General features: G+C 24.6%; 1 protein-coding gene across 1 annotated transcript; it reads left to right on the forward strand.

Annotated features, from left to right (window-relative positions):
• The first annotated feature begins 21,573 nt into the window (after positions 1 to 21,573).
• Positions 21,574 to 58,682, forward strand: LOC145834138 (uncharacterized). Its single transcript, XM_082941535.1, has 15 exons — positions 21,574 to 21,665; positions 21,861 to 22,037; positions 23,295 to 23,392; positions 25,045 to 25,090; positions 26,812 to 26,912; positions 28,900 to 29,019; positions 36,205 to 36,355; positions 45,774 to 45,919; positions 46,226 to 46,360; positions 46,702 to 46,843; positions 54,332 to 54,501; positions 54,871 to 54,980; positions 55,789 to 55,951; positions 56,204 to 56,534; positions 56,772 to 58,682. The coding sequence occupies exons 1-15, from the start codon at positions 21,617 to 21,619 to the stop codon at positions 58,256 to 58,258; spliced, it is 3,426 nt and encodes a 1,141-aa protein (XP_082797661.1). The 5' UTR covers positions 21,574 to 21,616; the 3' UTR covers positions 58,259 to 58,682.
• The last annotated feature ends 13,407 nt before the right edge of the window (positions 58,683 to 72,089 follow it).

A 72,089-nucleotide genomic window follows, 5' to 3' on the forward strand; every position in this document is an offset into this window, starting at 1 on the left:
TTTAAAAAATAAACAAAAGTCAATTCTTTAGATTCTTATTGCAATGCGTGAGTGTTTCCAAAGGTAGCGAAATTGAAAGGATGGAAGTGGAATACATGATGGAAGCTGTACCAGGGGGGGGGGGGACAACTTTAGCAGGGAGTAATTGCGAAAAGTGTACGATGTTTTGCTGCGCTCAATAGGAAAAGTGGGAAATGATGTAAACTTCTGTAGGAACTAACAAATTCTCAAATATACAGTGATGACGCACTACATGAACAAACAGTTTATTAGTAATCTAACTGACACATACATGAGGGAAAGAAGAAGTTTTTTTCTGCTTCAATACAATTCACTTTTTGATAAAGTAGGCGTTACAGATATACTTCCAACATTATAAGTTAACTTTCTATAATTAACTAATCAACATGTTTAATAACCAATTAAACTACTACTAGTGCTAAAGATATTTTTGTCATAAAAAAGTTTTAGTTTTTTAATAGTACATTGAGTTTAAAAATTTTTCAAATGTTCTGTTTTGAATCAGCGTTTTGTTTTTTATTTCGAAATAAAAGTCTTTATGTTAAGAAAAAACCTGTGTTATTTTTCTAATTAAGTTTTAATTAGTTTTTTAACATTTAATTTAAAAACTATTCAGCATTATTATAAAGCAAGAAAACTTATTGATATTAATGCAGTTGGTAACAGAATACATTAATTTTGAATTTTTCAACAATTTAAATATTACAATCTTTTTCTCTTTAATTTAAGTTTTCAATTTTTTTTTTGCATAAATGTACGTCATTTTTTAAAACTTTTTCTTCCTTAAACAATAAATTGTTTAAAATTCATCATAATGCTGATAAAGTTGTAAACCTTGTATTCAAATTTGTAACTATATCAGTTTTAAGTTAATCTCTTACTTAACCCACATAATAAGTATAAAAACAAGTTTGTAATCCTTATAGTTTGACTTTAAGCTTTTTTGCAGAGTTAACTAATCAAAACGAGCTTTTACGTGTGAAGTTTAAGCCAACTAAATGATTTAAAAAAATCTGTTTCAAAAAATGGGTAAAAAATGTTGCAATGCAAAAAGAGCGTGTTTTTGGCACGGTGGTTTCAAATTAAGCTTCATCAAGTAACTATTTAATTATACTAGTATAAAATATATAATTTTTTTGTCTGTTGACATTTTTAAAACTTCATTATATTTACAAAAAAAAAGCGTCATTGCGTTGGAAATTTTACATAATAGTAAACAGTTTGAATAACGTTAATAAACCATTAGCAGTAAGATTTAAAAGGGTTTAAAAAGATTTTAATAACGGTTTTTAAACATCATCCGCACTGCTTTTGGACAATTCTGATGCGGGTGCGACTTTGGATTTTCACTACTAGTTTTTAGCTAAGTAAAACACTCTTAAAATAAAATCCCCTTTTGGCGTAGATATATAGTAAACAATTAAAAATAAAAAAACTTTTAAACAAAATAAATTTCTTATACATATAAGAAAAGCAAATAAAGTACTATTTAAAAAAAAATTACTAAAACTTAAAAACTTCTTATTTCAAAAATTAGTTATTTTGAGAAAAATACATAATTTTTTGAAAAACGCTTGTAATAAATAATAATGCTTTATTTATACCAGCTTTAAATGAAAAGTTTAAGTTTTAAGTTAGTTTTAAACAAAGTTAAACGCGATAAGTATAAAATATTTTTTAAGATTTTCAACTAACTAATATTTACAGTTACCTGCAAAGTAGGTACGCACTTTTGACACAGCCCAAAAAAGCATACCCAACTGCTAATACGTACTTTGGTTTCGTACAATAACGTAAAACAGACATCTTAAAAGCCACTAAAGTTTACTTACAAATTGATTTTAAAGCAAAATCTCTAAAAACCTCACCATAAAAACAAAACATGTTTATTGAAAGTATATCATAAATCTTAAGTACTTAGTTAAAATATGTATTTATATATGTGTTTATGCTGATGGTGCTGTAGCCCATAGAAAAAGTGGTACATTATGGCTTTTTTTCAGTTTTTTTTTGGAAAATCTAACGATAAACAAATAGTTTTGACTTGATATTTTTTATACGTATAAAATAATATTCTGCTCATTCGCTATGTACGATTTTTTATAAAACAAATTATTTTTAAAGAAATTGGTGATTTAATGTTTTCAGTATATTATGGTTTATCTCAATAAATATTGAACTAAAAGAAATATAAATAAAAAATTCACACAGTACTAATTGTTCTGCATTGTTAGCATGCACAGTTTTTATTTTAACGAAGTACTTTTTTAAATATTAAGCATTGAAATTTTCATTTTTTTTTTATTGTAAGCTACTTAATCTCTGAAGTAGCCGCGAAGTTATTCGAGCAGAACGTTTTCTGATTTTTTTTTAAATTTAGCCAAAAAATTGTCTTGGCAAATTAAGATATTGATTTATAATTAATAAAATCAAAAAAAATGCAGTCTATATGTTTGTACATAACACTTTTTACTCAAAATACTATATCTTTAAAATTAATACAATATTACAACAACCCAACAAAAATACATTAATTTATAAATATCAAAGTGGACCCACCCTATGTCTCATCTTTTGTAAAAAAAGTAACCTTAACCCTTGTTAATCATGAACTAGTGTTTTATTCTAAGTTGTCAATAGAGCTAACATGGTTGTTCTTGATGATTTTCCTAACTATTTCAGTTTCCATTGTACTGTGGTTGTAATTAATTGATTTATTGTAAAAAGTTATTTAGCTTATTCAAAAAAACTTTTTTCAACAGTCATACAGTTACAAACACACAATCAACTATATTTTATAACCAATAGTAGAAAAACATTGTTTTTTTTTAAATAAAAAGTATTTTTTACACAAAAAAATATTTCCAATATTAAATAAAATCGAAAATGTTCCCATGAATTCTGTTGAGTAATATGGGCAGCCATTTGTGCGTATAACTATTTTTCTACTGGCTACAGGATCTTTCAATCGAACTTAAAATAAAAATTAATAAATTATTTTTAACATAAGTACATTAAACTAAAAGATGATGTAAAAACGTTTAGCTAAAAAAACTATGTTGTCAACTAATCATATTTAGGTCACATGTAAGCAGTTTGAAAAATAATAATCAAAACATAAAGTTTCTACATCTGCAAATCAAAAACAAAAAAAAAATTATCTACAACAAACAAAAGTTGTGATATAATGAGAATATCGATAAATAAAAAGAGCACAAATAATTGTTTTATTGAATGATTAAATTTTTGTACTTTGTATGAATAAAAACAATTAATAATTAAATTTTCTTTTTTAATCAGACTTGCTTTTTTTACAATCATACTGACTTACTTTTGGTTATAAAATACTGTTGATTGTGTGTTTGTAACTGTATAACTGTTGAAAAAAGTTATTTTGAATTACCTAAACAACTTTTCACAACAAATCAAATAGTTACAACCACAGTACAATGGAAACTTAAAAAGTTAAAATATTAAGTTAGGTTGAAAGATCCTGTAGCCTGTAGAAAAAACGGTTATACACACGAATAGGAGCCCACATAACTCCTAACACAGATACATACTTTTTAAAGTGCGTACCTTAAGTAGGTGCGTACTTGCACGGATACATACCTCTTAAAATGGGTACTTTATGTTGGAGCGTACCTTACACGGATACATATTTCTTAAAGTGCGTAATTTATGTTGGTGCGTACCTTACACGGACACAAACTTCTTAAGGTGTGTACCTTATGTGGGTGCTTACATTACACAGACACATACTTACTGAGCACATATTTAAATTATGATTTAGATCCCATACATACTTAACCACTTCCTACATGGGCTTAAATTAAAAGTTATAAAATGTTTTTATTTTAAAAGAGCCAGGTTTTTAGTTTCGCAAAATTTATTCATTAAAATAAAAAATCTTACTACATGGTTAGGCTTTAGAAATAAGTTGCATTTTATACATTAAAAAGAAGTTTAAAAAAAAGTTTAACAGAAGAAAAACGTCAGAAAATACTGCTAGCTGTCTCAACAATTGATGTTGTTTAACAAATTCTAAGCTTCATCATTTGTTCCTTCTTTACCCTTTTTAAATTTAACTAACCAAAAAAAACCAATATAAAACCTTTTGGTGGACGCATATCAGACACTTACTTAATTAAAGTTGCCACAATAATACCACTAAGTGTGGGAAATTCATGTGGCTATAACAAAGTGTCTACTAGCTCTGAACAAAAAAAAAATCAACAGTGTGAACACACCCACCCATGTGAACCAACTATTGATTATTTACAGCAAAACAGAGGAAAAAAAACAAAAAAACCAAATACTTTTAAAAAACAAGTTCTATTTCTTTAATGAAATATAAACAACTGCTAATAGTTTATAAAAAACTTATGTTTAAAAAATATATATAAAATACATAAAGCTAGTACAATGGTTGGAAAATAGTCTGGGTACAGATTCTTACAACTGACAACTGGTGGTCAACCTTTAAAGCAATTAGTAAAATGTTTTGTTCTTAGCATAACTTTTATAAGACTGTATGGTTTACCTTCAAACAGTTTTTCAGAGTTTATAGCTAACAGTTTAAGTAAAATAAATATCAAAATAAACAAATAAGGGTTTGCTTAATGTATGAAAGATAAGTAAATGATATGATAACTAAACTTAATAAAACTATGAATAACTGTCATGAAAAGAGAAGTGATTACAGTTAGAAAATAAATGTAGCAAATTTTCACCTGATGGTTGACCTTTAAATATAAATAAGCTGAATTTATTTTGAAGATAATTTAGTTGTTAAATTCCTATCAAAATTAAAGTGTAAACTCAAAATGTTTAACAGGCTTAGTGAACAAGCATTAACTAAATACAAAAAATTACAGAGAATAGACTTATCAAACCTCGCTGAGTTATATTTATAAATTTACAAATGTAATTAATTACAGTTGGGTAAAATTAATTCGTTTATTGACAACTCTACTTTGTACTCCACCTATAAGTATAAACAATGAAATGTATCTTGTTGGACAATAAGCAAGAATGTAAAAGCAGTAAAGAGGCAATATATGAAGATTTGTGATAAAATTCAAAATCAATATGATGATTAACAAGTAGCCTTGGGTGCATAATCAAGTTAATACATTAAATATAAATAATAAACTAAGTGTTTTTTTAATTCAACCTACACTAGTTTTTTAATGTTATCAAAGATGTGTTAATTTAATGAAAAATATTACTTAGATTATAAAATATTATAAACAACAACAAAGTAAAATCAAAGTTTTAATTGAAAATCAAAGTAAAAACACTTTTAAAAACTTGAAGCAAACAACCTTCAATAGAACGTCATCAATCTTATCAGAGCTGAACGGGACCTGGTACTCCCGGGCCATTTTGTCTGCCTCCACTTTGTTGGTTCCCCAAACAGCATTTATCTTGAATCCTTCATCTTTCAGCAGGTGGAGTTGGATCCTTGACGTCATCCCTGTGCCGAATATGCCGACTGCGGGCAGCCTTGTGGGCTCCATTGTCAGTTGGAATTCATTTAAAATTATATTAGAATAAGTTACCTGTGTAAGATAATTTGTGGTTTTTAGTGGTAAGCTGAAATAAAAACAGTGAAATACTTAACGAGCTGAACATTTTATATTAATAAAATAAAGTTTTCCAAATGTTCTCACTGCAAGCAGTTTTGTGGGTTTATTAAAGGTTTGTAGTTATAAATTGTTAATATCTGGGAAATATTGAGAATCAAATGATTTGTTGTCAAGTATTTCCATAACTATTTCTAATTGCAGGGTGACTTTAAGAACAATTGAAATAAACACTTTTCTCTTCAAAATGCTTATTTAATGTAGTAATTGTAAACAATTTAAGTATGATTTTGTTTTAAAAAAACTATAAAACTTCAATCAAAAACGCATAAGAACACTTTGATAAACTAAACTAGTAATAAATTTTTAGTATAATATTTTTAATATAAACATATCAGCAAGTTTAAAATGACTCAATTCTAAAATAAGAACTAAAAGCATTTTATTTCAATTAAATTTTAGAATAATCGTAGTACATTTTTACTAATGCAAAAATAAAACTATTTTTTGAATAAGTTAAACACATTTTTATCAAAAAATTTAATTTGTTGAAAAATTCACAAAAGTATGAACTTAGTTACACAGTCCTAAAAAATAATAAGTGTTTTAATCAAGCAAATAAGTATTCGTATATTTAATTTACCAAAGTATACTTAAAAGTTAAAGCTATATCAAATAATTGATTAATTAGCAGTTTAAAAATTGTTGAAATTTGTACTATGCAGTTGTAGAAAATGTACATATTTAAAGAATATAGACTTTTATAAAAACAACATTTTTATAGAAGTTATTTCTGTACTTTTAGTGTTGTTCATTAAAAAGTATTTTGGAAAATTTAAAATAGAGAAAACAAAAATATATGATTCCTGTTTGTTATTTATAAAAATATTTTAATTATAAGAACTTTACTGAGCCCTTAATGATCGAAGAAAAGTTCATTTTTTAGTAAAAAGTGTTATGAAACTTATATAACAATGACATACTGATTGTATACTTTGGTAACACTATCATAGTAGTAAGTATGTATATAGAAAAATGTAATAAAACATTATAGTACAAGTAACAAGCTTAATTATAGATCTTTGAATATTTGACTCGAGTTTTTAAGGAAGTTTTAAAAATTAAATAAACTAAAATATAATACTTGATAGTAAAACTTGATGACTATTACCTATTTTATAAGCTTAAGATAGTATTAAAAGAGTATCAAAAACTAAAAAAAAACGAAAAAAATAAACTTAATTTCATTAAAACTTTTTAAACAGAAAAGATTTCAGGATTTTTTTACCATAAATTTTTGCACAAATTTAGAACAGTTAAGAATATACAAATAAGCGAAAATAAAAGTATGAAAATAATTTTTAGAAATTTCAAAAAGATTTAAAATTATAATTAAAACTTTTTCAAAATAATAATTCTCCTTATAAAAAAGTTAATAAAGTAAAATGACAAAACATTTCAGATTCATTTTAAAAAAATAGTAATTTGATAACACTTTTTAGTCATTAAGCTTCATAAAAAAGTGAGAGAGGAGTTTGATTTTTCATTTAAATTTAAAAAAAAAATAAAACAATACAGAACTGTTATAATAAACAAGCTTTAAACTACACCATTGTCCAAAAACAAAGCTGTATGTCAAAAAAAAAAAAACTCACAAGCAAGGAATTGTTGTGATTTCAGTTTTGAAATAACAAAAAACTTTAAAGACAGTAAACAACATCTTTCATCTGATATTTTGTGATTATGGTGAAGCTTAAAAAGTTCCAGTCTAAACTTTTTTACTTTTGACAATCTGAATAAATTAACTTAACTTATCAGTTACTGCAATTATTAGATACAGTTGTTTTGGCATAGTTTTTAAATAATTCTACCCTTTGCAAAAGAAAAGGCTATGTTTTTTTTGTTGCTCTAATTTTATGTTTTATTCTGCTTTCTAATGTATATTGTAAAAATATTATAATCTGAAATTTTTATGTAAAAAAGTATAAATTGTTAAAACATTCCTATCTACTTAAAGTATTTTAGGGTACATTTGGTCAGCTTTTTGGCATTAAACTGCTTATAATTTAAATAAAGGCTTTATGTTGGGGTAATTAAACTTTTGTATTTCATCATTGTTTTTTAGATGTTAGCATTTTCATGGAAACTCTGCAAACTAAGCAGAAAAACAAAAGTGTCACATGTTTTATTTCAAAGTGCATTAAAAAAGTCTAAGTATGTATATTATATTAATATAGGCTAAAATTCTAATTTTTTGTTTAGATATTTTTACAAAAGTCAGGTTTTTTAGCCACTCAAGTCCAATTTGTCACTCTCTTTTTCAGGAAGCTTCTTATTTCCAGTAAGTAAAGACCATTTTGTATTCTTGGATCATTAACATAGATATAAAATGTACAAGAGTGATCTTAATTCATTTTATTGGGATAACAAGTGTAAAAGTTGAATTAAGAAAAATTTAAAACTTCTATAGTCATCTTATTTAAAATGAAAGTTTTCTTTTATTACTATAACTGAAGTTTTTGTTGAAAGTACTTTGAAAAAGGAAATAACTTTAAATTAGCTTTGATTTAATAGATGACGCTTGGATTATTAATGAAAAAATTAATTACTTGATAAATATTTTGTTAATAACTTGCTTCACCCATTTTAAGACAATCTTATACTTTATGTTTACTAAAAAACTTGAACTGTAACTTTCTTTAAATGATTTTTTTTTATTCTGTTTATTAGATCCAAATAAAATTTATACTTATTTGATTTTTTTAGTTAGATATGTATACAATATAAACCAGGGTTTCCAAACTTTTTCAATCTTTGAATGAAGAGCAAAAAGCCTTGGCCTCCTCAGACAAAACTTCTCAAAAAATATACCCTTAAATAAACACAAAGCCCTTTTTTAATGCTCTTCACTATCAACTCCAGAATATTAGTATAAGTTTTAAAATTATTTCTAACATACCTGAGAATTTTATTTTTTGCTCTTCATCATCAAATTCAGAACATTTTGTTTATGTTTCAAACCTCATGAACCCCCTGTGGCCCATTTGCTACCCATGGCTCCTTTTGCTGCTCTTGGCCGCCTAAATTTCTGTTGTAGCTTCCAAGGGGGCCATATGACCTGCTTTGGTTAACCTTAAGTTTCAGTGTATACAGCAGTTGATTTTGGATTACCTAAAGATGCACAGCTAAATTGTTTTGAAAATTTATGTTGTAAAACATCTAATGTAAAACTTCTTCACAAGTAAGAAAGATTTCAATAAGGCTCTAGTACATTTTATGAGTAAAGATAAATATATAATAATATTTATCTATTTACTATATATTTATTGATATTTGGCATATATTTCACCAAAAAGGTGCTAGTTTTAGAGATCTATTTATGGCCTGAATGATTATAACAAGTGTGGGTTTTTTAAGATACCTTAAAAAAAATTTTACTAGCCTAAATTTGTGTCAACCAAAAGACTTATATTATACACACCAATTTTCTCTAAAGTTTTAGTCTGAATTAATCTACCCAACAAATTAGTATATTATGAAACACTAAATTTTCTGTTAAAATGTTTATTATTACAGTAGATATTCTTACTTAAATAAATATAAATGTAACTGTCTGTAAATTAAATAATATATAATTGTAAAAACTTTTCTAATCCCTAATTATAAAGTATAGTCAGTTTTGAAAAACAAAGTTAACTTTAACTGTTTTTTTATTAAAAAAAACACTTCAACCTCAAAATCCTTTATTTTTTAATATATGCTCTATTTTAGAAATGTTGTTTAAGATTAATCAGGGTCGCCTAAGGTTTTTAAAATAAAATTTTTTAGTCCATTCTTTTGTATAAATTCAATTTCAAGTTAAAAAAAACTGTCTTTTTTAGTATAACAACAATGAAAAGATACTGTAAAGCTACTTTAAATGTGTTTTTTAATAAAACACAATTTTAAATACAAAAAGAATTATTTTCATAGTAGAATTTTTAGATCTAATCAAAAATTTATCGTTTAAATGTAAAAATAGTTTTAAATTCATGATTTTATAAAGTTTTTAGTAAATTTGTTAAAATTTCTGGTATTTTTCTTACTTTCTTAAATTTCAGGTTTTTCCAGGGTTTTTACCTAAGTTGTCAAACTAGAGTTTTTTCAAGGATTCAAGTTTGTTGGCAACTATGAGCAAACTAATACTCAAAATTTTGTCATTTTACATGTAAAAATTGTTTAATATTCATGATTTTTCCATAAATTTTAAAGATTTTTGTTCAAAATTTCAGGTTACTTTTTTCAAAATCTTTTTAAATTCCATATTTTTTTGGGGTTTTTACCTAAACTGTCAAATTCTTGGATTTTCAAGGATTCGCAGTTTTTTGGCAACTCTGAGCAAGCTAACATTAAAAATTTTTAATCAAAATAAATTTATGGTATTTAATAGTTAAAACAACAACCAAATGAATATAGAAATATTGTAAGCATAGCTTTTTTTAACGCCTGAAAAGTAGAATATCTTAATTATAATTTCTATGAAAAAAAAATTATTTCAGTTTTAATTATAAAAAATTATTATAGTAATAATTTATTAAAAAAAAATAGTTTTTTTTAACTTGTTTTAAACATTAGGCTTCACCAACAAAGGTGGAAAAAAAGTTTAATGTTTCAATTAAAACTAAGAAAAAATTGAAAAGCCAAATTTTTTATAAAAAATAAAGCTTTAAAAACTCCATCAATGTTTAAAAACAAAGCTGTTTATCCCAAACAAGGAAAACTCACATGCAAGGCCTTTGGTGTTCTTTAAATTTCAGCATTCAGAAAGCTTAAAAGACAGCAAACAACATCTCTCATTTGGTTATTTGTGACTTTGGAAGAGCTTAAAATAAAGTTCCTACTAAAACTTAAAAACTAATTTACTTAATTATCTCAATAATACAAATCAAGTTATAAGTTATTGCAATCATTAGATAAGGTTGTATGGGTATATTTTTGAAATGATTCTACCCTTTGCAAGAAAAAAGTTTTTTTTTGTTGCTCTAATTTTTAGCTTTGTTCTGCTTTTTAGTGTATAATATAAAAATATTATAGTACAAAATTATTTAAAAAAAGTATATAAGGGTACAGTTAGTCAGCTACTTATTGTTAAACTATTTTCTTTTGATAATAAAAGTTTGAGTATTAGGGTAATTAAAACTTTTGTATTTTATCAATTGTTTCCTAGAGTTTAGCATTTTCTTTGAAACTCAGCAAAAGTTAGAAAAAAAACAAAATATATTACATGTTTTAATTCAAAGTGCATTGAAAAAGTCTAAGAATGTATATTCTGTAACTAAAAACCTAAATGTCTAATTTTTGCTTAAACAATTTGAAAAGTCAGAATTTGTGTTTTAGCTTCTTTCTCCTCAATTTTTTCCTGAAGGTTTTCATTCTTTTTTAAGTAAGGTTCTTTTTTCTAGAAAGTAAAAGTTAAGTTCATTTTGTATGCTTGCATAATAAAAATTGATATAAAAGATACCAGACTGATCTTAATTCAAATTAATTGGGGTAATAAGTGATAAAATTGAATTAAATAAAAATAAATGCTTTGTAAATATTTTATTAATTGTTTACCAGTTCAGGGACAATCTTATCTTTTATGTTTAGTATAAAATTTGAACTGTATTTTTCTTAAAATATTTTTGTCCTGACATTAGTTCTAAATAAAAACAGTATTTGTTTAATTATTTTTCAGTTAAATCTGTATACAATATTAACCAGAATTTTCTGTTTTTTTTTAAATTTTACTTTTTTATAATTTATCTTTAAAAAAAAAAAAAAAAAAAAGCCATGGCCTTCTCAGACTAGACTTCTCAAAAAACTACCATTAAATAAACCTAAAGCCCTTTTTTTATGGTTTTCACTATCAATCATTTTTTTAGTACAAGTTTAAATATTATTACATAAAACTTTTGAGACCTATTTTTCTTTACATCAAATTCAAAATATCTGGTGTATGTTCAAACTATTGCCTCATGACCCCGCCTTTAGCCTCTTTGCTGCTTATGGCCTCCTTGTGGGCTTTTGCTTTATTAAACCCTGATATAAACTTTAACATTGAATATATTTTTATATAAGTTTCAGTATATATTAGCAATTGATTTTGGGTAACCTTTGGATGCATAGCTAAAATGTTTTAAAAACTTATGTTCTACCATAAGTAAAGACCACTTTAATAAGGTTATCAGGGTTGCCACTCTTTGAGTCAATAAATCTTCCCTGAGTGACCAAAAACTTTCTTGAGTATCACTAAACTTCTTTGAGTTTCCCTGAGTTTAATTCAAATCCTAAAAAAAAATTATTCATTAAAAACTTACAATGATAATTCTAATAATATAGAAGAACTAGCTGCAAGTCTAAAAAAATTCTAAACAAGCACTTAAAAATAAATAAAATAAACTTTTTTAAACAAAATACAGGAATTGAATCAACTAAATCTCATTCTAGATCTAGAAAAACTTTGCCAAAGTTTTTAAAAAAAAATCTTAAATTTTTCCTGAAATTTTTAGAAAAAACCAAACTGCCTTCAGTTTCCCTGACTTAAAAATTAGAGTCAAAATTCCCTGAGTTTCCCGGAGATTTTCTATAACTTGAAAATTCCCTATGTTTCCCTAAATTTTCTGAGTTACCTGAGTGTGTGGCAACCCTGGGTTATAGTACATTCTATGAAATGAACTTAAATATGTAATAAAAATTATTAATGTAAACTTAAATCTTTATTCATAGTTCTTACACATTTAAACAAAAAATTGCTACTTTTACAGACCAATTTATGGCCTGAAAGGTTTAAAAAACCCTAAGGTTTTTAAGAAGCGTTTGAAATTTTCACTAGCTAAATGTGTGTCAACCAAAAAGTTTATATTTTATACACCAATTTTCTCTAACCTTTTAGTCTGAAGTAACATACCTAATAGTCTAGTAAATTATAAAACACTACTTTTTTAGTACAAAATGTTAATTGTTACAGTAGATATTCTTACTTAAATTAACATAAAATTTAAGTGTTTCTAATTTTTGTAGTGTATGTTTGTAACAATTTTAAAAAATTAAGAATGTTTCAACTATTTTTAGTTTAAAAAAACATCAGTCTCTATATGCTTTTTTTTTAACATATGTTGTATTTTAGATATTTTGTTAAGATCAAACATGACTGCCATAGGTGTTTAGTAAATTTTTTTATGGTTTTAAAAATAAAAAAATTTCAGTCTATTTTTAGTGTAAAATCAAGTCTAATCACAAGCACTACCTGTAGAGCAAAATAACAATGAAAAGATACTATAAAACTACTAAAATTAAGATTTTTATTTTATAAATATATAAATGGAATAGTTGTTATTGTATAGATTTTTGTTGTAAATTAAAAATGTGTTACTTAAGATGTAGAATAGTTTTAATTCAAGGTATTTTTAGTGGATTTTCTTTGAAAATCAAGGCTTTTCAAAATTGTCAAATTCCTGGTTTTTCAAAATTTCAAAGTTTTCTGGCAACCTTGATTAATTTTTATTACAATAAGGTGGCATTAAAATTGTTGAGATTAATCAAACTGGAATGTTAGATAGTTTCATTGACCATAACTATGAAAGTTTACATTTTCTTTCTTTAAAAAAAAAAAACATGATGTAACACACTCGTTTTACCGAAGAAAGCTTAGAAATTGCAAGGGGTTGAGTTAGATTCTCATGTTTTATTACCTTTAAAAATATACATAAATAAATTTTTTAAATTGATAGTTTACTAAACACTATTAATCAAGAACAAATGAATGATAAAAAATTATATTTGTACATCATTAATACAATTTTCTTTTAAATTAAGTTTAACATCAACACTTATTGTTTTCTTAATATTAATTTTGAATAAAATTTGTATTTTTACTTCAAACAAGCCATAAACAATGTGTGTAAGAATAGTAAAAACAAGGTGGATCCCCTACACAAGAAAAAAAATTACAACTTGGATTACATTAGATTACAGCTAATCAATAAAAATTAGCACTAACCCGGAAATATAAGTAGTTTTATTATCTAACTATAACGAAAAAGTAAATTAGGCTAATAGACTTAATACAAAATAAATAAATAAAACACCTGAACAGCACCCGTAAACTATGAAACTAGTGAACTAAAATTGTAACTAGTTATAAGAATATCTTTACTCGGTGTAATACGATAGTACTTGTACTGAAAAAACTAAAAGCAAAATTTAATGAACATTTTACTGAAAAAAAGATAGTCCAAAGAAAGTTTTATTATTTTCCCTCTACTATTAGCTTATTTAAAAAAATGTTAATAAAATAGGTTTTATTAAATTAAAAACTGATGTCATACCCGAAACTTTCTGAATCTGAACATGGCAAAATCTAGGGGTTTGTTTAATTTTCAGGACAGTATAGGACAGGAGTCAAGACGTTAAAATGTATCCAAGTGGTGTGCGATTTAATAACCAAAGCTTTTTTCGTACATATGGTCCTGAAACCGAATATTATATAACGTTTAACAGTATTTATAATTAAAAAAAAAAAAACAGAACTATAAAAAAATATGAAAAATTGGAAATATATGAAAACTTTCTTATATTAAATATATATAAGGTCAAACTTTATTTAAAAAAATATTTTTCAGACTGTTTTATTTCCAACTAAAATATTTATATCTCACAAAAGATGGCACCTATGGCTGAAAACAAGAACACAAAAGAAACTGTTTCATCGTTAGTTTAAGTTGTACAGCTAGAATTTTTTAAACTTTATTTTATTAAATTACAAATTTAACAAACTTTTGTTTTTCAATTTTTGTGCCAATGGTCAAGTTTCTTAGATTTATATGTATTACCACCAAGTTATTATTCTACAGAAGTTCTCAAAATACAATCAAAAGCATTTCAAAGCAGACTCAACCACTTGATGCAAAAAAAGGCATTTCAAAGATAAAGTTACTCAGAAAAGAAAAAATCCAAGTTTCAAAATACCAAGTATGTTATAAAAATAACAATAATCGAATAATAACCAAAAAAAAAAGATGTTTATTATTACTTTATCAATATAAATCGTTTTAAAAATTGTAACTTAATCATTCAATTAAAAAATTAGATTAATCTTAAAGTTTTGTATCAACCCTTAAAAAAATTTGAATTAAATATATTTAAATTTTAAACGCTAAAGTGTATAAAACACCAATATTTTACTTTAAATAAAATATAAAGATAGTTTATTTAATTCAATTAAATATTTAACACGAGGCTTTTTTTTAGAATCAACTATCTACGGATGCACGCCAGTCAATTAATACAAATGGTGGCGAAAAACTAAAGATTAAACAAACAATTAAACAGGATTCCGGATACTGTAGCATGTTAGAAACTCCAGAAAGAAAGCCGGAGACTAATACGAAACCTTGTATTAAAAAAAATAAAAGGTAAGTTTTTATTTACTAAAAAAATAGAAAAATTTTCTAAATTATAGATAACTGAATATTTTATTTTAAGGAAACTGCCAGAGACCAATACAACAGAAGATCAGTTAATTCCTAAAATTAAGAAAGAAACTTTAGAACTAAACTTTGCATATATTCATGCTAAGGTAAGATATTTTCTTTTTATTACATTAAATTTAGTAAGTTTTAAATACTTTATTTAATATTTTAATTTAGGACAAAATTCAATGGCTTCTTTCCGCTTATGAGCGACAATCTAGCTTATTTTCCTCAGCAGTTTTGAGTAGAAGGTTCAACGAAAGCGAACGTGACTTGCTCAACTTCTGGACTTTAAATAGGCAAGAAACGAAATTGGGGCCTACTGCATCAAACTTTGATCAGTAAGTTTACAGTGTTCGTAGTTATAAAACTTTACTGAAGTTGCTTCATTAACATTTTATTTATACAATGAAAAACAGGATAGAAAACTTTGCCCGTAATTTGGCTCAAAACGATTTTTTCTCACGGTGCAAGCAAGAATCTTTTAAGAATTCGCTGAAACAAATAGATTGCAAATTCTATACTCAATATCTAAAAAGACTAGTTCTGAATCCAATCGAAAAGGATTTGTCTGAACAAATGAGACCGCTAATCGAAAGAATTGGAGAAGACACTTGGAGCGCATTGAGAAAATTTAACATTCCAGACGAGCTGTATAACTTAAAGGTTATTTTTCAGTAAGAAATGTATAAAGTAGATTTTTAAAATAAAATTGCTAAATATATTTAAAATGCAGCAATTCAGCTTATATGACTTAACTATTATGCTGTGTTTGATTAAAAGTTAAGGTTCTATAAATTTAGTTCAGTATATAGAAAAAGACTGGTAAACTTTGAGCTATTAGTTTAAAATATCTGCACTGTTTTTACATAAGACTTAAAAATTTAGGAAAACAGCGTATTACTGTTATCGAGGCAAAAAACTATAACACTACTACAACATTAATCATTTTTTTTGTACATTTTAAATAGAAAGTAAAGTTTCAAACTTATAAGTTTTATGATTAGTATAAACATTAACCTTAAAACAATTTAGATGACGGAAGTGACCGGTTTTAAAGACAAACTCGTACACTACACGCAACTGGGCAGGAACGCTCAAGTCTTGCGTGAGCTTACTAACAACATAAAAACAGTTGTGCAAGCGAGAAACAAACTGAACAGAGTAAGCTCAAAGCACAATTCGGTTAGTTATAACTATTTTTCTAATTAATATCAATAGTTTAAATAACTTTGTTTTTACTAGAACAAATTATAAAATCTCTTTAGTTCAGTTTACGTTAATTATTGAAACTTTTTGTGTTTAATATTTTCTTATTAAACAAATAAAATTACAGGAGTTTACAGTTTTCAAATCTCGTTCAACATTTGCTAATGAAATTGTGAAATGCATAAAGGTGTTTCTTTATGGTAATCTAAAAAGTTTAACTGACTGGCTGGAAAGATTCGCTTCCAGAAAAATATTCGGAAATTTTTATGGCTTAGAGAGTGTCTCAAAAGTTGCTAATGAAATTTTATACGAATGGGTTGACAGCAGGTTTGAATATACGTATATTTATTTTTTAAATTTTTGTCCTACATGTTTTTAAAAGCTTTTTATATAAATTTTGTTCAGTTTTATTATTGTTTTTTTTACTATTTTTCTAAACTCAGACGAACTTCACTAAATTGTTCATTTAAGTTTGTCAACTATTTTATTTTTACAGCTGGAAAGTTTGCGACAATTTGAAACAATGTGAGCACTTCTCCCACTACAACACCATTGTAGTGTTCGCTCTCACCTACTTGCACTACTTCGTTTTCGACTGCCCTCACAACGTGATTGAAACCTCGGTGATGAACGTTTCAGAAAACGCGAGTTCGCATCCGTTTGCCAGTTCGAATGCTGAATCCAACAATCAGCCAGCAGCTCCCAGACCGGAAGAACAAAACACCACCCAGCCAACCGTAACAAGCGGAACCATGCCTAACAGATCTGCTTATCAAGGTTTCGATCCTTCTTTGACCGCTTTTGCCACTGCCAGTGCCGATAAGCAGTTGAAGAAAGTTAAAAGAAGCGCGAAAGAACTGATAGCGAGCATGCCTCACTGAACTAAAAAAAAAGCGCGTTGACTAAAACAGATTTGTGTTGAAAATTAAAAAAAAATTAAATAGCGTAATGTTGTTTTAAATATCTGAATAACAAAATTTTTATTAAATTAACTTTCAGTTTTTCAGCATTTTTGTTGTCACATGTACTTATTGCATGCTTTTGACTTTTAAGCATTTTAGTATGGTCAGTTTATTTAGGTGTAAACAGAATTTAAGACTTAATAACAATAACTAAATAATTTCTTGATTATTTTTGTATAGTTTTTTTTGTTTAGTTTTTCTTATTTTATTTATGATCTTCATAGTAATACTATTTAGTCTATGATATTCTTTTAGCTGAGAAAAGGATTGCAAATTTATTTGAAAACTTTCTAAAACAAAATAAAGTGACTAAAGAATAATTTGGAATAAGTATTTTATTACTTGTACTTTTTTAAAAGGCTTTCAACAATAAGTTTGTTTCTTAATCCAACACAAGATTATATTATATTATATATTTGGATAGTGTTATATATCTTGTGTTGGATTAAGAACCAAACTTATTGTTGAAAGCCTTTTAAAAATGTACAAGTAATAAAATACTTATTCCAGATTATTCTTTAGTCACTTTATTTTTTTTAGAAAGTTTTCAAATAAATTTGCAATCCTTTTCTCAGCTAAAAGAATATCATAGACTAAATAAATTATTCACTCCATATAAAGAGTTAGGCGACTTTTCTAGTCAGCAGGCTGAACTTAGCAGAAGAATTTTTAAGGGACCAAAGTTGTATGAAGAAGATTTATTTAGCCGCAAAGTTTTTTCATTTTTTTTATGAAAGTTATTAATATGTTTCAAAATATAACTTAAAACCAAATATAATAACAACAATTTCACTTAAACTTATTTAAGGCGCACATTCTATATATTTGCTACAAAATTGGCTGTTTTCTTTGGTTTAAACAAAAACATATATAAACATTAAACTAATTTAAAGATTTCATGAGTGTTGCATGCGATCCTTATAACCTCAAACACTTTTGCATTACCACACAATAATACTTTGTTTAAACAATTATAAAAAATTTTCGTTAAATTGTATAAAAAAATTTAAACATAGTTTACAAGCTATAAATGAACTAAAGCTAAAACAAGATAAAACAACATTTAAACTTTGTTTATATTTCAAGTTAAGAAAGTGTTGAAATAGTCGTAGATAATACCATAAAAAATTAAAAAAATATATTGAAAAAGTACTAATTTCTTTATTAAATGACAAAAATAGCGCTCAAAAGATTTAATCCGAAACTTTTTTGTTATCGTACACCACGGATACAGTTTAATGTCTTTTACGGAGTTTTTTTTTTAAATGATGTTAAAACTAAAAAAAAATTCAAACGTTTTTTCATTACTTATTAAATCGACCACTTAGTTGATTGTGAATAATTTTTATGATGCTAATTTTAATGTTATAGCTTTTAATACCGTTGTTAAGACCCCTACGTTACAGAGTTATTTCGTTTGCTAACTACAATATAACCAAACTAGTTTAGATTAGAGATAGTATCTTTAGATTTTTCTACTTAAGATTTTTAATAGTATTTTTTTTCTAAAAATACAATGATCATTTATAACTATAGTTTGTTTTTGATATAAGTTAGTATCACTTCCTTAGTTTGTACATAACGTAAAAAATCCCCTTTTCAAGATACTAGTGTGTGCTCAGCAAAGCGAATTAAAATAATGTATATCTGGCAACAAAACATACAATACACAATTAATATGCAACAGAAATGTTTTCTAACACTTCAGTTTATACATATAAGTTCAAATTAATTCTAATTTAGAATCAATCATCAATTAAAAATGATGGTGACAAAATAATGTTTAAAATCAAGCTTAGCATATATTTTTCATAAGAGTTAGTTTGATATGTACAGACTCATATAAAGAAAACTACTCATGTAACTATTTTTTAAACTTTTGACTATCTTTTAGAACATAATATCAGGTACTATATTAAATTTACAAAAAAGTATTTTTACCTTAATCAAAAAAATTCTAATTTTCTACAAAAGAATTTTGTGTGGGAAAACGCAGAACTTATATGTTATATTATAAACTAATTAAAAGCTATCAAAATGTGTTATTATGTTTTAAACTATCCCAAGAAAAGCTATTTGTTGCAAGGGGTAGAGTTAAAAACTGTTGTTTTCTCACCATATAAAAAGAAAAAATCAACAAGAATTACAAGTCTGTAACTTTTGTAAAATTTATGGTTCAAAAAATTTGAAGATAAATTAGCAACACATCATATTTTGAGTCAATAAGCTTTTTTTAACAATTTATTATAAAAATAGAATATAATGTTTTTTTCTATATTTTAATTAAGTTAAGTTGACCAAATAACTATGGGTTGTAAAATTTGTTAAGGGCATAGGGGAGGTAAACACCCTTTTTTGGTTTTTTATCTTATCTTATATAGTTTTTACTAAGCTACAAAATGCTTTTTACAGATTTTAAAAATTCAAAATAATTTTTGAGATATAGCCCGTCAAAGTTGAAGGCAACAATAGGAACCTTATGGGAGGCGCAAACTAAAACAGCAAATAACTAGAAATCACTAAAAATCTATTTCCTCCTACGTTTTTTGAGATAACTACCTCAAATTTTCAGGAAATGTTTCTTGCAATATTTAGAAAATTTTGTCGGAACAGAATTTAATTAAATTGAAAAATAAAAAATTTATAACAAAAAAACAAAAAAAAAATTGTTTTTTTTGTTTATTTTTTATATAAAATTTTTATTTTTCAGTTTTTTTAAAATTCCTTCCGACAGAATTTTCTAAATATATCAAGGAACATTTCCTAAAAATTTGAGGTAGTTATCTCAAAAAACGTAGGAGAAGATAGATTTTTAGTGAAATAGTCTATTTTTCCTGTTTTAGTTTGCGCCTCCCATAAGGTTCCTATTGTTGCCTCAAACTTTGACAGGCTATATCTCAAAAATTGTTTTGAATTTTTAAAATTGTTAAAAAGCATCTTGTAGCTTAGTAAAAACTATATAAAATAAGATAAAAAACCAAAAAAGGTGTTTACCCCCCCTATGCCCTTAACAAATTAACTTTTTGTATTAACTTAAGAAAATTAAAGTGTAAAAGTTACATTTTTACTGTTATATACTTTAATTTAAATACATTTATTTTTTGTACTACTTATTATTTTTTCCTGATATGTTTTATAAATGAGTGTACAAAGTTTCAAAAATTAAAATTAAAAATATTTTTTAGTACTTTTGTTAATAAGTATAAGCTATTAAACTTTTTACAATTATTAAGCTTTTCAATTTTTTTAAACTCTTATTTCTTTAGACAAAAATAGGTTAGTTTCTTTTAAAATGGTCTATGTTTTTTGTTGAAGTTTCAATATTTTTTTGTGTTTTTTGTTTGTTGTAAAAATTGAAAAATTACCTAATGGGTTTGCATAAGCATAAAAATAATTTTTATTTGATACAGAATTTGAAAGTTAAGGGCATAGGGGGGTTAAACACATTTTTTGAAATTTGATCTAATTTAATATAGTTTTTATTTAGCTACTAGATGCTTTTTTACAGATTTTAAATATTCAAAATAGTTTTTGATATATAGCTGGTCAAAGTTAGAGGCAACAATAGGATCCTTATGGGAGGCGCAAACTAAAACTGCAAATAACTAGGAATCACTAAAAATCTATCTTCTCCTTTGTTTTTTGAGATAACTACCTCAAATTTTCAGAAAATGTTCCTTGCAATATTTATAAAATTCTGTCTTAACAAAATTAAAAAAAAAATTAAAAAATTAAAATTTTATAATATAAAAACAAAAAAAAAAACTGCTTTTTTTGTTTATATATTTTTCTTGTAATTCTTTCCGACAGAATTTTCTAAATATATCAAGGAACACTTCCCAAAATTTTTAGGTAGTTGTCTCAAAAAACAAAGGAGAAGATAGATTTTTAGTGAAATAGCCTATTTTTACTGTTTTAGTTTGCACCTCCCATAAAGAACTTATTGTTGCCTCCGACTTTGACCGGTTATATCTCAAAAGTAAGTTTGAATTTTAATAATCTTTAAAAAGCATCTTGTAGCTTAGTAAAATACCCCCTATGCCCTTAATCTATCTATAAATTTTAAATAAAATGAAACATAATTAATAAAAATACATTTTAGCTTTTATGTTCTTGACCACTTGTTCTTTAATAATACTTAAAACAACAAATTTGCATAATGACTGTTTTTATGTTGTTCTCACAAAGTTTTTAACAAAATTCTAACAAAATCTATTTGAACTTTATCTTTGTATCTAGCAAATATTGAAAGACCTGAAAAAATCTTAACCAAAATAATTGAGTTAATTAACATGAAAAAACATTAGTTGCAGTGTGGTAATTTTTAGTGAAACTTTATTAAGAAATGAACTTAACAAAAAATGAGGTAGCAGAATCCCAAGCAAACAGTATGGGTAAGTTTTATTTATTTAATAATTAAATTTGTGCTCTTATTATTTAGCACAACAAAAAGTTTTTACAACTTAAAATTTATAAAAAAAATTGCATGTGACAAAATCAATACACATAATATTAAATACTTTTAGTTGTTATTGCCTTAAATTTTCTCTATTTCTAAACAAACTTCCTAAACATAACAATATACTCAGATGCAAAAGACGCCATGGTACAAAGCAACAACACTTCGAGCAACAACAGCAAGAGCAAAGTGAAGGGAATACTGTCGCAAAGCGTGAGCACAGTGAAGCACAACAGAAGTGTCACTTTTCCCGAGGGAGACAAGATCATTGCTGGGTACAAGGAGGCCCCCAGCCCGTGGACTGATGGTTGGTATAAAAGTAATTTTAAAATGAAATAAAAACTGGTACTAAATAATTTTAGAAAAATTGTGTATATGATTATGATGGGTTATAGTGTGAACAATTTTATTTAGCTAATAGTATGTAAGTTATAAAAAAATAAACAAAAATAGAGTTAATCCTGCATAGTTTTAGTAGAGTTTTATTTGTTGATTTTCTTAAAAAAAAGTCAATAAGTTATAAAAAAAAAACTTTACAACTCAGATTGTTAATCTAATAAATTTTGGAAAATAACTATTTGTACTAGTAGACCATAAGGGGGTAAAGACATATTTTTTTGAATTTATTTGTTCTTGGTCTTCATATTTTTTTATAGTTTTAAATATATATTTGGAAAATATTAAACTCAAAATAACTTTTGTGGTATAGCAGATTAAAGTTGTGGACTTGAAAAAGTACTTTATGTAAGAACTAAAAGAAGACAGAAATTGGTCTTCAACAGTTTTTAAGCAAAAGCGTTTAAATTTTTTAGTCTAATTTTCATTTTATTTGTAGAATTAAATTTTTTTTAATATTAAAAAAAAAAATTAAGCTTTTCTAATATTTTTTATTTATTTTAGTAACAGAATACTCCCTTTTATTCATTAAGAAATGCTAAAATTGATTTTTTATAATAATACAAGAAACATTTTATAACACTGTGAGGTCTCAAGCTTAAAAAACAAAAAATATAAGACAATATTGTTGACTTAAAGTAAAATTACATTAGTTTTTGTTGATTTTAAATTTTCAAACAAATTAGCTGAAAAAGAAAGTTCATTAAATACTTTTGTGAAGGAAAACTTGAAAAAAGTTAACTTTATCTTGAAAGTTATTTTAAAACTTTTATATCCTTTAGAAAACACTTTATAGTTAATATCTAAAATGTATGGTAAGTATAAATGTATTTTTTGTAAGTAAAAAATCCTTGACACCTTATGGCCAATGGCCATAGACAAGTATATTTTATTAACTTGTAACGTATATCTTGTGTTACAGATTGCTTTAATATGAAAAGCAAAAAAAATATGGTAAAATAAATTTAGTTTTTGTGTTATGAGTTTTATGATATTTTAAAACTGAGCAATTCATTCTTGCATTACTGATATTAAAAGTGTTTACTTTTTTTTCAAACATATCAACGTTTTAAATTCAACACAGTTTATTTAGTCCAGTATAAATAGTTTAAAGTTAGTTTAGCATATTTTTTTCATTAACACATAAAAACTGATAATTTTTTCACAGCTAATTGCACCTCGTCAGATGAACTCATCCAGGAGTATTTGAATTCATGCCAAGAGTTGGCAGTGAAACCGATCACTAAACTTCTGTTGCAACTACAAGTAAGTTTGTTTTAATAGTATTGGTAAATATCTGTGCACTTCTGTTATGTAAGATTGTTCTTAAGCTTTAAGCTAAGTAAAGTTAAATTCGATGCTAACATTTTTTCCCAATTTTGTTTTATATTATTCTTTTCCCCCATTAAAAGTTTAATAAGATTTTTCTCAAAATATTGTACACAATTTGTTTATTAAGAAACCAATTTTATATTCAATTGTAAATTTAAATAGTTTTTGGTTAGCAGAAGTAATGCTTTTTTTTGTGAAACTTTAGTTTTTCTTAAACCAAAATTTTTTTTAACAAATTTGTTTTTACTCTTTTATTTCAACGTAAATTAGTAGTTTTAAAGTATAAGAAATATTAGAAAAAAATTTGGAGCAAGCAAATTTTACTTATTGTTATTGTTGTTCTTCAACTTTCTCAAGTATTATAAATAGCTTTAATCAAAACAATAAGGGCTTAGTAGTATGATTATTTATGATTTCTCTAAAGATGAATTTGACAAATACAAAATTGTTTCTTTTTAAAGTATTAAAGTAATTACTAGCTAATGTTAAGTTTTATGTAATTTTTGTGTTTGTTGCCTAAGTATTAAATATTTTAAAGTTTTTTTTTCACCTATTGTCATTTTCACTCAGTTGAACTATTGTTTTTGTAACTGGATATAAGTAGTTTTAGAAAAAGAAAACATAAACTTTCTGATTGTTTTAACAAATGTGGGTTAAATTTTTGTAAAGTTATACTTTTCTTTAAGCGTCAATATCAGTAAATTTTTACTTTAAACTAGTGTTTATACTTTATATTATTCAAATTTATTTTACAAACAAAGATAAATGCATATTAAACTCGTATTGCAGTTTTAATATTAAGTTTAAGATAAACTTTTATATGTCTTCATTTTAGATGCTGTTCTATTAATTATTTTATCAAAAAACTGCATAAAAAAAGTAATAATAATTTTTTTATACCATCATTGTTTTTTTAGATTTTATACATTCTATCTCAAGATATGTTTTATTTTTATTTTACATTAATTTTATGTATAAATATAATGAATTTACAGATTGTACTAAAGTTATATAAATGTTTATTTATAGTCTGTGCCTAAAAACGAAATATTTGACAAAGTTTAAAAACAAAATTAAAATAAAGCTTTTTAAAATAAATTTATAGTTTTTGATTAAGATTAAGTTTTTCTAAATATCTTACAGAAATTTATTGATTTAACTGTAACTTTTTATAACAAAAGTGTGTCTACAATTTTAACATTGAATAAATAAACTTTAACTGTAAAATAGCATAATTAAAGCGTTAATTTAACAAGCCTTTATTCGAAACAATTGAGTTGTGTGTATATGATATTCTTAAAAAATGATTATTACTGTTAACATAAATTTAAATTAATAGTTGCTCAATTATTATTTTTTTTCACCCATTGAAGTTTGACTTTAATGGAACTTTATTTTTGTAACTTTATGTATATTAAAGTTTTATCAGAAAAAAGTGAAAAAAAAAGAATTGTACTAATACTACTCTTTCATTTAGTTTTTAACATTTCAACAACTTGTGTAAAATACTTTAATATCACACAACCAAAACTTTACATTGTAACTTTAGTATAATTAATATTTTAATATAAATATTTTTATTATAGGAAATCAATGATTTTAGTGTCAGGTCTGCGTCTCTCACGTTAAAAGGTTTGAAATTTTGTTTGTTTGTTTTATTATCTAATATGTTTTTTTAAGGAATACAAGTGTCATTGTATTAAAAAGTATTTAAAACATGTCTTTTTTTTAGTTTTTTTAGTTTTGTAAAGTGTTTTAAGTTTTTGATTCAAGTTTATAAAATTAGAAAAAAAAAATTAAAAAAAGTTACATTGAAATGTTGTTATTTCATTTTAAAAATCTAAATACATTACCATTTATTAAATTATCAAACTTTATAGTTACAATTCGACTACAAGTCATTCCTTTAAAAGTTTTTGAATTGTTGATTTTTAAAAGTATGTTAAAAACAACATAAGATTTAAACTTCATTAAACGATTTAGTTAAAGAATAATACATAAGTTTTCACTTATCACGATTTGTTCATAACTAATTTAAGTTAATAGTTTAAACTTTAAAAAAATTTATTTTTATAAAAGTGTAAATGAGATTTGTTACTTGTGTTTTTAGTAAATAAACGAAAAGTTATGTGTTATCAAATGTATAAAAGCTAGATAAATATATTACATGTTTAAAACACTTTTTCTTTCCTTTACGTTTTTTATCAAATATAATTTAGATGACTTATTTGTTTAACGTAATATGAAACACTTATTTTCTTAACATATATTTACCAAAGTATTCATTCCATTTTATAGTATAGTTAAAGTTATTATGTATTTTTAATCGATTAACAATTTTCCTTCTAAAATTCATTATTTCAGCTAAAGATACTGCGTTATTTGAAGACCAAATGTATGATTAACAGTATATAAATGATAAAAACAGTATTAATGAAAAAAAGTATATTTTGAAAATTTTAAACTAAAAAAAAAAACAAAATTTTGGTTTTAAGTTTAGCAAATTATTCTGAACTTAAACTTAAATATTACTTCAATTTGTGTTTTAAGCTGCATTTAATTTAATATTTTATTAAAAAAAAAGTTTTTATAGCTGGGTTACTAAACACATATACTTGTACAAAATTGGTAACACATGATTTATTTTGTGTTTAAAGTTACACTTAACTTAGTATTTTATAGTACAAAAGGTTCAATTGTAACAAGAGTTGTTATACACATATACTTGTGCAAAATTGGTAACACATGATTGACTATTAATAATTAACTATCGATCAATAATTTGTTAAAGAAGTTTCACTTTTAAATGCTAATCCACGTACAGCTAGTCTATACTCTTGTGTAGAGCTAAAGTTATAAGTTATATTTTAATAATTTAAAACCATCTATGGTGTACCTATCGGTTGTAAACTAACAAAAATTTTCTTTAAAAGAGCTTTTAATCTCAGGTACTTTAATGAAATTGAAAATGATAAACTCTAAAGCTATTGCCAATTTTATTTTAGAGCACAATAAAGATATAAAGATTTAACAATGTTTTAATGTTACACCTGATAATTTTTAGCAACTACTTAAAACCATGGCATTTTTCAGTTAAAACTTCTTTGAGAAGCTGCTGATACATAAGAATGAAGTATAATGTTTGAGCATAATTTTTAAATATAATTAAAAAAACATTTTTAAAATACAATAAAAAAATAACTACATTTGCATTTCGTTTGCATTCAAATATCTACAAATCTACTTTTTTATTATTTCAGATGAAAAATGGTTTTGAAAAATTATATTTTAACAAAGTACCTGTACAACTACCGTGTTTTTTAAATTATTAACCATTATATCTTATACTTCAGGTGAAAATTTGGACATAAAAGCAGTGGACACGTTAGAGTCAATATTCAGAAGAGTCCAGTTCAACATCATAGATTTGGAGGCCACCAACCTCACCGAAGACGTTTGTTTGAATTAATTGTTTTATTTATAAATATCAATTGTGTTTTTGTTTTTTTCATTTTTGAAGCTATCTAAAAATATAATTCCCACATTGTAAAAAAGAAAATTTATTAAGTATAGTAGGTAAATTGAGATATCCCTCGTTTATTACTAGAACGAGTATTACGTTTACATATTATAAAATACTAAAAATATAAAATGTATTCTGTTAATTCTCTTTTAAAGGTATATTAAAGTATATTATACACCTGTAAATAAAAAAAAAACAACTTTTTGACTGCATTTTTATGTGAGTAAAACAAATTTTGTTCAAGTTTTCAGACACACTAAACTAAGTACATATTATACTTATGTTTAAGCATTGTTTATTTAGTTTTTATGTTTATTTATTAAAGTTTACATTTTACAACAATTCTTGAGTTTCGTTTTAAGTTGATATTTAAACTTGAATAAAAGGGTAATAATGTATTCTCTTCACAAACAGTTACTTCAATAAATCATACTGTTCTTTAAAAATATCTGATCTTTCATGTTTACTTACAATATACTTTTAATTTATATATGCTATAAATCATTCATTGATTCAGCAAAGCAGATCACATTCCCTGAGGCAGTAATAAAAAGAAAAAATAGTTTCCACTGTTTACATAAGAACAGCAGTTTGTATTTTAGCATGCGTTTATTGCGGTTGTCTAGACGCTGCTTGCATGTATATATATATCACTGTGATGCACACGTATTTAATGTATACGTTATCTAAGCTTTATTTAATTATTCTAAAAAAACAATTTTGATACAGCTTCTGTTTTTCCAAGCCAGTTATGTTGTGAAGTTCTTTCAAAGTAAAGTTTAAACCTTTTTACAAATTCTTTGTTATATTAGTATGTAATGTTACACGCTGTATTTATATATACAAATGTGTATGTGATATAAAATAAATTGTTTAAGATTTTTTCAAAGTTTTCTTATAACTTTCCAAAAGTGTAATTATTTTTTATACAGTGGTTGTATTTCAGCTTCGTTCTGTTGTGCAGTTTTTCCTTAATTTAGAGTTCAAATTTTTTTACAATTACACTGTTGTATAATGTATATACAAATATTGCTGTTGTTTAGTTATGTTTAGATTATTCATGTTGTATTACTTATTACTGTGTTTTTTTTTGGTAAAAAGTTGTTTAATCATTTAGTTATCACAGTAGTTGATACTTTGTGTTTTGCATTTTTGTCAAGTGCATAACACAATTAAAAAATAAAGTAAATAAACTGTTATGTATCTCATAAAAATAATTTTCTTTAATTAGTAGATAAATTTTGTTTTCAAGTCTTTTGTGTTATTAAATGACAAGTTTCATCAATTTAGCATTTTAAAAATTTTATATAAAAAGTTAAAAAAGTTTAGTTTTACAACATAAGAATAATCCAAACGATAGAACTATTAAACAGAACCATTTCTAATCTCTATTTAACTTTGCTAGCCACTACTAAAAAGAACAATTAGTTTTGTATTGTTAAAATACATTATAAAAATAGTTAATGTTGTATTTTCTGCTTAAGTCTATTTGTAATAAAAGCAAAAATTATAATGTAATTGGAAATTAAAAAAAAATTGTGTATAAGCAAAAAAAAGTGCTATTTTATTTTTGTACATTTACATAGTAAAGAAGAGTTCATACTTAAGAGTAAATTTTTTTAATCGCTTGCAATATTATAATTAACACGAGTTATCACCTAACTACGATTCAAATACCACTGTCAAAACTAACAGAGTTGTTAGCTTTTTATCGGAAACAAGTTAACTTTGATTGAAATAATAACTATAATAATAAAGATTAACAATTCACATTATGACAATATAACTAAAATCAATAATAATAATAGTAATAACAATAATAATAATAATAATAATAATGATAATAATAATACTAATAATAATAATAATAATAATAATAATAATAATAATAATAATAACAATGATGTACTTCCAACAGAGTGGAGCTGCCCTGTTCGACATGTTGGAATTCTACGAGAGCGGTGTCAACGTTCTCGTAGGTTTCAACAAGAACTTGGGCACCAGGGGTTGGCAGGCAGCAGCGCACATGCTCAGGAAGGTTTGTTCCTATTTACATATATACATATATATATATTAGTTGTATGTGCAAAGAGGGATTTCTGTATATCATTCCCATAACAATTAGTTTTTGATTTTTATTTTTATACCTGTCTGTTGTGAAAAGTTTATTATTTATAATTTGAACTAATTTTTAACACAAAAAAGTTGTTTGCTCGTAAATTAGTTATGATTTGCTTTTTGCTTATGTATTCTAATGAGTTTATGTGATAAAATGAAACAAGTCAAAAGCATTTTTTCAAATGAAACTTTTTTTATTTGAATATTTTTGTGTGGTTTTGTAAGAAAAGTTGGTTATATAAGAAAATATGTTTTTCTTGTGAATAATTGGTTATGTACATTTTAGATTTACTTTAGTTTTATAAATTATTTAATTATATACCCTTGTGTAATGTTATGAATTCATCATTTATTATTTCCATTAGTTTAAGACATTGATGAATATTTTTGTTTTAATCATTATTTTAATGTTGCTAGATTTTTGTGACGTGATAAATTATATGCCATAAATTATGTCAGAGGTTTTTTATATAAAAGTTTTTGTTAATGTAAATCTTAATGTGCAATTTATTATGCATATGCTAAAGGTGTAAATAAAACAAAAATGTGATTACTACTGTCTACTCAGCTTTTGTTAAAAACTATTTGCTTTCCAAGTACTGTTTAATATTTTACAAAAATACTTTACTTTTATTGAGAATTTAGGTAACTTAATTTATGTATAGTACAATAAAGGTTTCATTATTCTTAAAAGTAACTAAATTTGTATAAATAATTACTGTTTTGAAAATTTTATTGAATACTTTTGAGTAATTTATGTCAGATTTTCATGTTATAATCAGTTCTTTTTAGTGAAAAGTTTTATGTTTACATATATTTTACTGTTTTTCAACAAATCATTACAATAATAAATGTAAGCAGCTGTTAAAAATAAGTTTTAATAGTTTGATTTAAAAATTTTAAGCAAAAAAAAGTATTTTACTTTAACATTTTATTTTTTCCAAGTCATTTTTTTAGTTTACTTAAAAGTTTTCATGAGTACATAACAAACTATAAAACACACATGTATCTATTTTAATTATAAAAATATTTAACTCATGATAGTTTCATAGAGCTTGATTGCAAAGTTCAAAAGTCTAAGATGTAATCCTTTTTGAAGCTTGATTTTTTAATGTTGTTATAGTCATTTAATTGGGTCGTAGGTTAAAAGAGCTTTCATAACGAAACTGAACTGAATGTAAAATAATATGCTGAAAAAATTGATTTAAAAGCTCAATCGATTTTACTTCTGTATCTTTCGAAAACCAAAACATACTTCTTTTGTGAACTTGTAAAAAAATTTGCTTTTTAAGTTGTTGAGTTTTTGATATTTTAATTTTTTTAATTAAAACTGAGGTTTACTACTACCGACTTTTAAAATTTCTTCAACCATCTATTTCAGGGTTTCCCAAACTCATTAACTAAATCGCCCACTTTTCAGAAATTTGAAAAATAATCGCCCCCCACGATTTTAAAATTAGTTTTTCTCTTAAGTACAAACTTTTGAGCCAAAAAATTGTTTTCGAAATGTAATTTAGTCTGGTATTTCTTATAGACACTGTTTTCGGCTGTGTTCAAAATAATTTATAGGGCTTGAGAAAATAAGTTACTGTTGTTTTCTTATAAGCCCAGTGAAGTGTATAAAAATAATTAAATATTAAAAAGCCTTGTGTAATCAGTAATCAATTCTGTTTAAATATGAATTGTTTTGAAACTAATGAAACTTTTAGGGTAGTGGTGGACAATTTTTGTAGTCAGCGATTCATATTTACTAAAAAATCATTTCTTGTTTCAACTCTTTTAAAAAATGTAATTGCGGGCTGCATAATTTACAAAAATAACATGTAGAAAACTAAAAAAACTCGAGCATAATTGTAATAAAATGATTTACTATTATTGTGATCTAGAAATACTAAAGTAACTAAAAACCAAGTTGAAAGTGTATTTCAAAATCATAAACATCAAAAAACTTAATTTTGTTAATTTTGCACAAGTAGTTTCAAGTTACTTGGCGGGTCGAAATTTGATTGAATCTGGACCGTAAGTTACCAATCTGAAATCTTAACTGAAACCTGACATTATAACTATCTCTCATTTACCGAATTTCGGACATTTAGAGTGAATACTAAGTAACTTATTTAAGCCGCACAAAATACTTGTATTATTATTTAAATAGGCATATTCTAAAATAAAATACCAGAGATTAAAAAACTGAAAAAGAATGAACAGATTTTTTTAAACATAATGAAATAGATATTAAAACATTATTGCTGATCCAGTTTTAGGAAGTTTAACCGACTGGTTGACTATCTCACATTAAAAGTGGGTTTATCAATACTTTCTGTTAATGCAGTAAATTATTAATTTCAATGCTGAGATATATTTTAAGCAAGTTAGTTGTAAAATTAAAAATTTAATTCTAAACTTTTTAAACTATATGTTTTGTAGTAGAATACCATTATATAGTTTTTGACTTAAAATAACTTTTAGGAAACTAAACCTTAGTTTCAACATTTTTTTTCTTCGTTTAAATTAAAAAAAATCAAATGTTTTACAGTTAATTCTGTGAACAGAAAGTAATCGATTAAAAAAATCTGTTAATTGTGTTAAGACTTTCTTTTGTAACTGTAGCAGTCTTTTTGATTGCTTATTTAATACTGTTTAATTTTCTTTTTTCTCTAGTTATTAGCCTATAATAATTTACTAGAAAAAATAGTGAAAAACTAAAAGCTAGTGTTCAACTATTAAAATAAACAACATATTCTAATTGCTAACATATTAAAAAATTAGATAAAACAAAAAGCAGTTGTATCAATAGTTTAAAATTATTTAATATTTAGATTTTCTAACAGTAAAAAATCAAGTTAGAAAATAAGTTTGAGTTTAATAATCTTTTAAATGAAAAAGTTGAAGCATTTCAAATAGAGACATAAAATCTGTACTCTTTTAAAACCAAAAATAATTTTTGAAATAAAGACTTTAATGGTTATCAAGGTTTTTTTATTTATACAGATTAAACAAGTAATAACAAAAATATGTCAAATAAATTTCTTTCAAACAAATACTTTAACCACTATGCTATAAAAACTTTTAGTGTAATGTAAATCGACAAATATAAACTACAAAATTAACCAGGTCAAAACAAAGCTATTAACATATTTAAAACATAAAACATTTTATAAATCCAGTAGACTTCCTCTTCAATTCGCACTTTGAACAATATAAAAAAGTTTAAACTAAAAAATTATTATCATTTTTTTTACAAAATAATAAATTTAAATATGTTATATGCAATAACTTTATGAATAAACATGAAATCAACTAAAACATAAAACAAACAGTCATAAAAATAAAGATCTATGTAAGCTATTAAATATTGTGTATTTTTTGTTTTATTAATACTTAGTTATTAATAGACTTTATTTAAGTTAAATTTAAGAAAGTATAAGTTTGCACTTTTTTTGAGTAAAAAGTACGAACTTAAGAGGAAGTCTACCGTAATTAATATTTATTAGGCATTATGCAAACCTGTTATAGAATAAATAACTTAAAAGATTTTTTAATATAAAAAGACTACTTAAATACAATACAAACCGGGTTAAACAAGAAGTATTTTAAAAGATCAAATAAATAAAAAAACTTTCATAAAATAATGTCTGCTACTGAATTCAAATATAATGCGAAGGATGAGGTTCATGAATTGTTGCAAGTTTTTCTAATCTGATTCTAAATCAGTCAAATAAAGCCTCAAGTCACCTCCTTTACAAATATTTAGATTAGATATTTTGCTCAAGATGTTGATAACTAAACTGAAAGCTTTCTCAACAACATAGCTAGAAGAAAAAACTACACACAACAATCTAAATTCCTCTCAAATGATTGGATACTTTTGCCTTAGGTTTTGTTGAGTTCAAAAGCTTTCATTTCGTTTTTTGGAAAAAATTACTTTAAGTTCAAGGTCAGTTTGTAAGTCGGAAAAGGTTTCCTGTGAGTGTTTACTTCAAAAAGATCTGCCACGAAGGGATCCATATTTTTATCTATATGATAGCTTTTTTGTGTCAAACCGAAATTTTACTACTTAATATGAAGAAATTGTTAAAAGTTCCAAATTAAAAAAAAAATTTGCCTAAATTGTCAAATTCCAGGTTTTTCAAGGTAAATTGGCAACCCTGTATAGTTTTATTTCTTAGTCTAACTTAATGACTTTTTAAAAAACAATTGGAAATTTCATGAGGTGATAGTTAATATAAAAAACATAGATTTTTACAAACCATTTATGATCCTAAATAACATATATGTAAGGTTAAAAAATAGTGAAAAGAATTCCGATCGTCTATGATCTATGTAAGTGTTAAATAAGAAAATATATAATTGAAAATATGTAATTAACTTGAATGTAGGAGTCATAAGTACTTGATTTCTTTCTCTATATTTTACATAAACACAATAAACTTTTTTGTTTAAGTTTTACCACATGGTCAAATATTTAATAGCAAGCTAAAATTAGTAAAATAGCAAAATAAAAAGTAAAAATTTTATGACAACCCAAAATTTTAAAATCGCCCCCTTTTCGCCCCTTTACTAGTTATCGCCCACCCTTTCGCCCCCTTACTAATTATCGCCCCCCGAAATACTAAAATCGCCCCCAGGGGGGCGATATCGCCCACTTTGGGAAACCCTGATCTATTTACTTTTTATTTGCTTATTTTACTTTAAGTTTATAGACTTATGCTTTTGTTGAAAACATATTGTACTTCTAAAACATTTTTAAAAACTTTAATAAACAAAATTTAAAATGTATGTTTAAAAAAGGTCCTGTCATTGTTTTTTGTAACTAACTTTTTGAAATAATAACAAAACTGTTTTATCGTTTTATAGTTTAAAGTAAGTTTTTCTCATATCGAAAATCCTTATTTTCGGTCAATCTTTTTGTTTGAGACTAGCCATTAGTAACTGTTTTTCTATTTGATTTATGTATCTATTTGATTTTTAACAAGTTTTAATGTATTTTTGATGCATTTTCTAATAAATTACTAAAGTGTTGAAAAAAGCATTTTAGTATAGTGAAACTTTAAAACCAGTAAACTAGTGAACAATGCAGAGTAATTGTATATGTGTATTGTGTGTTGACTAGGAGAAATGATACATAAACGTGTATCAATTTGCTGTAGGAAGCATGTATAATTTAACAAAGGTTATCCAATTCCATTGTGCGCATCTATAATAAGATGTTAAGTAATTTAATAAAAGTATCTTTATTTTTACAGTATAAAAAAAACTTTCGTATTTTATTGTGATAGCAATTATCCTACTTTTTAATGATCGATGGCAAAGCGTATTTTGTACCATATTTTCTAGGGTTTTCATTGAAATCCTTCTTACTTTTGTGCAGTAAAACTATTTGAAGATGGTAGCATTATTACAATTTTTTATTAACAGCTTTGCATTTAAGAAAAACATTGTTAAGGTTTTATTGAAATATCTAAAAGTGAGTTTGTTTTGTATGAAAACCAAAACATGATTTTACAAAACTGTTTTACAGCTGTTTAAACCTTTGAAGTTACCAACTTTTAACTTTTATAATTACACTTAAAATTCGAGTTGTAAAACTTTAAACGAAATTTCCTAAACAGTAATATTTGCTGCATCTTTTAACTTTTATAATTGAACTTCAAATATAAATTCGAGTTGTAAAACTTTAAACGAATATTCTTTGTTTAGTAATATTTGCTGCATCATCATAATGTAAAGCTTGTTTGATAAAGGGGTGTGCTTCAGGTGTATACAATATAAAATATTTCTCAGAATTTTTTGTAAACCTTATGAGAAATTATTATTTATTATGTGGTTAGCATGTGTCAACTCATTAACTTTTTACAATTTTAGTTTGGTACATTAGTTGTTATTATTATTGAAAATTAATAAAAATTACAAAATTGCTAATTTATTTTAGAATACTTGGTTTACAAACATTAAACTCTTGTGTATTTCTTTAATAAAAAAAAAAGTTTTAAACTAAAATAGATTAATTGAATATATTTTTTATTTTGCCTTTGGCCATTCAAAAATCAACAAAGCGCGAAATCAGATAAAGTTGTTTATCTAATGTAAACAAAACTAAAATATCTACAATTTATTGTTTACAAAACTTTATAACATTTATTTATTAACAATTAGTTCATTCAAACTTAAAATGCTTTGTCACTTGTCATATTAATTATACATTTTACTTTTGTGTTAGCTTTATCAACATTTAGTATTATACAATAAAGAAATTATCAGGATATAAAAAAAAAAACTTCAATATTTCGTATAAACTACTAAATATTAATAAATAAGTTAGGTAACAAACACAATCTTCACTTATCACCAATTTTTTATCTTTTTAAAACGTTTATTATCAGTATTTTGATTAAATAACTTCTATAAAAAAATGTTACTTTTGCATCTTTGATCATTATATGCAGCTTGCAGTCACGAAAGTTACTGTGTTAATATTTTATGAAACGTTTCTCTTGTCTCTCAAATCTACCACAAAAATTTTTGAAAAGTTGGAAGCTTTGTTCGTACGTGATCATTGTTTATTTAAAACTTTTTTTGATGTTTGTTTAGCTATGGTGTGTAAGTATCGTTTGAAATTTATGGAAATAAAACTGATATCAATTAAAAATGTTGTGTTAATAAAAAAAGGCCATGTGTTTTCAGTAAATTAAATAAAAAACTAATCAGTATAAGGTTACATAAATTTAAATAACTATTATAAATATTGTATAAAAAAAATTATCCAAAATAAAACTACGAGTATGGTTTTAATTGTTTTATATATTTTTTTGATGCCATGTTTGTCCTATAGAACTTATTGAATAGTTCATTTGTTGTACTAGATAGTAAAATTTACCTTTTTTTCTTAATTATATCCGGGTTTCCTAGAAAATATATCACCCCTAATGCCCCTTTAGTTTGTAAACAATTGATTTATACAATAAAGGTAGTTAAATCCAATACATTTGTTTAATTAGACATTGTTTTAGAAATAACTTATTAAACTTTACTAATAATCCTTAAAAAATATATACTGACCACAACTATTTTAAATATTTTAAACTATACCACTTTTTCTACACAGATGTCTTGTCTACGCTTGTTCGATGGCCACAGCGTCCCCATCACCAAGGAGTCAATAAATTTCGTGGCTCGTGCTTTAAGATTTTCTCACACCCTGGTGACCCTTCACCTCGAAAACTGCTCACTGAGCGGCAGAAACATGCTCATGCTAGGTTTGTGTTTGTTTGAGTCTAGTTTTTTTTTTATGATATTTTTTCTAGCTTTTGTAAATAATTTGATAGTAACATTAATAATAGTTAAGTTATAAACATACAAGTTATACTCAATGTTTATGCTATGACTTATTTATGATGCTACTTATAACATTTCATTAATTTTGTTAAGTTAGTTTAAGGCCATAGGGTAAGCCATGTTTTTTACAAGTTGGTCTTATTTTATACAGTTTTTACTAAGCCTCAAGTTGCTTTTTACCATTTCAAAAAATTCAAATTTATTTTTGAGATATTACCGGTCAAAGTTGAGCCGCATCATAGGTTCCTTATGGGCAGGGAAAACTAAAACATGGAAAAAAGACTATTTTGTTTAAAATTTATCTCCTCCTAAATTTTTTAAGCAATCTTCTTCAAACTTTCACAGTTTAATCTTTATAAAATAACGAAAAAAAAAACTTTACTTTAGACTTAAAAAGATATTGAGTAAAAATACCTTTTTAGAAAATAAAAGACTTTTTTTTGTGAAATATTTTTATTATTTTAATTTATTAAAATTCATAAGTAAAGTTATTTTCTTATAATGTTTTGAACATTTCCTGAACATTTGGAAAAGATTGCTTGAAAAATGAGGGAGGAGATAGATTTTTAGTGATTATTTAAGTTTCTGAGAAAATTGACCCCAAAAAATTTGCGGTTTATACGCTTGCATCGGAATCTTTGTAAAAAAAACAAAATGTCTCAAAATTTAAATGATATTTTTGAATTCTATAAAAACTGGCTTGTAGTTTGTCCTTAAAGCTTTCAAATAAAAGCCAAAGTTATTTTTGTAACAAAATGTGTTTTTGTAACTTAATGATTTATGTTTTATTAGTTGTCTAAGTTTGCTAGTCTTGAAAGTTTGAGTTGCAGAAATATTCTATTGATACTTTAATTTGATATAATATAAAAAAATAATTTTTTTACATAAGTACTTGTTTTTAAAGTTTGACAATCATTGATTAAAAAAGGTCAGTATATATAGACTGTTTTTATAAAGAATACAGATGTAAAACTTTTTGTTGTTTAGAGGTATGATGTGTTTATATAAAGTGAATTTAGCAGCACTACTTTTTATTTGAAAAACTCAGCAAAAAATATATCTCGGTTTATTTTGAATTTGATTTAAAAAAAAGTCATAAAAGTTCAATATGTACCAAAATTCAGTTCTCAAAGGTCACTAGAATTACTAAAAAGTATAAAAAACTGTTTCACTTTTTAAAACACCATGAATTCTTGTAAAACAAATGATTCATGGTTTGAAATAAACAGCCTTCCTGTTTACAATATCTAAAACTAAAGTATAAACAGAACAACGTGGATTTAAAAGATCTGTTTTGTAATTTGCAATTCTAGATGATTCATAGAAAGCATGGATATTTGAAGTTAAAGTAAAATTAAATGTACTTCTACGCAAATATATTGTCAGTTCTTGCTCCTTGTACCGAAAATTCAAATTACCTTTACTTTTATCAAAAATAATTATTTTCTTAGCAACATAAATATAAAATTAAAGACAAACATAGTGATATTCTTCTTCTAGTTTTCATCAGCTTGATCAAACCTCTATAATGTTGCTGTGAGAAACTTAAGTAGCAAGCTTTATGCGTGCCAAACCTAGTTAAATTTATAATTAATGGCGATTAAAATAAATGTGCTTCTTTGAACTAGTTCATTGTCTGCTTACTGTAATAAGTCTGGATTTCATTAAACTGTTGTATAAATTCAAATACAATGTTTTTTTAATTCTAAATCTTTGAGATTTAAATCTTAGACATCAAATTTAAAAAACTGTTAGTTACAACTAAGTTACTGACTTGTTATTTTCATTATGGTAAATAGGTATTTTTACAAAAAGTATTTAGTGTAACTAGATGTCATTTTGAATGATGTAAAAATGCTTTTATTGCGATACTAACATTTTTATAATACTTAAATTCTTTAACAATAGTCAAAATTTATAGACAATAGTTAATTGAGCTTTTAAAATTTTTTATAATATTTGAATAAATTGACAATAATCAGAATTTCATTTTTAAAAGTGTTATTTTTTGCATTCATATGAATCATAAGATTTTAAATCACATAAAAGTGTCGAAATAGAACTAAAATAAAATCATTTACGCACTTTGCTAAGCAGTTATATTTCTTTGAACAAAAAACACAATAAAAAAATCGGTGTAGATAATAACGGAATGCTTTAGCAAAATACTAAAAGAAAATAATAAAAATTAAACAGTGTTTACTTGGCTTATAGTATTGTTGTTATTATATTTGAAAAACCAGTACAATAAAACTGCTTTCTCATTTTTAAAACCTAGGTTTTACTTGGATTTTTTGTTTATCATTGCATTTTTGAAAAGAAATAATACTGTATCAACTTTGTTTCTTACAAAATATATCTATTCTACCTGCTTATTTCTACATAACAATTAAAACTTAAATGTATAAAAACGTTTAAAACACAGTTAATTGTACCTCAGTATTTGTCATGGTTTATAAGATTCACATCTAAAAATCTATGAAATATACTAGTTTATTTTAACTAATAAAAGCTTAGCAACTTTAATAAGCAGCGTTGTAAGCTGTGTTATGCTGTAGTTAAGCCAAGTTGATGCTATTAGTGACCCGGTTAACATTCTGCTGACCTAGATTATTATAATTGAGTTAATAAAAGAGGATTAAGTTTGACCTACTAATTGGAAGCGGTGTCTAACTAGTTGTAGGTCAATGAACTTTTAGTGTTGGGTATTTGTTAGAAATGTTTGTGATTTAATGTTAATTTTTTTTTTGGTTATTTTTTAACATATTTTTTATTGAACTAATTTTTGTTTAATTATACAAACTTTCCGAAAATAGACTTATATACTGTGTTAATTTATAAAAGCTTCATCAAATTTTTATAAAGTCTTTTATTCTGAGTTTGTTTGGTAATAAAACGAACTTTATCAAGTTGATAAAGGTGTTACTGTGTATATTTATTTGTAAACTTTTGACATAAGAGATTATAGAAATTTTACGTAAATAAAACGTCAGTTTGTACACTTGAGTTAAACAAACAAATACTGTTAGCTGCCAATGAAAAGTTGGTTGTTTTTATATTGTCATGAAAATTTATGTGTGCAGTATCTTTCGTTTGTAGGTTTATTGAAAACTATAAGTAAGTTTAGAAATCATTATTAAAATATGTTTTATACTTTATGTTAATTGTTAGTTAAAAAACTATATAAAACTGAATACCTAAAAAAACTCGAATTTATAATTAGTAAAAAGCAAAAGAGATAATAATTTACAGAAAAGTAATTATTTTATTTTTCAAATATCATGGTTTACAATTATAAAAAGTCTGTTAGTTTTAGTACTGATTTTGCAGTTTTTATTATATATTATAATATTCCACAGTATACTTAATGAATTACTTTATATTTTAGCTAAGCTTTTTTAGTTCGTAATAATGTGTCGGAATAATACCACCAAATTTAATTAAGATAAATAAATTTGAAAACAATAAAAATATTTAAGCTGTAAAACCAGTTTAACTTATAATACTACTTTCAATTGACTGGTACTATTACAGCTAGTAACTATTAGTTGTTTCCTTAATATAGTGGTCACTTAAATTGTGTAATAAGTTTGATTTTTTATAATTTTTTTGTTATGTGCAAGATAATATCTCTTTCATTGAACTTTACATGGTACTAAAATAAGTAGATTCGTTAACTTTAAACTTGTCACATAACAAATTGTATTTTAAATGTTTTAACTTTATTGATATATAAATTTGCTAAAAACCAATTTTAATAGTTGCTATATTTAATCTTGTCTTATTTTAGTTTTACAGTTTTTTATAGTAGAATTATTAAATATTAGACAAAATTAACAAATTGCTACTTATTTTTTGATATAATTCTAATACACCGTTGAGCTTTATAAACTTTCTAGAAGTATGATAAACTAATTAGTATGTGTAAGAATTTTCTTAGACCACCTTATTAAAAGTACGATAACAAAATACTATGTACTTTGTATAATTAAATTACTATAAAACTATACTTCAAAAAAGCTTTTCGTATTATGTGTAAACATGTTTACAATATACATTAATTTAGCTTTTTACATTTAATTTAAGTAATGAAATAAAAAAATCCTAAAATAATAATATTTTGTGTATTGAACAAAAATTTTATATTTTAAGTATATTGTAAAGTATTTTTCTGTCAGAATCATAACAATAATTTTGATTAAAAGTTTAAAAAATTATTTAAATGTTGAAAGTTATAACAAATGTGCAGTTTAAACTTGATAAATATTAGAAGCCCATGAAGTTAAACTGACCGCATTAATCTAATAAGATCAAATTTAACCCAAGCATATTCAAAGAATAAAATGATAAATTTTTTCAGAGATTTCAATTGTTATCTCATTCACGCACATTTTTCTCAACTACTCTCTAATCTTGATAAAACAAACGATTAAACTAATGTTAAGTGAATGTTTTTGACATTTTAAACAATGCACTTGACTTTAATTGATGTAAGTTATGTAACTGTTTTGTTATCTGATAGTAAAAGTCACAAGCACATTATACTACTTTTGTTGTTTTGTAATGAAATGGTTTAAATAAATTGTACAATATTTTTTCGCATTTCCAAAACAATATAATTAAAAGTATGCGATAATTACTTAACGTAATATAACTATTTATTAAATTTTCCTTTTTAATAGTTTATAAGTGATTTGCATTTTTATTCGTTCAATAAATAGTATTGGAAAGCTCGTAGAATACTTAGTCTTTTTCGTATTAAAGAATACTAGTGTTCTAATAAGCCATAGTTAAAGCTACACATTACATTTATATTTATGTACACTTAAACTATGATATTTACTACTGAAATGTATAAAGAAATATTCTGCACGTATCAAACAGTTGAAATTTAAACTTTTCAACTGCAAAGTAAACATCTTAACCAAACAATATATCTCAAAGTCTCTCATTATATAACAAGTCTGCTAGTATAAGAAAATATTTACACTGTAGACGATTTCAAATAACTACATAAAATTATAACAGTTTACGTAAATTTGTTTGTATCAATATATTAATTCTAATAGTACTTAATAAGTTTTCTCCATAAAAGTTTGATATCTACCCTTTTTATAATAAGAAATTTTATCTTATTTGTATAGGTTTAAGAGAAACTTTAAAATAGAGTCAAGTAACAACTTCATAATAATTTTAATACTTAAGACTTTCATATGAAAATATGTTTTTTGATTTTAAAATTTTCCTGTAGTTTACTTTTCCTCAGTAAAATAACTTAGTTGGTTTGTACAATACAAAATTTTACTAATACTATCTGTTTGATTTTTTAATAATTTTTCATCACGCTTTTAAACTTTAGCAAGCTATGAATGTGAAATTAATCACCTATATAAAAACTAATTACTTATACCATTTTCAATTTAAAGGTTGTTTTGTTATTAAAAAGTAAAAAACACTTTCTATGAGTTACTACATGAACGTGACTTTTGTCAAGAGTATGTATCAATAGGAAAATTTGTAATATTTAATTGAAATTTAATTCTAGTTTTGATGTAAGTACCTTGTTTAAAATTTTTTTATACTTTTTCTAATTTTTATGAGTTTTTGATTGTACACGTTGAATAGATTATTGATATTAGTTTTTAAATTTTTTTGAATTTTTTTACTATTTACATTAAGTATAAAATCAGTTGTTTTTTTTCATCAACTGAGACTCTTTGTTTAAGTTGAAACACTTTTGTAAGCCCAATTTTGTTGAACTAAATATGAAGTTTAAAGGTCTTAGTACAAATACAACAACCATTTCTTATATATTTGTATGACAAAAAACTGACCTACGTTTAAATAAAACGATAATTATTTATTAAATTTACAATTTTAAATAATTAAAATAAAATTTAACATTTTTTATGGTTTTTGTTAGTGTAGGACATTTTAGTATTACTGAACGTTCTATGATTTAAATCTTATCATAAAACTTATGTTTTTTATCAAAGAAGTTATAGAAATAATATTTAACTGTTTTTTATATATACAAAACTATATATTCATTTTTTAAAACGCAAATAAACCTTATGATAACGATTATATATTTTTCTTTCAAATATGTAATATAAATCAGATAGTTCGTGCTGAAATAGCTTTAGATTAAATAAAAATAGAACTTTTTTAAACTTTTTTAAAACAAGATTGATGATTGACCTCGATTTGCGATACAAATTGTTAATTCATCTTTGGTTCAAAATTGTTAATTTCAAAATGTTTTTTGATCTTCCATTTAATTCATGAAATATTTTACTCTGATACTACAAAATATTAAATTTTCACTTATAAATATTATTTTGTCTTTAGAAAATTTCGATAATCTTTTATTAAATTTTATTTTAAATGTTGTGTTTGTGTATTATGCACTTATTTGAGGTTTTAATTTAAAATACAAATTGTTTTTATATTTACTTTTATACATACTATTTAGTAAAACTTTTACTCTTAACTTATTTTTATCTCTAGTATAAACAATAGTTATATAGTTATATATACAGTTTACAAATTGTTCACTCGAATGAAAAAATAAACATGTTTTAAAAATAATATTTCAAGAAATTAATTTAAAACACCTACTGTTAGTTTGTACCTATTAAAAAGGATTTTTAAAATATGTTTTTTACTTTTAGGGTAACAGCTAAAGAATACTTATAAACTTTTTCAGTAAGATTTTTATAACTTATCTCTTCTTGATAGCTTCTTTATAAAGTGTAATTTTTTTACTTACTCTGTGTTGTTAAAACAGTTTAAGAATGTATAAACTAATTTAGAAGCTTAATTATCAATCACTTGGATATGAAAAGTTATATTAAAAATTAAAAAGTTTTTTTAAAGTATATATTTGATAACGGATATAAATTTGAAATGGTATTGTTTCTTAAACATCAAAAATTAGATCTAATCTGTAATTTTGCAGATAAAAAGTGTACATAAATAACTTTGTTTTACTTTTACTTCAAGTGTATGTAAAATTAAACTAAAATAAAACAATTGAAAACATTGTTAACATATATTATTTGAAATTTTGTATATAAATACAGTAATTCAACTTTGGTAACACCGTGAAACATAAAGCTAGGTTTTTTGAGTTTAAGAAAATATTGTTTCAAGCTCAAATTGAAGCAAATTAAAAATTTTTACGTTTAAACAATATCACGTTACAAAGTTGCAAATTAGTTTTGGTTTTAATTTTCTTGTTTTCAATGTATTGTATTACATCATTTGATATTATCTTAATTTAAGGCCATAGGGGGGGAAACTATGTTTTTTACAAGTTGATCTTATTTTATAGAGTTTTTTCTAAGCTTCAAGATGCTTTTTATCGTTTTAAAAATATTGAATCATTTTTTGAGATATGACCAGTCAAAGTCGGGCCGCGTAATAGGTTCCCTATGAAAAGGGAAAACTAAAACAGCAAAAAAATAATATTTCATTAAAAATCTATCTCCTCCTGCATTTTTCAAGCAATCTTCTTTAAACTTTTACAGTCTAATCTTTATACAATAACAAAAAAAAGTTACTTTGGAATTTTAAAAAAAATTTGTAAAAATATATTTTTTTTGAAGAAAAAACACTTTTTTTTCTAATTTTTGTGATAAATTTTTTATTTTTTAAATTACTAAAATTCTAAAGTAACGTTTTTTCCTTTTACTATAAGGAATGTTTCCTGAAAATTTGAAGAAGATTGCTTGAAAAATGAAGGAGGAGATAAATTTTTAGTGAATTTTAAAATTTCCGAGAAAATTAACCCCAAAAAGTTTGCGGTCCATACGTTTATATAGAAAAATTTTTATAAAAAATTAATTATCTCAAAAATTAAATGATATTTTTGAATTCTATAAAAACTGGCTTGTAGTTTGTACTTAAAGCTTTCATATAAAAGCCAAAGTAAATTTTTGTAAAAAAAAAAAATGTTGGACCCCGTCCCCCCTATGGCCTTAATTTCGATGTAAAAAACAGTTTTAAATTGCTCAAACGTTCTATTTTGGTCTATTTAATTTGCAAACTATTTGCACTAACGTTTAATTTAATGTTTTCAAGTTTAAAAATTAATTGTGAATACAGTCTACTGAAATATATTGAATTACAATGAGAATTTAAAAGCTGTATTTAAAAACGGTAAAATGTTTTTTTTTACTTTTCTTTGCAGTTTTTTGGTTAATTTACAAGTTTTTAAAGCAGCTTATGTCTGCATTTATGTATACCATAATGCATGATATAATGTTAAAAAGCAGTTAAACTAGTTTATTTTGTTAAACCAGTGCATTAAAATAACATGAATAGTATTTATTATTTATATTTATATATATTATTTCAATTAAAAGTAAAAAATATTTAAAATTAAATATGCATTGAAAGTTTATTTTATAATATTTTTTACATGCAATAAATATAACAGAATGTCACAAATTTCTCCATAACATTGAAACCGAATTAAGCTAAGAAGTTGTAATTACTTAGTTGTAAAGCTAAATATATCAAAATACAAAATCTCTATAAACTAGTAAACGTTTAAATTTTTCAACGTACCTTGAAATCACAATTTGCAAATTCAGTTCTTTTTGCTCTGATGTGTCAATTTAAATAAAAACAGCTTCTAAAGTGACCGCATAAAAACTTTTTAAGATTACTTAGACAAGTTTAATTCAGTTGGCTACAAACTGGTTTAATTTTAAATTTAAATCTGCAGCGAATGATTGCGATTTTAAAGGTATATTTAATAAATCAAGTTACACAATTAATTTTTCAAAAGGTTAGAGATGTTAAAGCTTTTAAGTACACTTATATAACAAACATAGTACTTTTTGTGAAATCTATATGCATGACTTTTCAAAAGTATAAAATTGCTGATATAGAATAATTTTCTTTCAGCTCAAAAAGTAACACAATATATAGTGACCTATATATTTCATGAGATGTTTTCACAGTTTTAAATTACTATTGAATAGTTTTAGAAAAAAAAAACTATGTTTTGAAATTGCATTTGTAAAAAAAATTGTATAGTACTACATCTAAATTTATGTTTATACACTTTATTACTACAAACAGTTTTTACACTTTACATTAACAACATATTTATAATGTCAGGCGCTTATGTTATAAAGTTTGTTATAACATAAGCGCACACAAATTTATTTCATATAAAGTAAACACCTAATAATTTTGAGTTTTTATGTTAATAGTATATCTTAATTTTAGTTTGCTTTATATGTTTATTTCATTAAATATACACAGAAACTATTTATATAATGAAGTATGCCTAAAACTAATTTTATGTCTATATATTTCCAACAGTCGCTGCAATAAAACCGAACAAAACACTGAAGGAATTGTTTTTAGCAGACAACCATCTCAACCAATCAGACGCCATGCAACTGTGCCAATTACTGAAGTGGAACAATACTTTGACGTTGCTGGACATCAGAAACAATAATATACAGGTTACTTGAAGTTACTTATAGATAAAATTATAATAAAAGTAAAAATTCCTGATGAGCTAAAGTTAACTTAAATATTTATACTTGAAATACAAACATGAGTGTTCAAAAATTTTAGTTAAACGTTTTTTAATTTTCATTAAACGCTAATCACCCAAATAATTAAATATCATACAAGTTTTAAAACAATTAAAACATTTTTCTACATATGTGAAATTTAAAATCACAAAATTATTTACTGATGTTCAAATGTGCCAGCTATTGATTCGCACATGTAAGTAGCTTATTAACGTTGTTTTATTCAAACAGGATTCCGGAGTCCTCCATCTCTGTAACGGACTAGCGTCTGGTTGCCAAGTTTCCCACAATACTGGCTTGCAGACGTTGGTTCTTTGGAATAACCAGATTTCCTACCACTCTGTTGACAAGATCGCTATTATGCTGGTTAGTTTACTACTGCTTTGATATGATCGGATTGCTTGTTTACACTCAGTATTTGAGGTTTATAGCAAGATGGATTAAAATATGACTTTATAGAATTTGCTCTATAAAAGAGACTCAGAATCTGTGAGTATTAAAACTAATATTGTTCTGTTAACAAGACTTAGAATTTAATTAAAATCTTACAAAGAAAATTGATCATCAATTATGTTTTCCTTCTAAAGGTCTGCTTTTTACTTTCAAACTTAATTTTTTATGTTTAAATACGAAATGAGTTGCTTAAAAACGTACAAACTGACTATGATTTTTCATCCAATAAAAATTTTTAATAATGTTACTTTCAGTCCTTATCAAGAAACCTGCAGACACTCAACTTGGGTCAGAATTTCCTGGGAGACCATTCCGCATCCATATTGAAAGACGGATTGTTGAGGAACGATTCATTGCTGAGACTGGGACTCGTCGGTACTAAACTCACTTGCGAAGGTTTGTTTGTTATTATTTTGAAAAAAAAAGATAAAAAAAAATTTTAGTTGTAGGATCTTGTGTAGGTTCTTTCGTTTGTTTTTAATTTCAATAAAGAACATTTCAGTTTTAAAATAAAATAAGTTTGCTCTACTGCTTGCTATTTCTAAATTTGCATAGAAAACTGTCAAAGTTTTTGTAGAAAGTTAGTATGTCTTTTTTATGTATTTTAGAAGTCTCTGTGTTAGTTTGTTGTATATATTATTTTTTTTAACAGTTGTTAATGTAGGTTCTACTGTGTAAAAATTTAAACGTTGATAGAAAAATAGTAAAACTTATTCTAAATACGTCACAAACATGGAAGTTTGTTATACGCATATTTTGTTTGAAGAAATATTTACCCCCTTAGACTTTTATTGAGAAAACTTTGGAAAAACGTCGCAAGAATTCACTGAAATTTTGGTAATTTTGAATTTCATTAACTAAAAAAGTGATTAAACACTTTAAAGTAAAGGCTCTTAAAATTAATAAGCACGTTGCCTGCTCACTACCTAATAAATTTGCATCTAAGTTTAACAGTTTAAAGTTGAAAATAATTTTTTATGTGAATACATTAAAATATATCACTTCAATATCTATATTTAGTCATATAACAATTTATTGAGTTTTAAATTTTATTTTTAATGTGTTTCAAGAATTCAAATTAAGTTACTTTTGTTAATGGTTATTTTAGTCATTAGAAAATTCCAAGTTTAATTTATGTATTTCCTACTTCCTGTGGAATATTTTTAATCTTAAATAGATAAATTGAATATAATCTAATTATATTTTGAACTAAGATAGTTTCAAAAATATAATGCAACTGTTTACAAATTTATAAAGAAAGTACTTAATGAGCCACAGGATGTGAGTTAGTATTAATTTGTGTATTTATTTTTAAATTGACCTATAAACAAATTGTTTAAATGTGAATTTTAGTTTTTTCACACACTGTTATACCAAAAATAATAAAAGATGGAAATTTTGACTCATAGAGATAAAAAATAACCTTTTATATTATAAATATATGTATATATATATATACCCTTAATATAACTTTTAGATAATGTTTCAGTCTGGCATGATAGAATTTAGACTAGTTTCTAAAAGTGTGACCAAATATTCAAATATTGCTTTTGATAGGTAAAGGATAAAATTCAAAATATTTTGAGATAAAAGTTCTTAATTAAAATACATCCTTTTTTTTGTTTAAATATATTAAATATAAATTCCTTAACTTCTGTAGCAATATCTACAAAAAGTTAACTATTATTACAATCTATAAATAGCTTGTATACAACTAAAAGGTTTTATTAAATTTTTAAATTCTTGTTGTTTGTTACACACTATTTTTGGAAATTTATTGAAATTTTACAAATTACAAATAAGCTATTTAAAAAAATGCTAAACATTTCGTATAAATTTTTATTCTGAATAACTTAAGCAGCAGTAACTTTTATTTAAAATAGCATAGTTATAAGTAATTGATGTTTTAAAAGTTTGATTTAACTTGTTTCTTGTATTTGATACAATATATTTAAAAACAACTGGTTTTTCAAAAACCTGTAAATTTACATTGGTTATTATTTATTACTTTAAAGTGTGTTTTCTCATAAAAGAAAAGCTTTGGATTTTAGGAGTATAAATTTTATTTTTTTTTAAATAACGAACATCTCTTAGAAGAATAGCATTAAGTTCCTAAAAATTTTAGTGCAATCTGTTTTAGCTATAGCGACTTTTTGAATCTTATTTTCTTAATTTAATGTTTTACAAATAGTTTGGGTTGTCGTTATTTTATTGAAAACTGATAAACAATCAATCTTCGTATTTTAAATGGCAACAGTTGTTAGTCACAAAATATAACTCACTTTCTAAAAAGATTTAGTTTAAATAATACATTTTTTAAACCGGTATAAATTCCCCTAATTAATCCTAAAAATCAAATATGTTGTCATTTTCCCGCGTTAATTCGATTATTACGTCATAGTCTTATCTCTTGTGACGCAACATAAAATGTGACATGCTTTTCTGTTTACTTATGTTTTTTTTACTAAGTAAACTTTTGTTTTGTATTTCAATTCAGCTATTTAAATATTGTTTTTGTATTGTCTAACATGTTATTGAATGTTTTATAACAACTGTTTTGCTTTTCATCAGTTTATAAGTTATATAACTATTATTGTTTTTTTTAATGATTGTTGTCTTCAAGTAAGTACTTTAGATAATTCGAATTTTATTTTTTATATGAAAGACATCTGTTCCTTAAAACAGTTTTATACATCTGTTCCTTAAAATTCGATAGTTTACCTAAAATAACTTTATATAAAGGCAGTTTTGTTTTATCTATTCACTACTAAAAGCAAAAAGTTATTAGTTTTTTATTTCATGACTGATAATTTGAAAAAATACTGTATATAAGTATTAAAAAATGTAATATTAAACGCATTAGCTTAATAAATTGTAAAACCCTGCAACGTAAATTTAAAAGAGCTTTGATGTTAATTGCATTTTATTAATTCAGAACTTCAGTTTGTTTAGTTAAGCTAATTACAGGGTCAAATCTTTGTCTTTTGATGTGGTATTTATTTTATGGTCTGAATTTTAAATGAAATATTTTTAGAACCTGAAACATTACTATTTTCTTTAATACAACATTTTGAGAACTAAAAAAAAAGAAGCTTAAACTTAGATTCAAGTTGAAATACTTAATTTAAATTGCTTTTTAAGTAATACTTACATTGCATTTGTTTTTATAATTTTAGTTTTTTATAATCTTTACTTAAAAATTTATATCAGTATTATTAATACTGTGATAAAACAGTTTTAGATTTGTCTTGTTAGAAATGAGTTTAAGGCCATAGGGGGGGTAGAAGCCATTTTTTGACCAAAAATAACATATAGACTTATATTATAGTAAATTTCATAATCTTTCAGATGCTTTTTTTAGATTTTAAAAATATTAAGTAACTTTTTTTTTATGACCGGTTATATAAAGGGTTGTCTTTATAAAGGGTATATAAAGGGTAACTTTAAAGCCGTTTTTCTCGAGTTTTTAAAAACGGGCTTTAAAATCTATCTTCTCCTTTATTTTTCAAGCGATCTTCTTCAAATTTTCAGGAAATGTTCCTTACATTATGAGATAAAAACGTTATTTGTGAATTTTAATAATTTTAAAAAAATAAAAATTTTATGACAAAAAAAAAGTGATTTTTTATCAAAAATTTTATTTTTTTTTCAAAAAAAAGGTATTTTTACTTGAAATTTTTTAAAGTCACAAATACCGTTTTTTTGTTATTGTATAAAGAATAGACTGTGAAAGTTTGAAGAAGATTGCTTAAAAAATGAAGGAGGAGATAGATTTTGAATGCATTAGTCTTTTTTCGCCGTTTTAGTTTTTCCTTCCCCATAAGGAACCTGTTATGCGGCCCGACTTTGGTCGGTCATATCTCAAAAACTAATTCGAATTTTTAAAAACGGTAAAAAGCAACTTGAAGCTTAGTAAAAACTCTATAAAATAAGATCAACTTGTAAAAAACATGGCCTACCCCCCCTATGGCCTTAATTGAAATAATGTTTCTTATTTATTGTAAGCTAATATAAAGTGGTAATTTAGTTTTTTTTTTTATCGTAGAAAGATTTGTATATTTTTACTTGTTTCACATAATGACATTTTTAGTTCTTTTATCTCATTAATATTTCATAATTTTATTAGATGTAAGATAAAAACAGTTTAAAACTTGAATTAACTAATCTTAATTCTGATTTCACATACCAAGACTTTTTAGCATAAAAAGAGAATGCAACCTTGCTATCATTTATTTTTTTTTTATAAATTTTATGTTTATTAACTGAATAATTTTCTAAAAGTAACTACAATGTTTTTTTGAACTCGTGACTTAAGCTTAGTAATAATGAATAGTTAATACATCAGTTTACTTTTAAAATGAAAATAAGTTTGTTTTCAAACAAAACCCATAAATTTTCAGATAATAATAAGCTATACTCCATGGTTAAGTTAGTAGTCTGGTAACTTGTAGTGCTTAAACTTTAAAAAAAAAAGAACTAGTTGTATATATCGGAAACATTACAGTAACAGTTTTGTTCTTTGTTTTTAACTTCCTATAAACTTAAGTTTTGTAAGATTATCATCAAATTTTTTTCTTAAAATATAAGGGAACTAAATTGTTGTTACAATAGTACACATTGTTTTACTTTATAAAATTAGAACTTCTGATATAACTTTGCTGATGAGTACTTCTATTTTTATATAGTTTGGAAAAGTTGTATAGTAAGTCAGTAAAATTAGTAGGTTTAAAAAAATCACTTAAGTCACTAATTTTTGTCATATTGTGGATAACTGTATCAAACTTCAACTTTTAAATATGCCAAATATATGTTACATAAATGTTTATGAATAGAGCAGTGTTAAACTTGATGAAAGAATGTATTGTTTACTTTTAGATAAACAATAAATCAATGACTGTTTGCATAATTTATTTTAATTTTCTAAAAAGAAATGTACACGAAAACGAAATAAAATTAATTAAAATTTACTCCATAAGTAACACAATACCATTGTCAATGAATATTTATTACTATTATTGTTAAAAATATACAAAGCTTGTTGAAACTTTTTCAGAATTTATTAATGTTTTTTTATATGTTATTTTATATTAATGGTATTTCGAATGAAAGAAGATCTGTCAAAACTTAAGACAGCTCTCAGGTTCAAGTTCATGTAAAAATAGTTATTATAATGCTAGCCATTGTGTTCCAAATATAGGTTTCTAAAAGGTAGTAAATTGGAAGATTAAAAACTAAAAATAAACATTTTTTTACGAAGTTTTAGAGCAAAATATTAAAAAATTTGTTTCAGTTGTATACAAATCATTGAATAGACAAACTGCAATCTGTCGGTTTTCGCGCTGCAAATGAACTTGTATTATGACGTCACAAACACCGAAACAAGTGATGTCATGTGAGGTCACATGATTGGTGTTTTGCTGTAAACTGTTTTTTTGCTACCTCAAAGTTGTCTAATGCTTAAGAAAATTGTTTTTTTAAGCGTGTTGATCATGATCATAATAATTTAATATACTTGAATTGTTTAAAATACTTTATTTGTTTATTTGCTAACGAATAAAATAGTTGTTTTAAAGTTTTTGTTGTTATTACATTTTTTTTCAATTTTTTACATCAGATTAAGTTTTCTTCACCATAAAAGACATATTTATAAGTTGCGAAATTTTCAGTTACGTTGTTATTCACTGTAAAGTATTTTGTTTCTGTTGTTTTTTTGTTTTTTGAATTGTTAAATAAATGGTGAGAATTTGGTTAAAACTGTTGTAAAAACTTGAACTAGTTTCTTTTTGTTGGACAAAAGGTAATTGTATGTATACTTATACTGTCTTACAGTTAAATAAAAAATTTAAAGTTTTTTAGTTTTTCTATTTCTATAAAAATGTACGTCAAGCTAATTTAAATTCCAGTTCAAATCTTAAGAATTTCCAAGTTTTCAGTTGCTAAATATAATATCCAACCATGTTATACATATATGTATCAATATTTTACTCAAAAAAAAGCAGTTTTAACATTTATGTTTTTAATAATGATTTTTAAATTTGAATACAATTTTATTCATACTATTAAAAAATACTTAAAACTCTTATTCAAAAAAAATTTTCATTGTTTACATAGTTATTCGAGTTTTCTTTTGTACTCATGGATTTAATTAGTCACAAACAATAAATATTTTTACAAAAGTATTCAGTGAGTTTTTACAAAAATATTTTTAATTGACAAAAAAAAATTACTTATAAATATATGTTATTTAATACTTATCTAACAGTAATGTCTTGGTTTATAACTAATAGCTACAAACAACATAAGCTAACAGCTTTTTTCTTAATATAAAAAAAAGTTTTCAATGATAGAATTTTTTGTTTATGATTATTTTTATTCAAATGTTTTTTAAGTGTTGTATATGCAGTAATCTAAAAAAATCTTAATGTTTAATATATTTGTAACTTAGTTTTTAAGGTTTAAATATATGGTTTTCAATTAGATTTTATTATTTAAACAAAAAGGTAATTAAAAGTAGAGCAAAAAACTGATTACAGTGTTCATTTTTGCATAAAATTTAGCATTTTATAACCAAATAAAATTACTGCACTGCTATAAAATATAATTGCTGACAAGTACATTTTTTCTTTTATTTTACTACGCACTTTTAGTGTTTTACGCAACAAAAATATAAAATTGCCTATCAAAACAAAAAGTTAAATATTATTCAAAAATTGTTTTAAACCATCAAAACTGTCAAATCTTCAGACAAAAGGTATTTTAAATCCACACATTTCGCCTTAATGTATTCCATTGTGAACTTTTTCGCGCCGCGCAAATGAAGTTCCATCATGACGTCAAAATAGAATTTGAATGATGTCACATGAAGTCACATGGCTTTGGATTGTCATTTTTTGAAGTGTTGTTCTTGCGTGTTTTTGCTGGATGTTGCGATGGTTCGTTTTTCATTGATAGTTTTTTTACCTTTCAATTTATACCTTTTTGGCTTTAAAAATTGTTATGTTAAAACAAAGTATAAAAAAATATATGTAATAAATGTACCTTGTTTCTGGTATGTAGTTTTGTTATGCAAACTTCACGGTATTGTTTGGAAATTTTTTTTACATAAATTATTAATGCTATCTCTGAATGATTTTTTTCGTTTAAAGCTTGCAACGTTTGTTTTGAATTTTTGTCTTGTTTATAAAAGCTTTATACTACGCAATAATCATTTAAATATTGTTAAATGCAAAATTTTATCTAATAAATTTTTTATAATTATGTCTACAAAAACTTTTCGAGAAGTCTTATGTCCATAAGCAAATGAAGTCTTCTAGACTTTGCAGTAAACATTATTTTATGACTTTTATAAGAAGATTGATAAGACTAAACAAAAACTTAAATGCATTTTGATGTATTAAGTGTCAAGTGATTTTTATGTATGTAAAGACCAAGCTTTCGTCGTCTAAAAACCTCACTAATGTAATTTATATATCATATGGATTTTTTTGAAACTTAATGGAATTTGTTTTAATATATAAATAACGAGGAACTTCTTGCTACAAGTCAACATGCTTTTTATGCAAATTTTACATGTAAAGTTCAAATATTATTAATACACTTTAGTGTTATTTAGTTCTAATAATGCTATCTTAGATTTAATTACACTAATTTGTAAATAAAGCTACAATATAAGTACATACTATAAAATTTAAAAAGTAAACACTGAAAAAATTTATAATTTTAAATTTTAACTTGTTTAAATTTTCTTCTATTCCACGTGCTATAAATAAATATTAATCAAATATATTTTATTTAGGAGCAAGTAAAAGTTGTAAATTTTTATCATATTAGCAATAACAAAAATAATCAAGAAAAATAAAATAAATTGTTAAATCAATTAAATAGGAGCGATAGCAATAGCGGAGTTTCTTGTTGAGTCTCCCCGCATAATAAGATTGGATCTGAGGAACAATTCAATAAAGGTTGCGGGTCTGATGGCGCTTTCACTTGCAGCTAAGATCAACAAGTCTCTGTACAGGCTGGACGTAGACCGGCCTCAAGAACAAAATAACGAGGTTTTCTTTTAAGTTATTATTGTCTTTTGATTTTTTTTAGTTAATTTTTAATCTTTGCATTTTAAGACTAAAAAAAAATTAAGTTCATACTTTTAACGACTATATATTTTAAACGTACACTCGAACCAAAGAACCATATTTAACTATAAACTAACTTTTTTTTTATCAATGAATTTTTTATGAACTATTTAGCATGTGTTTTTTAATGACTATGTGCTGTTAGCATATGAATTAAACATTTTCAAGATAGTCAGTGTGAATTGTACAATGTATGCTTTCACATTTATACTTTTTATTAAAACTTATAACAATATAAGCAAGCTGTCGTTTTTTTTCTTGAGTGAGGTTTATAAAATTTTATTTTCTCAGATAAAAGAACTAGCAGAGAAGCAGGAAGAGTTATTGAAAAACATATTACGTTATACCAATCGCAATAAAGAGGAACAACAAAGAAAAATGTTACTACAAGAACCTATAAGGTATTTTATGGTCTCTGAAAAAAGCATAAATGCAGTGTTACTTTAGTTCTGAAAATAATAATTCAGTCATCATTTTAAAATTTAAGATATTCAAGTAAAAGTTATATTGCAAGCAGATCCATAAATTATGTATGTTTTCTAGAAGATACTTGCAAGTTGCAAGTGTTTAAAATTAAAAATCACTTTTCTCTTCATGTTCGAAACACACAAGCTTAAAACTTGTTTTACCTAAAAAATTTTGAAATCCGCTACACAACTGCTAATAAGAAATTTTGTAAAGAATAAGAATCAATATTTTTGTACGTATTCAAAACACTAGGTTTTAGAAAAGTAAATGTTTTATCAATTATCGAAAGTAAATTTGTTTTTTTTTTGTACATTAAACATTTATGTGGAATTATGTTGACTAAAAAAGTTAAATTATCTTTGGCGAGTGCTTATCTTAAACTAAATGTCATTTTAAAAAGGATTATATGCATTTTATAGAATACTGCTTTGTAATTTATTTTTGTATATATATATTTTTAATATTTTTTAGTATACTTTCTCTCTATTGAAACTTACATACCTTAAACATTCACTTTTATGATAGTTGAAACAGCTTTATGTATTTAAACAGGAATATGTCTGTTTTTTTGTAAATTGTATTACATTTAATATAATTTGTTTTAAAATGCTTATTTAAAAAAAATTAGACTGGATAAAAAAATCAACATATGAAGAAGGTTTATAAGCCAGTATTTTATTTAGTAAAAAAACTTAAATTTTGATCGAAAAGATTAAAAATTAATAAAAATATTTTCTTCAGATACATGGACCTCACGTCATCAATAAACTCGGCCGCGATCAAAGCGGAGAACAATGACGAAACAAATGATGACGTCAAAATAGTTAATAGTGACATAACAAAAGAAGATTCTCCGGAAAACTCGCCGGAGATGCTTCCCATCAGCAGTGTGGATTACCATCAGGTTTGTAAAAATATATGAACTTTTTATTTGTTTTCTTTTTTCCTAGACTTAACTACTACGCAGAGAAGCAATAGTTTGTTAATCAATTTACCAAACAAAAGGTAAATTAGTGTCATACTTAAAGTTTTTTTATTCAAATTTGTCTGAACCTGACACTTTTTAAAATTTAAAACTTTTGAAAATGCTTTTTGATTAACTTTTATTTACTTACCTAGTATTCTATGCTTGTAAAGCTTATTGTGTAAATTTCAGGTATCTCCCGTGATAATAAGTTCGAGCGAGATGGAAAAAAGAGCGAACCAGCAATCAGAAGACTCACCAACCGAAGAAAAAAGCGAACAGGAACTTTTACAAGAAAGCAATCAAGATCAAGCAGAACAAGTGTCAGCCAATGACGAGCAAGAAGAACAGATTTCAGTCAATGAAGAAAAGGAAAAACCGGTGAATGAAGAAACTCAACAAACCAGAGCAGAAGAGAATGAAACAGCTGATACAAATCTCAAAACAGAAGGATCTGAGATTGTTATTAAATCACAACAAACAACAGAAGACAATGAAAATAAAGAACTATTGAATTCACCAGGTTTGTTATTTTTTGGTAAACTTTTTGTGTATTGAACTCGAAATATAGGGTATTTAAATATAAGTTGGTGTATTAGAAAATTATTAGTAAGCGTTTATTAAATTCACTAACTATACTTAGTTTGAGTTTATCAACAATCCAAATAAATATAATTAGTTCTTAATGTTGAAAGCACCATCTTAAAAAACCTTGTACTATTAGTTATAACAATAAAATGTATGTACCGATCTTTAACAGATTCAACTGACGTCAATTGTTCAATGGAGATGGGAGATGGTGTGACGCAATCAAACACTGAAGATAACCATGACGTAATAAACAAACAAGACGCGGTCCAGCAGGAAGATTTGGAAATAATTGGAACAAATAAAATTGAAGATCTGACTGGCGACGACGAATCTTTTGAAATTCTTCCGTTAAGTAGAGAAGAACATATGGAAAGTCACAGTTCTGGCGATAAGGAACAATTAGAGATTGTTGATCCAGCGCTTACTACAGAACATATTAAACAAGAAACAATAGGAGATGCTGAAAAGAGCAGCTGTGTTTTCGAAGACGTAAAAGTCAATTCGGAGTTAGACAAAGTTTCAGGTGACACTTATAAGGAATCTTTGAATATCGAAGCTTCAAGCGAGACTGCAGTAGAAGTAAATGAGTCTAACACCAGAGAGCAACAGCCACAAGATTTAATTGAAGTGAAGTTTGTTGAAGTATTAAATTTAAAAGAAGATGCAGAAGAAGAAAGATTAGAGTCAGAGAACTTACCTGACCATAAATCGGCTCCACAAGGTTCTACTGAAGGTTTTATTAAACCTACTGAAAGACCAGAGCTTTCAGAAATTGTAAAAGAAGACTGTACAAAGTCGGAAACACTATCAAAAGATGTTGTAGAAGGTTCTAAGCCAAACGCAACTTCAAATAACACTATGGAGTCACAACCACTAGCTGAAGAAGTATTAAATGGATCCGTAGTAAATAATACTGAAACAGACCAGGAAAATGTTCAAGAAATACCATCTCAAAATGTTATAGAAAACACTTTGTCATCGATGAACAGTTCTGTCATTCATGAGGTGCAAAATTTCCAATCTGATTGCAGTACTGAAGAAGAATGTTTACCTGCATCTCAAGAAAGTGAACTTGAGAGAACTGCGGAAATACCTGAAATTATTAAAACCGATGACCTTATCTCAGAATTGAACGTAGATACAAACTCGCAAATTGAGTGCGATGGGTTAGAAGTAGGTAAGCTGATCGAAGAAAAGTCTCATGACATGCCTGAACAAACATTAAACAATTTAATGGCAAGCTCAGAGATGCTAGAGGAAAGCGTAGATGAGATAGTGGAAGCTCTGAACGGACATAAGACTGATGATGAAAATTGTTTGAACACCACTGTTGATGTGAATTGCAACCAATTACAAAGTGGTACAAATCACAGTTCAACTGACAGTGAAGGTAATTTATCTAATAATCTGGCAGACATGACTGGTAGTTTGTCTGAGGACAAGGTGGCTTCACTTAAAGAAGAAGAGAAATTTGAAGTGAAAACAGCAGAAAGTTGCCCTGCAAATGTGGAAGAATTGAAACAAGAGCAAAATTCTTCTGAAGTCAGTGATGTATCAAGCAGTCTTCAACAAATTCATAATTCTGAAAACTGTACAACCTGCTTGATTGGAGATGCGAGTGACGGGAAAATAGCTGAAGTCGATGGTTCCACGTAGAACTTTGTTTCGATTTAAATATGAAATATTTGTGAGGGTCGGGGTAATAAAAAGAAAGGGGATTAAATTAGAATGAGTTTCAATGTATTATTTTGAATAAGAAAACCTATAAAACTGCGTTTAACTACTTAAATTTTTTTAAATAATTTTAAAGTTCCCAATGTTTTTTTCCTGTAGTTTATAACATTGCATAACAGTATTAATTTTTTACAGGTGCTTTTACAAATTTTAAATAAGAAAACAGTGACGTTTACTTTTACAAGTTTATGTCTTAAAAATGTTAGTCTTAAATTTTAGTGCCTAGTTAAATTTGAGTTTAAGTTTTGCTTTGTAAAACGTTTATTGTTTAGATCTATATTTAATTGCTTTTAACATATTAGCTAATTATTTTTTGTACTTTTTTTTTGCTACTTTTTAATCATTCTGTACTAATGCTTCCATTTTTATGGCAAAACTTCTAGATTACCTTTTTCATGTGTTCGTATTATTGTTTTAATGTGCAACTTTCTGCTAACTTTAAACAGTAGCTTTTAAAGAAGCGTTTTGAGTTAAAGTATAAATTTATTTTTAAATATTGATTTTGCTAATACACACTGAAATTTTAGCTTTAATTAACTTTATATTAAATTCTTTGTTTTTAAAAAACTTCAAACAATTTTTTTAACGTTAAAAATTCTATTTTAAGTGTTTTATAAAGAAAACTAAACATTTTAAAACATCCATTTTAAAAGAAGCAATCACTAAGTGCAAAATTTATTGTTTTGTATCAAAATTTTGTTTTTCTTAAGTGTTTCTGCTCAAAATGTACTTAGATGCAAATATTTTTCTTTTTCAAAAATAATTTAGTATTAAGTTATATTAAAATATTTCTATAGCTTTTTTTTGGGTGCGAAAAACATAAACTAACAATTTTAAACATTTTTCTGAGTCGATTTTTAAACGTTTTCCTTAATCTAGCTGAATTTAATTTAGATTTGTTTTCAAAATTTTTCTTTTGTTTTTCTGTAAATAAACTAAATTTAAAGATAAAAGTTTATTCATTACCAAAAAAGTTTTTTTTTTTGAAAATTATTAACTACATGAAGTTCAATTTTGGCCATTCTATAAACAAAGTTCTACAATCGTTTATAGCAGGCTTTAATAATTTGATACTTTTAAAACTTAATTAAATAGTAATATCTTCTATCAGTTTTAATTACAGTAACCTCTCGCTTATTTACGCACATTGTGTCCACAGAAAAAGTGCGTAAAGATATGAGAGATCGTAAAGATACGAGAGATACCAAATATACTTACTATAATGTCTGTTTTTTGATATTGCTTGTAGTTAAAAACAGACTGGGGTTTCCCACTTTTAACAGTTTTTCTATTTTATTTATGAATATGAAAACAAATGATAAAACTATACATTTAAAAAAAATGTATTTAAATTTATTCAAAATAATAATACTTGTAGAAAAATTTTACTAGTTTTTATAAAAAGTAGATATTATCTTTATTTAGATGTGACTTATTTGATAATTAACATTTATATTCTATACTACTTAGCAAATTAAATTTATAATTAAGTATTTAGTTACAATTAAGAAATAATGTTGTGTCTATATTAAACTCTGTGTTGCTCTATTTATATAAAGGGCAAGAGTGCTGTGTTATTTACTTGTGCTTTATACTCTCATTATTTCATTACACTTTCATTATTTAACACAGTCATTATTCTTTGAGAATTTTAGTTAAATAATATTGTTAACATAATTTCTGATATACTGAGGTATAACTAAATGTTTATCAATTAATCAAGGAACATAAGTTTACAAAGTCTATAGATATAGAGAGCTGAAATAGCATTTAAAAACATACTTTAAAATAAAATAATAAAATAAACCTAATTTGTGCACTATTAAAATAAACTAAAATTTTAATTTTTTGAATTATTAGAATTCAAAAATGCGTAACTAAACAAGATTGCGTAACGTCATGAGTGCGTAAATATGCGAGAGGTTACTGTACTGTGTTTTTGGCTAGATAAAATTAAATTTGTTTAGTAGACATTTTGGTTAATTTTAGATTTTTAATTTTTTAACTCATGAACTATAACAAATTATTTTTGTAGATAACTACATATATTTATGCATAAGTAAAATCATAAATATAGTAAATTAAACAAAAGCTTTTAAATTATACGAGCATTTTCATACAATTTAAAATGCGTATTTTGAACTGGGTTACTTTCCTTATAACAAAGTATTTTTAAACAGAATAGTAGTTTTAGTTTGTCTATATTCAAGTCAGTAAATATAGCATATGTCGGAATTTATATGTATCGTACAGATAAGTTAAGTTAATTTTGTAAGTTAAGATTTAACTTCAGTGTGCAATAGTGCCCTAACACAGGGATTTGGTAAAATTGAAATTACTTCTACGCAAATATGTTGTCAGTTCTTGCTCCTTGTACAGGATATTCAAATAAGCTTTAAATTTTATCAAAAGTAATTATTTTTATTAGCAACAAAAATTTAAAAGCATAGAGACAAACATGATGATATTCTTCATCTAATTTCCGTCAACGTGATCAAACCTCTACAAGACTGATGTGAGAAACTTGAGTCGCAAGCTTTATGCGTGACAAACCTAATTAAATTTATGATTAATGCGATTAAAATAAATGTGCTTCTTTGAACTAGTTCATTGTCTGCTTATTGTAATATATATGGTTTACATTAATTTGCTGTATAAATTGAAAAAAAAAGTTCTAAATCTTTGATATTTTAATCTTAAATGTCATGTTTAAAAAAGTGTCAGACTGAAACACAAACTTGTCATTTATCTTATGGTAAGTAAGTAAATTTTGAATATTATAAAAATACCTCAATTGAGCTACTTATTTTTTTGTAATATTTGATTTTCTTTAACAATAAATAAAGGTTTAAAATAGTTTTTAATAGAATGAATCATAAGATTTTAAATCACGTAAAAATATCAAAATGAAAACAAAAATAAACTATTTACGCACTTTTTAAACATTTATATTGCCTTGAGCAAAAATATACAATAAAAAATCGAGGTAAATAATCACAAGATATTTAAGCTAAAAAATAAAATAAAAAAAGTGAAAATAAAACAGTGTTTGCCTGGCTTTTAGTATTGTCGTTGTTATACTCGATAAACCTATACAACAAAATTAATTGCGGTCTTTTGAAATATAGTTGTTACTTGGAGTTTTTTTCCCACTAGTTTGTTGAAAAGCAATAATAAAGTATCAATTTCGTTAATTACAAAATATATCTCTCATACCTGATTATTTCTACCTAAAAATCAAAACCCTAATTAGCATAACTTTTTTATATACTTCAATACAAACTTTTTGAAAATTGAATGAGTAAAAGCAATTAAACACAGGCGATTGTATCTCAGTATCTGTTATGGTATATAAGCTTTACAACTGAAAAGCTATGAGCTATACTAGTTTATTTTAACTAATAAAAGCTTAGCAACAGTTGAAAGATGTAATTAAGCCAAGTTGATACTATTAATGACCCGGTTAACATTCTGCTGACCTAGATTATTGTAATTGAGTTAATAAAAGAGGATTAAGTTTGACCTACTAATTAGAAACTGTGTCTGACTAGTTGTAGGTCAATAAAATCTTTACATGGGTATTGATAAATGTTTGTGATTTGATATTGTTTTTTGATTAATTTTTCAATAAACAAATTTCAGTAAATTAATTCTACTTCTAATTATAAAAAGAATCCGAAAATTAACTGTATACTGTGGTTAAATATATTTCAAAAATCAATGTTTAATTTTTTAATTTTTTAACCTATTTTTTTTTCTATTAAAATTTTTGCTGTGTATGTTTAATTGTAAGATTGAAGATAAGAATTATCGAAAACTTACGTAAAGAAAATATGTCGTCAGTTTTTACTTTTGGATTAAGCAAACAAATATTATTAGCTGCCAATGAAAAGTTGTTTGTTTTATAATGTCATGAAAATTTATGTGTGTAGTTTTCTTTCGTTTGTAGGTTTATTAAAAACTATAAGTAAGTTTAATTCTGAGTTTGTTTGGTAATAAAACGAACTTTATCAAGTTGATAAAGGTGTTACTGTTTATATTTATTTGTAAACTTTTGACATAAGAGATAAAAAAAATTTACGTAAATAAAACGTCAGTTTGTACACTTGAGTTAAACAAACAAATATTGTTAGCTGCCAATGAAAAGTTGTTTGTTGTTTGTTGTCTGTTATATTGTCATGAAAATTTATATGTATAGTTTTCTTATTTTCTTACTTTTGAATGTATTTCATTAATAATAAATTCTAAGTTTTATGTTTAAAGGTTTATCTATGAAAAACAGTTTTATAAACCTTGTTAAGGAACAATTGAAAAAAGATTAAAACATATTTTAATATTATTTCAAAAGTTTACCATACTAATCTTCTTTTTTTTAGGTTTTTTCAAAACCGAGAATAAATTTTTAAATTGATATCAAAACTACTTGTTAATTGTTCCTTAAAATTGTATAAAAAGTTTAAAAACTTAAAAAAAAGCACAAATTCCGAATTATTGTAGGTGAAAAGGATAAAAAATAGTTTTATACAGAGATATAGTTTAAGATTTTTTAGTTTTTGTGAACTAACATGATTTTTAGTTTATAAATATTGTTGGTTTCAAACCTAAGTATGCAATTGTTCGCACTGATATTCTATAGTTTATTTTATGAACTACTTAATTTTAAGCTTAGCTTTTATTAATCCGTAATAATGTGTCTAAATACCGCCACATAATTTAATTCAGATAAGTTAATTGAAAAACAATAGAAATATTTAAGCTGTAAAACCAGTTCAACTTATGATACTACTTTCAGTTGACAGCTTGTAACTTAATAGTTTCCTTAAAGTAGTGGTCACTTAAATTGTGTAAGAACTGTATTTATTATCGATGATGTTTTAATTTGTATGATAACATTTATTTCATTGGACTTTAAGTGGTCTTACAATCAGTAGCTTAAAAACAGATTAGTTAATTACGTTGTTACAATACAAAATATGTTTAAAGTGTTTTGATTTTATTAATGTTTGATACGTTTTTATTTAAGTTGCCTTAAATACTGATTTTTAGTATTTCGTTGTTTAACTTCATCTTGTTTTAGATTTAATGTATTAAGAGGTAAAACTTTAGAAATATTACACAACATTAACAGGTTGCTATTTGTTTGTTAATATAATTTAGATACACGTTTTGTTTAAAATCTACTAGAATAAAATAATAATTTTATTTAATAACCTAATAAGTATTTATATAAAACTTGTTAGACCACATCATAAAAAATATTATTAAAAAATAATATGTAAATGATTTATAATTAAATTACTAAAAAAAAACATGTGTTTGTGTCATTTTTAGTTCTTTTACATTTAATTTAAATAATGAAGTTTTAATAATAAATAATAATATTTTTTATAATGAAGAAAAAAACTATTTGGTTGGAAGTATTTTGTTAGTAAAGTTTAGTTTTAGCTGTTTTCAAACATTTAAAAAAATCACTTAAATGTTAATAACTATAATAAATGTACAATTTAAACTTGATAGATATGATAAGCCCGTGAAGTCAAGTTGACCGCATTAATCTAATAATGTTAAATCTAATCCCTGCATAATCAACCAATAAGTTCATACTTTTTCAAAAAGTTCAAATATTATCATTCACGCACATTTTGCTTAATTACTCTCTAGTCTTGATAAAACATACGATTCAACTAATACGAAGTGATTAGTTTTGACATTTTAAACAATGCACTTGACTTTGATGTAAGTCATGTTACACCGTATTCTGTTATCTTATAGTGAAAGTTGCAAGTGACAACATACTGCTACTTTTCTTATTTTGGAATAAAATGATTTTTCTAACTAATTAGGTTGTTGTTCATATTTCTAAAACAACAAATTTAAAAGTATGCAAACATGTAATAAATATATTTATTAATTTTTCGTTTGTAACAATTTGTAATTAATTTGAATTTTAGTATTTCAATAGAAATTATTAGAAAACTACTGAAATTTTAAGCCTTTTTCGTATTAAATAATACAAGTGTTAGTATTAGCCCTATTTAAAGCTACAAATTACATTTATGTTTATATACTTTTTAAAAATAAACATAATTACTGTAATGTATAAAGAATTATACTGCACGTATCAAACGGTTTAAATTTAAACTTTTCAACTGCAAAGTAAACATCTTAACCAAACAAAATATCTTATAATGGTCTGTTGTTTTATAACAAAGTTGTTAGTTAAAGAAAGTATTTAAACTGTATAGCATTTCAAATATGTAAATATAGTTATGATAGCATGCGCAGATTAATTTGTAGAAATAAACACTTTATAGATTTTGTTCTTTATATCTACTTCTTTAGGATAAAACTTTTATCATATTTGTGGAAGTTTAAGAGACACTTTAAAATAGAGTTAATTATCTTTAAAGCTTTTAAGTTTTCAATAGTAAAAAATAACTTTTACACTCTATTTTAGCTTTAAAAACTTTTCAAAAAAACTTTTTCAGTTGATTAGTCTTTTTATTATACTGTTAATTTTCACTTTAAAATACCTTAAAGACATTTTAACTTAAGAATATAGGTATAGAAAAACAACTTATCGAAGTTTTTCAATTTTATTTAAAACAATTTTGATTATAATCAATTTTGTTTTTAATAAATCGAAACTGTTATCCATTTGATTTTTTTAGTTATAAACTGTATCAGGTTTTTTTTAAAGACACTTTTTGTATTAGTTCTATTATTTATGTCTAATAAAAAAACAGTTTTTGGTTGAATTTTTAGACAATAAATATAGTACTTTTTTTAGTTGAAAATATTTAGTTTCAAAATTAATTTCTGTTATTTGGTTGTTTATCAGTATCTTTACTATAAAGTTTAGTTGTTTCATTTAAGAAAAAGTATGCGTTTTTTTCAAGAGAAAAAATAAACTGTTTTGTTCCATAAAACCTTGGCTAATATCATTTATTTTATCGTTTTTATAATTTTTTGAATTTTTACAAATTACGAATGTGAAATTCATCACCTTTAAAAAAACTTATTACTGATATCACTTTCAAATTAAAGATTGTTTCTTTATTGAAAAAGTAAAAAACGTTTTATGAACTATTACATGAACTTGATTTTGTCCAGAATATGTATCAATAAAAAAGTTGTAAAATATTAATGAAACTTTCTTATAGCTTTGATGTAAGTACCTTATTTAATATTTTTTTTTACTTTTTTCTAATATTTATAAGTTTGTGATTGTACACTTTAAAGAGATCAGTGATGTTAATTTATAATATATTGAAAAATTAATTTACTATTTACATTAAGTTTAAAGTCACTTCTTTTTTAATTCAACTAAAAGCTCTTTGTTTAAGTTGAAACACTTTGCAAGCCAAATTTTGTAGAACAAAGTTTAAAGGTTTGAGTACAAATAAAACAAGCATTTCTTGTATATTTGTATGACCAAAAACTGACCTACGTTTAAATAAAACGACAATTATTTATTAAGTTTACAATATAAAAAAATTAAATAAAGTTTAACATTTTTTATGATTTTTGTTAGTGTAGGACTTTTTAATATAACTGAACTTTCTATCATTTAAATCAGCTTTATCATAAAATTTATATTTTTTTTAAATAAGAGAATTAATACTTTGCTGTTTTTTATATATATAAAACTAATAATTCATTTTGTAAGACCGCAAATCAATCTTATGATAAAAATTATATATTTTTCTTTAAAATATATAATATAAATCAGACAGTTCGTGCTAAAAAAGCTTTAGATTAATAAAAAATAGAACTTTTTTAAAATTTACGAAACTAAAACCAAGATTGATAATTGCGCTTGATTTTCAATACAAAATTTTAATTCATAGTTTTGTGATCTTCCATTTAATTCATAAAATATTTTTTATTGATACTACAATATATTAAAATTTTTTCTATTTATTAATATTGTGTCACTAGAAAATTTTGTAGTTTTATATTAAGTTTTATTATAAATCTTATATTTGTGTACTATCCACTTATTTATAGTTTTCCTTTTAAATACAAACTAGTTTATATATTTACTTTTATATATACTAGTTAATGAATCTGTAATATTTTATTTTTCATCTCACCATTTTTCATCTCACCTATAAACAATAGCTATATAGTTATATATAAACAGTTTACAAATTGCTTACTTAAAAGAAAAAAAAAGCATATTTTTAAAGTGAATTTCATCAAATAAATTGAATACACCCATTGTTAGCTTGTACGTGTTAAAAAGACATTTCTCATGATGTTTTTACTTTAAATAAAAATACTTAAATATGCACTTTAAACTTTTTAACTAAGTTTGAGTAGTTTATCTTTTCATGGCTTATTTATTAATTGCTATGTGTTTACATGCTCTAAGTTGGTTAAACGATTTTACAATGTGAAAACAATTTTAAAAGCTGCATAAAACGGTTATTAAAAATAAATATTTACATTAAAACTATAAAAAGTTTGGTAAAATTAATATTATGACAATAAGTTCAAATTTAAAATTTGTAAAATATCTAAAATAAAAAAAAATGTATCTTATAAAAACTACAACAAATAATTTTTGTTTTATTTTTTAATGAATTTATAAACTTCATTTGTATGTAAAATACACTAAACTAAGTAATTGAAAACCTTATTTTTTTTTTTGAATATTTGAATTTAAATATAATATAATGATGTAATTTTGCTAACTATCGTGAAACATAAAGCTAAGTTTTTTGAGTTTAAGAAAATATTGTTTCAAGCTCAAACTGTAGCAAATGTATTTATTTACGTTTAAACAATATCAAGTTACAAAGTTGCAAATTAGTTTGGGTTTTTATTTTCATGTTTTTAATGTATCGCATTACATCATTTGATATTATCTTATATTAATTTCAAAGCAAAAAACTGTTTTAAATTGGTCAAACGTTCTTCTTTGGTTTGTTTAGTTTGCATATCATCAAAACACTATAATTTATCTTAATGTTTTTAACTTAAAACACCAATTTTGAACACAGTCTAACAAAATAAATGGAATTACAGTGAGAATTTAAAAGCTGTATTAAAAAACGGTAAAATGTTTTTTTTTTTACTTTTCTTTGGAATCTTTTGATTAATTTACAGGTTTTTAAAGCAACTTACGTCTGCATTTATGTATACCACAATGCATTAAATAAATTAATATTGAATAGTAGTTTTTTTTTTTGGTTTAACTAGTAATTTAAATAAAATGAGTTGTTTTTATGGTAGATTGTATTAACTATTTTTATTTGAAGTATAAAAACCATAAAGTTGTTCTGAATTAAATATGCATTAAATTTTTATTTTTCCATACATTTTACAAGCAATAAATATAACAGAATGTCGCAAATGTATTCAAAACATTGTTAAAGTTAAACTAAGCTAAAAAGTTGTTTATAATTACCTAGTTGTAAAGCTAAATATATTTAAAAAAATAAATTCTTTATAAACTAGTAAGCATATAAATTTTTCAATATACCTTGAAATCAGGAGTTGAAAATACAGTTCTTTTTGCTCTGATGTGTCAATTTAGATAAAAACAGTTTTTAAAGTGACCGCATAAAAACCTTTTAAGATTACTCAGACAAGTTTAATTCAATTGACTGCAAACTGGTTTAATTTTAAATGTAACAGCAAATGATTGTGTTTTTGAAGGTATATTAAGTTTAATTTTTCACGTTTATTAATTTACATTTTTCAATAGATAAGAAACATTACAGTTTATAATCACTGTATACAAGTGATATCGAGAAATATCACTTATATCACAAAAAACTATTTTTTATGAAAAGTATGTGAATGTGTTTTGAAAAGTAAACTTTCTGCTGGTACAGAATAGTTTTATTTGAGTTCAAAAAGCAGCACATAGTGACCTTTTTATTTCGTGAAAGTTTTCACAGATTTCAACTACCATAGAGTTTGGTTTTAAAAAAATAAACTAGATTATCATATTGCATTTGTAAAAATATTTGTAAAGTTTTTTACCTATTTTTTATACACTTTAATACTACAAACAATTTCCAGACTTTACATTATCAACATATTTGTATTTTAGTTTGCTTTATATGTTAATTTTATTAAATATACACATAAACTATTTATATAATAAAGTATGCCTAAACACTAAATTAATGTTTCTATATTTCCAACAGTCGCTGCAATAAAACCGAACAAAACACTGAAGGAATTGTTCTTAGCCGATAACCATCTCAAACAATCAGATGCAATACAACTGTGCCAATTACTGAAGTGGAACAATACTCTTACGTTGCTGGACATCAGAAACAATAATATACAGGTTACTTTAAGTTACTTATAAATAAAGTTATAAAAAAGTAAAAATTCCTGACAAGCTAAAGTTAACTTAAATATTTATACTTGAAATACAAACATGAGTGTTAAAAAATTTTCAATTTAACGTTTTTTAATTTTCATTAAACGCTAATCACCCAAATAATTAAAGATCATACAAGTTTTAAAATAATTAAAATTTTTCTTTACATCTGTGAAGTTTAAAATCACAAAGTTATTTACTGACATTCAAATGTGCCAACTATTGATTCGCATATGTAAACAGCTTATTAACGTTGTTTTATTCAAACAGGATTCCGGAGTCCTCCATCTCTGCAACGGACTAGCGTCTGGTTGCCAAGTTTCCCACAATACTGGCTTGCAGACGTTGGTTCTTTGGAACAACCAGATATCCTACCACTCTGTTGACAAGATAGCCATTATGCTGGTTAGTTTACTACTGCTTTGATATGATCGGATTGCTTGTTTACACTCAGTATTTACGGTTTATAACAAGATGGATTAAAATATGACTTTATAAAATTTGCTCTATAAAAGAGACTCAGAATCTGTGGGTATTAAAACTAATGTTGTTCTGTTAACAAGACTTAGAATTTAATTAAAATCTTACAAAGAAAATTGATCATCAATTATGTTTTCCTTCTAAAGGTCTGCTTTTTACTTTCAAACTTAATTTTTTATGTTTAAATACGAAATGAGTTACTTAAAAACGTACAAACTGACTATGATTTTTCATCCAATAAAAATTTTTAATAATGTTACTTTCAGTCCTTATCAAGAAACCTGCAGACACTCAACTTGGGTCAGAACTTCCTCGGAGATCATTCCGCATCTATATTGAAAGACGGATTGTTGAGGAACGAATCATTATTGAGACTTGGACTCGTCGGTACTAAACTCACTTGCGAAGGTTCGTTTGTTATTATTTTGAAAAAAAAAAGATAAAAAAAAATTTTAGTTGTAGGATCTTGTGTAGGTTCTTTCGTTTGTTTTTAATTTCAATAAAGAACATTTTAGTTTTAAAATAAAATAAGTTTGCTCTACTGCTTGCTATTTCTAAATTTGTATAGAAAACTGTTAAAGTTTATGTAGAAAGTTAGTTTGTCTTTTTTATGTATTTTAGAAGTCTCTGTGGTAGTTTGTTGTATATAATATTTTTTTTTAACAGTTGTTACTGTAGGTTATACTGTGTAAAAATGTAAACGTTGATAGAAAAATAGTAAAATTTATTCTAAATACGTCACAAACATAGAAGTTTGTTATACGCATATTTTGTTTGAAGAAATATTTACCCCCATAGACTTTTATTGAGAAAACTTTGGAAAAACGTCGCAAGAATTCACTGAGATTTTGGTAATTTTGAATTTCATTAACTAAAAAAGTGATTAAAAACTTTAAAGTAAAGGCTCTTAAAATTAATAGGCACGTTGCCTGCTCACTACCTAATAAATTTGCATCTAAGTTTAACAGTTTAAAGTTTAAAATAATTTCTTATGTGAATACATTAAAATATATCACTTCAATATCTATATTTAGTCATATAACCATTTTTTGAGTTTTTAATTTACATTTTAATGTTTTTCAAGAATTCAAATTAAGTTATTTTAGTTAATGGTTATTTTAGTCATTAAAAAATTCCAAGTTTAATTTATGTATTTCCTACTTCCTGTGGAATATTTTTATCTTAAAAAGATAAATTGAATATAATCTAATTATATTTTGAACTAAGATAGTTTCAAAAATATAATGCAACTGTTTACAAATTTATAAAGAAAGTACTTAATGAGCCACAGGATGTGAGTTAGTATTAATTTGTGTATTTATTTTTAAATTGACCTATAAACAAATTGTTTAAATGTGAATTTTAGTTTTTTCACACACTGTTATACCAAAAATAATAAAAGATAGAAATTTTGACTCATAGAGATAAAAAATAACCTTTTATATTATAAATATATATATACCCTTAATATAACTTTTAGATAATGTTTCAGTCTGGCATGATAAAATTTAGACTAGTCTCTAAAAGTGTGGCCAAATATTCAAATATTGCTTTTGATAGGTAAAGGATAAAATTCAAAATATTTTGAGATAAAAGTTCTCAATTAAAATACATCCTTTTTTTTGTTTAAATACATTAAATATAAATTCCTTAACTTCTGTAGCAATATCTACAAAAAGTTAACAATTATTACAATCTATAAATAGCTTGTATACAACTAAAAGGTATTATTAAATTTGTAAATTCTTGTTGTTTGTTACACACTATTTTTGGAAACTTATTGAAATTTTACAAATTACAAATAAGCTATTTAAAAAAATGCTAAACATTTCGTATAAATTTTTATTCTGAATAACTTAAGCAGCAGTAACTTTTATTTAAAATAGCATAGTTTTAAGTAATTGAAGGTTTTAAAAGTTTGATTTAACTTGTATCTTGTATTTGATACAATATATTTAAAAACAACTGGTTTTTCAAAAACCTGTAAATTTACATTAGTTATTATTTATTACTTTAAAGTGTGTTTTCTCATAAAAGAAAAGCTTTGGATTTTAGGAGTATAAATTTTATTTTTTAAAATAACGAACATCTCTTAGAAGAATAGCATTAAGTTCCTAACAATTTTAGTGCAATCAGTTTTAGCTATAGCGACTTTTTGAATCTTATTTTCTTAATTTAATGTTTTACAAATAGTTTTGGTTGTCGTTATTTTATTGAAAACTGATAAACAATCAATCTTCGTATTTTAAATGGCAACAGTTGTTAGTCACAAAATATAACTCACTTTCTAAAAAGATTTAATTTAAATAATACATTTTTTAAACCGGTATAAATTCCCCTAATTAATCCTAAAAATCAAATATGTCGTCTTTTTCCCGCGTCAATTCGATTATTACGTCATAGTCATATCTCTTGTGACGCAACATAAAATGTGACATGCTTTTCTGTTTACTTATGTTTTTTTTACTAAGTAAACTTTTGTTTTGTATTTCAATTCAGCTATTTAAATATTGATTTTGTATTGTCTAACATGTTATTGAATGTTTTATAACAACTATTTTGCTTTTCATCAGTTTATAAGTTATATAACTATTATTGTTTTTTTAATGATTGTTGTCTTCAAGTAAGTCCTTTAGATAATTCGAATTTTATTTTTTATATGAAAGACATCTGTTCCTTAAAACAGTTTTATACATCTGTTCCTTAAAATTCGATAGTTTACCTAAAATAACTTTATATAAAGGCACTTTTGTTTTATCTATTCACTACTAAAAGCAAAAAGTTATTAGTTTTTTATTTCATGACTGATATTTTGAAAAAATACTGTATATAAGTATTAAAAAATGTAATATTAAACGCATTAGCTTAATAAATTGTAAAACTCTGCAACGTAAATTTAAAAGAGCTTTGATGTTAATTGCATTTTAT

This window comes from Thalia democratica, chromosome 1, assembly GCF_965202585.1.
Source record: "Thalia democratica chromosome 1, ktThaDemo2.hap1.1, whole genome shotgun sequence".
Taxonomy (NCBI): Eukaryota; Metazoa; Chordata; class Thaliacea; order Salpida; family Salpidae; genus Thalia; species Thalia democratica.

Coding starts and splice junctions, on each gene's coding strand:
- LOC145834138 (XM_082941535.1), top strand. CDS start 21,617: ATGAACTTAACAAAAAATGAGGTAGCAGAATCCCAAGCAAACAGTATG. Junction 26,913..28,899: donor CCACCAACCTCACCGAAGAC/GTTTGTTTGAAT, acceptor TACTTCCAACAG/AGTGGAGCTGCCCTGTTCGA. Junction 54,502..54,870: donor CTCAAGAACAAAATAACGAG/GTTTTCTTTTAA, acceptor TTATTTTCTCAG/ATAAAAGAACTAGCAGAGAA.